This window comes from Lepidochelys kempii, chromosome 6 (genome assembly GCF_965140265.1).
Source record: "Lepidochelys kempii isolate rLepKem1 chromosome 6, rLepKem1.hap2, whole genome shotgun sequence".
Classification (NCBI taxonomy): Eukaryota; Metazoa; Chordata; order Testudines; family Cheloniidae; genus Lepidochelys; species Lepidochelys kempii.
This window is the reverse complement of record NC_133261.1, coordinates 5,930,317-6,002,159: the sequence shown is the minus strand read 5'-3', so window position 1 is coordinate 6,002,159 and position 71,843 is coordinate 5,930,317. Positions and strand designations below refer to the sequence as shown.

Sequence of the window (71,843 nt, the reverse complement as noted above, 5' to 3'; positions counted from 1 at the left end):
ACATGAAAAAGACAAGTGTTTATTTACCTGTAACTTTATTGTAAAATATTATGGTTGCTCCCAGAAAGACTGAAAGAAGGAAATGAAACAAGTTATGGAAATAAATAAATGTGTGGTGATATATACCGTTTGTGGTGGATTTGAATAAATTAATAAAGAAGGATGATAGGGAGGAAATGGTGTTCATCTGGCTTATTCAAACCTTTCACTGTATGCAGGCAACAGTCCTCTATCCTCAGAGAAACATGAACATTTGTAACTGATTACTGAGTGTATTAAGCTCAGCCTGGAGGGTTTTGTTTCATTTTGCTTTGTTCTGTCTGTTATTACTTAAAATACTTAAATCCTACTTTTTATGCTTAATAAAATCGCTTTTGTTTATTTATAAACTCAGTGTAAGTAATTGTTACCTGGGGGTGGGAGTAGGGGGGCAAGCAGCTATGCATATCTCTTTTCAAGGGATATAGAGGGCAAGCACTTATCATTTTATCCTGTATAAGCTTTATACAGAGTAAAACAGATTTATTTGGGGTTTCAACCCCATTGGGAGCTTGGTATCTGTGTACTACAGACAGGTGTCCTGTTGAGCTGGTTTCTGTCTACATCTGCAGTTTTGGGGACATGACCCAGGTACTGGGTCTGTGTTGCAGCTGGCGAGTGTGTCTGGCTCAGCAAGACAGGGTTCTGGAGGCCCAGGCTGGAAGGAACAATGGGCTCAGAGGTAATTTCATCACATGAGGTGACACTTCCAAGGAGGTCTCTGTGACATAACCCAGCACTCTATGCACTTGGGTTTCCTGCATTTCCTGTGATGCTTCCCGTGTATAGTCCACTGATCTCAGTTGGGGCCTGGAGACCTTGTTGGAATACAAACAAATTAATAATAATAACAATATAATAATGAAAAAAAAACTACCACGGGCTCTCTGAAATTATTTTGTACTGGGCTGGGAATTGAATTCACCTGTTTCCACTCCCCACCACTAAACCAGTACTGAATGAAACAGATTCAAGAATTGGTTAGTAGTTTATTCATTGCTTTCCTCAGGGCGTCCTTCACCTCCGCGTTCCTCAGGCTGTAGATGAGGGGGTTCAACAAGGGGATCAGCAGCGTGTAAAACACTGAGGCCACTTTGTCTGTATCCATGGAATACCTGGAGGTGGGACGTAAATACATGAAGAGGAGGGTGCCATAAAACAGGACCACAGCGGTCATGTGGAAAGTGCAGGTGGAGAAGGCTTTGTGTCGGCCCTCGGCAGAGCGGATCTGCAGGATGGTGGAGGTGATATAGACATAGGAGAGGAGAACAGTCACAAAGCTGGTCATTATAATGCAGCAAGTGAAAGTAAACATCACAATCTCATTGATGCGGGTGTCAGAACAGGAGAGCGCCAACAGTGGGGGGATGTCACAGAAGAAATGATTGATGATGTTGGAGCTGCAGAATGACAGCCGAAATGTACAACACGTGTGTATCATTGAATCCACCACCCCCACAGCGTACACCCCAGCCACCAGCTGTTTACAAAGCTGCCTGGACATGGTGACCGTATAGAGCAGCGGGTTACAGATGGCCACATAACGGTCATACGCCATCACAGCCAGCAAGAGGCACTCAGCATCTTCAAAAATGATGGCGAGATACATTTGCACGGCGCAGGCAGTGTAAGAAATGCTTTTCCTCTCGGCTAAAAAATTCAGCAGCATCTTAGGGGAAATTGTTGATGAAAGGCAAAGGTCACAGAAAGACAAATTCCTGAGGAAAAAGTACATGGGTGTGTGGAGTCGGAGATCAATCGTGATTAACAAGATCAACCCCCCATTCCCCAACAGGGTGATACCATAAATCAGGAGGAACACCCCAAACAGGGGAACCTGCAGCTCCGGACCATCTGTCAGTCCTGAGAGAATGAATTCGGTCACCTCCGAGTGATTTCCCTCTTCCATCTCCTCTGAACAGAGATCAGGCTGCAACAGCGATGTGGGCAGGTGGATGATGTGGAAAACCTGTCCCTTCTCTGTAATGAAGTAAGAGAAGATAAATGGAGATCAGTTTCTCAATGGACATCAGTACCCGCTCAGGGAAGGGCTTAGTCCACAGATCCAGATGTTCACAGCTGGTCATTCCAGGTGTTCGATAAAATGCACATGCTGTACAAATACAATGACAGGCAGGTTAATCATGCCCCCACACAAACACTCCTGTTCACTAATCCAAACAGAAAACAGTGTTTTGTCACTCTGCTGTGAGAGAATCAGTCTGAAGAGATGATTCCTTCTCAAAAGAAGGGGTGAGAGGAAAGGAGTGTTAATCTTTCCACCCTCTTTGGGCAAGGGGAGCTCTGTGGTTTGGCATGTCGGTTTGGCGTAAAGTTGCTCACTGTGCTCCTTAAGCTTTTGGGCGTTTACTGGACCCTGTATGAAAACCCAGAGACAGAATGGGAAGTCATGGCTTCAGTGACTAGGTAATTGCCTATTTTTTCCAACCCAGCAGGTTGCTCCTTTAGCTGAAGGTGTTTTGAGTTGGAGCTGAGGTTTTCGGTGCTGGAGGTCTGGAATTCAATATCTGCTGATCCCCAGGGTGTCTGTGTGTGTGTGTGTCTGTAAGTCAGGACAATAGCACCTACCTGCTGAGAAGAGAGAGAGAGATGTGGTGGCGTTTTCCCATCAATAGAAATTGCCAGTTGGGAGCATTTGGGAAATTTTATACTGAGATATGTGATCTATGGGACACGATTCCTGAAGCAACTGGGAATACCTGAGCTCAGAGAGGCACGACACCTAATTAATACATTCAGTGAACCAAAGCTACCCTCGGTTAATTGGTGCCCTGGTGATTAATTTGACCTACTCTTTCTATTGTGTTATTTAATGATGTAATTTCTACCAGAATTACAGAGTATGAGGTTAGGGGTAGATTTTATACTGCTGTTTTCAGTGCAACCAGGTACTGTGTACAGCTGATCCACAAAGGGTTTTTTTTTTTGTTTGTTTTTTGTGGAGACCAAAATCTTTTTGGTGAAAACTTAATATTTTGACTCTGAAATACCATGGGGGTGCCTCAGATACCACACACCTCCAATCTCTTCCATGGGCCAGGCTCCTAGTCTGGACTATGTCCCCCAGCATGCATGATCGTCTCTCCTCTTGCTGAACTGCCCTGGAACATCACCTGAGTCCCACAGCCATGGTTTATGGAGGAGGGGAGTTTGGTATGTTGATGGAAATCTTATAATTTCCAAGGAAAAGATTATTTAATGGAAAAAATAGTTGAATGGAAAATCCAATTTGCCATAAAAAACTTCTCAAGAAAAATTTTCAAACAGCCTTAGCAACAAATTTGGAATCAAAGTAACAGAAAGTCAGATACAGGTGAAACATACCAATTGTTCCCAGCTGTCGCTGATATCTTCTCAGTCATTCCTGGTTTCAGAATCACCTCATTGTCCTGGCCCCAATAGGTGGAATGTAAAACCTGCAAGACATGTAAGAGTACTCCAGATTATCTAGCTATTTATAGAGTGTGAATCATCCAAAGTATCCTATGTCCTTCCCTTGCTAGGTTACTCCCCAAAGTAGGAAAGACAGGTTCACTCCTTTCTCTTGATGGAGACCACATGATGACCAGAGGAGCTCAGGAGACCACAGCATGCTATGGACTTCTGCAGTTCACAAAATTATCCCTCTTGCATGCATATTATCTGCACACAGAGCTCAGCTGTAAGATGCTAAATAAATCTATGAGTCAACAGAAATAGTCATTCTCTCATCTTAATATTAATACAATTTTGATAATGTATGTGAAGTTATTAGATGACACTGTATCTTGTTATTAATACGTGTTCCAAACTGAGGCTGGCAAACTGGTCTGTCTCAAACAAAGAAATGTGTACTCTGCTTAATCTAAACAGTAAACAGAGTCATCCAGCAGGAAGGGAAACAAAGGAAGCCCAAAATGGTGAGGAAAAAGCAGCAGGGAACATCCTTCTACACAGAGGATTATAAAAAGAAGGGGTAGACATCCTAAGGAATCACTTGCTCTCTCTTTCTCAGCCCATTGATTCATTGCATCTGAAGGGATAAAGGAAGCAGCCATAGGGCAGGGGGTGTGTCCTGACCTAAGAAATTAGGTCAGTAAGAGTGCTGAGAGCATGTGGTGAGGAAACATTTGCTTTGAATTTCACATCATTTGTTAACTTAGGCACAAGTTCCATTCTAGCTTTATTTTTCTTGTAACCATGTCTGACTTCTATGCCTTCTCATTTGCACTCACTTAAAATCTATCTTTGTGTTCACTGAACTTTCTTTTATTGTTTTATCTAATCCAGTGTGTTTAAATACAAATGTCTGAGAGTTGTGTGCATGTTCGTGCTGATAAAGAAATAATGGACAATGTAACTTGTATTGTCCAGGAGAGGACTGGGCAGCACAGGGTGTACATTTCGGGAGGGAAATCGAAGAGTGGGGAGTGTGTTGGGGTCACCCTGCAGTATAACCAATGGTGGTGAGAGCCTGAGTGTAACCCAACTATTCCTGGCCAGGCTATAGTTACAGACACATGCTCAGAGTGTGATTTGCATGCTAGATGGTGGTTTGTGAGTGGACCAGATGGAAGCCAATTCAGCAAGTCATTGCAAGGTTGCAGGCAGGTGTGATACAGCTGCTGATTAGTCTGGGTTGGACCCTGGTATCTCAAAGCCACCATCTGGAAAATATCCTAAAAACACCAAAGGTATGGTACTGACTGACAGTCGTGTTTGATTGACAGAAAAGGGTGAGGTCACCATCGGGATGGGCCCATGCACTGATCCATGGCTGCAGATGGACAAGGAGATTGTGATCATCACCTCCCCACAAGGAGATCCATGGCAGTCTCAGAGATGACTCTTCCCTTCTTTATTAGGGTAGGAGAAATTATCCCCAACAGGTGTGGAGGCTTGGCTGGTATTATCACTGCTCTGGGGCATGTCGGTGCCCCCTTCTCCTAAGTGGTGCCAACCTGTGAGGCATTGCAGTGTTGATTGCATTAGGAGGAAAAATTGATGATCCAAGTCACCAATATTCTTTGCTATAATCTGTGGGGGAGGGGTTACAAAGAATGTACGCAAAGTCCTGCTTCCCTGAACACCAGTAGAAACAAACAGCAATCTCTGTATTCACAAACTGCCAACTCTTTCACTCCAGGTCTGTGCTCAGGAAACACTATGCCCCTACTTCCTCAAGGAGTCATGCTCATAAATCCTCCACCTGCCTTCTCTGCCTCCTGTGACCTGGAGCTGCCTGGGGAAGTCCTCACTAAAAATGCCAAGGTCAGGGCAGGCTGCAAAAAGGAGGATATTCCCCAAACTGGTGGTTAACACTCAAGATCTCTGCAGGTTTCAGAGTACCAGTCATGTTAGTCTGTATGTGCAAAAAGAAAAGGAGTACTTGTGGCACCTTAGAGACTAACAAATTTATTTGACCGTAAGCTTTCGTGAGCTACAGCATCCAATGAAGTGAGCTGTAGCTCACAAAAGCTTATCCTCAAATAAATTTGTTAGTCTCTAAGGTGCCACAAGTACTCCTTTTCTTTTTGAAGATCTCTGCAGATGCTGCAACAAAGTATCTTCAAGTAGGCCAGCTCCCTCTCAATTCTTGTGTTAATTTTATTTAGTTCCTATAATTTATAGTCTGTGAAAAAGGGTGTGATGTTGCACCCCGTCATTGTTTATGGAAATATGCTTATGGTTGTAAATATGACAAAAGTGGAATATGTTTTATGCTAGATATGCCACATAACATATCTCTGCAAAGCTTATGATCTGCAGGATATATTCATCCCATTTGGATGCATGTATCATTTTTATACTCAAAGTTATGAATATTGGCTTTATCCCCAAGTAGATGCCTGAAAGAAACTGGACTAAAGGACAGTAACTACAGGGGTTTGAGTGATTGCTGGACACAGACTAGGATGAAGTCTAGTCTGTAAAAGAGGCTTACTGGAACATATCTGAGGGTGAGCTTTACCTGCATTTGGTTTTCTCCTGTATGAGGCTTAGACTTGCGTGTTTTATTTTATTTTGTTTGGTAATTTACTTTGTTCTGTCTGTTATTACTTGGAACCACTTAAATCCTACTTTTTGTATCTAATAAAAACACTTTTTACTTATTAAATACCTCAGAGTATGTATTAATACCTGGTCGGGGGATACAACTGTGCATATCTCTCTATCCGTTTTATAGAGGGTGAACAATTTATGAGTTTACCGCGTATAAGCTTTATACGAGGTAAAATGGATTTATTTGGGGATTTTGGACCCCAATGTGAGCTGGGTATCTGACTGCTGGAGTCAGGAGCACTTTTTCAGCTGTTTCAGTTAAGCCTGCACCTTGTGGGGGACGTGGTTCAGACTTTGATCTGTGTTTGCAGCTGGCAAGCGTGTGTGGCTCATACAAGGCAAGGTACTGAAGCTTAGGCTAGCCGGGAAAACAGGCTCAGAGGCAGTGTCAGCACATCAGGTGGCAGTCCCAAAGGGGGTCTCTGGGACCCAACCTGTCACAGTGGCGTAGCTGAGCAGGGTCTGTGCACAGCTGACTGCTTTGAGACATTGGTAGTGATTTTAAGTGAGTCTTGGGTGTGGTGGCAGGAGAACAGACAAAGGGACTCCTGGTTTGTCACTGTCTGATTGCTTATTTCGGGTAAGGAAAATAGGGACAGAAAAATAAGCAAAATAAGTTAGAGTGAAGATCAAAACAAGCTAAAACTGCAGAAGTTGCAGACTGCCCAGAAAGGCTGAACACTAGGCACTGGTAAAGTCTCTGTTAACTAAGAAGCCCCTGATCTGAGTGAATTTCAGTTTCAGTAAACTGCAGAGGGGTGTGGTCCAGCAGAAAAAAGCTGGAAAATGTGACCAGTGAGGCAGCTGCTGAACTCGATCCGGCCAGTCTGGAAACAGAAGAGAAGGCAAAGGACCGGGAATTTCAATTGAAGATCAAAGAAGCTGAGGCAACTGCGCACAGAAGGACTAAGGAAGCTAAGGCAGCCACTTACAATGAGCCCTGGAGTTAAGAGACAGAGAAATACAGACAAGATTGAGGCCCAGAAGCATGAACTGGCTGTTGTGGAGCGGAAGAGACAAAACCCTCCAGGAGCTGCCCCACTTCCCCAGAAATACACAAATGGAAATGACTATGTCCATGTTATGATGAATCCAGTGACACTGCTGAATATCTCCTCACCTTTGAGAGCCTGTGCACCCTCCATACAATTCCTGACTATCAAAAATTACCACATTGGTAGCAAAATTGACTGGAAGACCTCTCAACGTATTCAATAAGATGTGTATTGATGATGCTTCAAACTATGGTAAATTTAAGGAACTGGGTTTGAAACTGTCAAGGTTCCTTCCCTACTCTGAACTCTAGGTACAGATGTGGGGACCTGCATGAAAACCTCCTAAGCTTACTTTTACCACTTTAGGTTAAAACTTCCCCAAGGTACAAACTATTTTACCCTTTGCCCCTGGACTTCCACTGCCACCACCAAACTTTATCTGGGTTCCTGAGAAAATGTAGTTTGTACACGTCTTTCCCCCCAAAATCCTCCCAACCATTGCACCACACTTCCTGGGGAAGGTTTGGTAAAATTCCTCACCAATTTGCATAGGTGACCACAGACCCAAACCCTTGGATCTTAGTACAATGAAAAAACATTCAGTTTCCTTACAAGAAGGCTTTTAATAGAAGTAAAAAAGAATCACTGCTGTAAAATCAGGATGGTAAATACCTTACAGGGTAATTAGATTAGAATAGAGGATCTGAGCTAAGCATCGCCAATGCACAGCCTCCTTTGGGTAACTTCCATACTATGGCCATACGAATCAGAGCCGGCCGACAGTGGCACTTTTATTTATTAAAGCTCTCATAAATTAGGGTTTTGGTATTTGACCAGCTTGAGGCCAGGTGTATGCTCGAAACTTTTTGTCAGTGTAGCGATGTGGATTAGGCGTGTGATTTTTTTTAACAACATTTCTATAGCAGCAAAATCCATAGAGCCTGTCTACACTTGGACTGTTATAGTGGCACCTCTGTAGCCCTTCAGTGTAGAGGCTCTCTGAAGGGTTCATGTAGAGTTCATGCACCTGGAAACATTCAGGGCACACCCTGACTGTTGTGTAGGAGCGATGCACACACTGCTCCGTCCAAGGACATGGACCATGGGAAGTCGACCAAAGGACATGAACCGTGGGAAGCTTCCTTGGCCTGGGCTCAAGGTCTGAGAGCAAGGATTGTAGTAGATAGAGGCTGGTAAATAAGAATATTAATCAAAGTCATATTATTTCCTTTGTTGATGCCTTTTGCGGTCGGAGTATGTAATGCGCAGGGGGGAAAGAAATAAAAGAGAGGTGGAAAAGCTGACAGGGGCAATCCCGTCAGCAGACCAGCCTGCTTGCTTTCTTAAAGCCGTGTCCTGTCTTGTATTGAACCGCCACAGCTCTCAATGCTGATGGGAGGTGTTCTCTTGTCGGTAGAGGTAATCCACCTCCTTGAGAGGTGCTAGCTAGTGCTGCCTACTTGGGGACTTAGGTTGGCTTAAATACATCACTTGGGATGTGATGTTTTCACACCCCTGAGTCACAAACTGGGTCGATCTAAGTTTCTAGTGTAACCCAGCCCCTAATGGAGATTCAGGTATAATGGCAAAAAAACCCAAAAAACAAACAAGTGCGTTTGCTGATTTAGTTATTTCTTTTGGGGAATGGATATAAGTTATAAAGGCAAAAATGCTCCTTTGCTCACATAAACTGAGGCTACGCTAGGCGGGTTTGCCGGTGTTGCTGTACCAGTATAGCCAAACAGGCAAACCTTTTCTACAGTAGCCTGGGCCAAAACAAATAGCTTTTTCCATGATTGGTCATTTATGCCTCATCACTCCAGCCTTTGAAACTCTCTGTGTGAAGAGGTTCTGAAAGAGAAATATGCCATTAAACCTGGAAACACCAAGATTCCAGCAAACAAAAAGTTCTCTGGGAGCGTTTTGCACAGGGAAAACTTGGAGTGAATGTAACATATGAGATAAATGCTCCCTGTCGCCGTCTAGTGGCTGGTCCATAGAGAAGATAAAAATCTATTACGGAGACCAGCAAATGGAGTTATTATGCGCTCAAGGGCCTATGCTTTGGTGCTGAAGGTCTTGGGTCCTTTAAGCAATTATGACACATAGTTTTGTTGCAGGAAAAGTTTTCTAGGCCTTGGAATTTGCGCACAGCTCAGTTTCTAGGGGAGGAGTTGCCTGCAAATGGTCACATTGTCCTTGCTTGAATGTGCAGGGTTAAGGAGACAGTGCAAGGAAAGTGTCCACCGAAGTGCCCCTGCACAGATACCATGCACGACTGCATTCTCTTTGCTTTCCTGAGTCCAAACATCGATCCCTGATCATCCCCTTTTGGCTGCGAGCTGTCCCCTAAAAGGGAGGAGGAAGCGGGGTGGGGGGGAGAGGGTCATATTCCCCTTTCCTCTCAGAAGGCAGCAGAGATGGCTGGACCTGGACGGGAGAAGGTGCTGTTCTCTATGGGCCTGCTGTAAGTCCCACTGAAGTTAATAGGTCTACTGATCTCATATCTGGGCCCCATTGATTTCAATGTGATTTAGGCACCTAAATACCTGTAAGGATCTAGCCTGGCTGTGCCTAACAGGCACAATCGGGGCCTGCAGGATGCAAGGAACAGTCCAGCTCTTCCTTTTCTGCGATCGAATCTACTGTCCCCACTGGAGGGTGTTGCTGCGAGTTGACCAGTCCCTTCTAGTGAGCTCCGTGTACCATGAGCGCAGAGGTCAGCGCGGTGGGCCGTCCAAGCACTAGGCTCTTGGGGGGGTTCTCCGTCCCTTGGTGGGTCCCCATTAAACACTTCGCCTTCTGAGAGCCTCAGGTGCTTTAATGCTCTGCTTACAACTTCCCGTCCCCAGCCTCTGGCCCTGCTCTCAGGCTGCCTGCTACTTGTCCTTCCATGGGCGCCTTCCAGTCTGCTGCCTCTCCTCCTCATTCTCAGCAGCTCCCTGGCTGACCCTCATCCTCTCCTGCCCTCTGGCTGTCACCACCTTGCCTATTCACACGGACACCTCCACTGTCAGGATGAGGAAATCGGGTAGAGACACCGCCCTCTGGTGGACATACACGAACCAGATCCCCTCCCAGGATGAGCTGTGGCCCCATCCTTTCCCTCCAGCTAATGCTGGAGTGGGGTGGGAGGTGGGACCAGACCACAATCCAGCAGGTTCATTACACTATCTCTATAGGGCCCAACGCCATAACACACACTCCCACTCCTGTCCCCGGACACGCTTTGCTCCACGTTCCCTCATCTGTGTGATGCCTCTCAAATGCACAAAGGTAGTGTGGGAGCAGAGAAATTCAGTACATGCAAAAACAATGAGGAGTCCTGTGGCACCTTAGAGACTAACATATTTATTTGGGCATACACTTTCGTGGGCTATAACCAACTTCGTCAGGTGCACGGAGTGGCAGTACACTCAGTCCACGTGGTGCTTCCTTGCTCAGCATTGGTCCACAGTGAGCTTGGAACCACTGAGCAGACTAAAGCGCTTCTGGGAAGGAAATGACCTGGGGACTTTAGACTTTCTTTAGGATGGAGATTGCAGGAAAAACCATCCCCTCTTCAGTACACAAACCTCACCGTGTATCAACAATTCTGCCCATGAGTTCCATTACATTGCACCTAAGGATTTCTCAGCTGAAACGAATTCAGTGCACTTACGCATGGAATATTTTATGGAAAAGACTTTAGCAGAGCCGTATGTGGTGTGGTGGGGGGGCAAAGACTGAAACATAGGGGTGGGGGGGCCTCTAGCACAGCAGGATTGATGGGCATCAGCAGAGCTGTGTGGACAGGCTATGACTGCAATTCCAGGGGCTCCAGGCAAAGAATTAGAGGGGTTATTACAGGTCAGGTCTCGCTAGCTAAGTTCCTTATGTGGCTCCTGTTCTCACAGTGTTGGAGCCCCTTGCAATCTGGAGTTGGCGCTGTAGGCGGAGGTAGCTCTCTGGCGCCCTCTGCTGCTGCCTGCACACGTCAGTCAACAACTTCTTCGGGTGTCACACCCTTCGAAGGTTAAGTTGCTCCAATATCATTTTCAAAAAGGTTTTGGGGCACTTAGAAATGTAAATACTATTGACTGTCAAAATCTCATTGACGGGGGGGTGGGGGGGCAGGGACATGAACCCACCTCATCTAACAGGGTCACACCCGAAATGTTGCTCTAGCCAGTTCCCAACCTCCAATTGTGTCTTTGCCCCCACTACGGCTAGCCTCCCTGCCCTGCCACAGGCCCCCTAAATGCTAGGCTATCTATCCTCTCAACTAAAGTGTGTTGGTAGAGATTGTGTGTGTGTGTGTGTGTGTGTGTGTTTGTGTGTGCACATATCCCACATATTTAATGTAATGGAAACCAAGGGGATGCAAATTAGGATTTGATGCAGAGCTGGGGGCATGTGTGGGAATCCTGCAGATTAGAGATGAGATGGACAGGACTGGAATGGCAGGGGATCCAGGAGTAGAAATAGATATGCCAGGAGGGTTGTGACAGATCTGAAATGAAGTGCACTCTCTATATGGGGAGTGGGTGGATTTTCAAAATATTCTTTTCTCTCTTTAGCAACTGGTTTTAATTTTCTTTTATTCCACTCTGCATTCACCCAAACAGTTCTGAACACAGAGGCTTCTCTTTGCATTATTTTTAAACAGGAAATTAAGTCTGTACACAGGTCCATAGATTTTAAGGCCAGAAAAGGTCATGATTATCAGATAGTCTCATGCCCTGCATGCCACAGGTCAGAATATTCCAGTCATTCCTGCAGTGCAGGGAATTATTCTATCCTATGGGAGAGCCTGTTTCGTAACCTGTAGCTGTGACAGCAGTTTCAGTTTAAAACATGTTTATTCTGTCCATATTCTTTCGCTGTTTCCCCATGGTATTTAGGTGCCTCCAATCAAGATGTGTCTGTCCTGGTCTCCAAGGTCTGGGGAGAGGGTGTGTGGGCTTGTAGGTCTGACATTAGTAGAAATTATAGTAATATTTGACTGATACTAATATTGTCACTGGAACAACAGTTCTGAATTTAAAATGTATCTTCTGTGCAGTTTTGCAGTTACAAATCAAATAATTAGTCTCTGTCTCTGTATATTCCCTCATAGGGAATTCTCTGCTGGTAATTTCTTTAATTCCCCTGTGAGGAACAAGGTAATGCACTTTGGAGATTATGCGTGCTGGTTCAAAATAATCACCCTGGCTCTGGCAACAAAACAAAAATGCAAATTCCAGGGAGGTTACACTTCCAGGACCTGAGGCGATCAATTTAGTCTCATTGACCCATCTCTCCATAAACGGTATTAGCTTCTGACCATTTTAATAAGCTCTCGGTGGACATGATGATGAAAAAGTTTGTGCCTGCCAAACTGAGATTGCGTAACTTGGCAAGCAAGTTTGGAAGTGTGGTTAAAGTGGGTCCACTGTGCATCATTAAAATCTGAATGTGTTTCAAAGACATTGCAAACATTCATTGAAATCAGCAGCTCCCAGAGATCAATGACCAACCTTGATGATTGCTGTCCTAACTTTGGGAACTCAGAGAGGCTTCTTAAACCAAAAGAGTCCTGTCGAAAGAGAAGCAGGATTTATACAAAAACAGTAAGGAGTACTTGTGGCCTTAGAGACTCACACATTTATCTGGGCATAAGCTTTCATGGGCTTAAACACACGTCATTAGATGCATGGAGTTGAAAAAAAACAGTAAGCTGGTATATAGACACAGTACATGAAAAGATGGGAGTTGCCTTACCAAGTGGAGGGTCAGTGCTAACGAGACAATTCAGTTAAAGTGGAAGTGGGCTAATCTCAACAGTAGAATACAGAGGGAGGAAAAATCACTTTTGAAGTGGTAATGGGGCCAATGTAGACAGAGTGGCCCATTTCAAAGTATTGACAAGAAGGTGTGAGCAACAGTAGGGGGATATTAGTTTTCATAGTGACCCATCCACTCCTGGTCTTTATTCAGGCCTAATTTGATGGTGTCCAGTTTGCAAATTAATTCCAGTTCTGCAGTTTCTCACTGGAGTCTGTTTTTGAAGCCAGAACAGAGGGTGGGGGGTAATAGGAGCCTATATAAGAAAAGGACCCCAAAATTGGGACTGTCCCTATAAAATCAGGACATCTGGTTACCCTACTGGTCCACCAAGGGCATCCATTCTAGGCCCCCAGCTCCTCAGCCAACACCTCTCTTGGACAGAGATCTGCATCTCTCCCCCACCTAACTGGGGGTTTTCCAGTTCCCTTCCTACACTGTGATATCCCCTGCAAATCAGACTGCCTAAACAGGCCAGCTTCTGTGCCTTGCTTTCTCATCAAAGATTATGAACAGTGTAATTGTCAGCAGTTATAAATTACTACACAGACCTTGATAAGCTGGCACATGTATTCTTAAGCTGAAATTATTACAGAAAAAATATATTAAAAGCAATAAGAGAACCTACGCACCTTCTAATAAGGTTACCCCAAATCACCTCCCAAATCCAGCAGGGGCTCTGGTAGGAGTCTGTCTTTCAAACCACACTTTGGGGTTTTCCCTGTGACTACAAGTTCATAAGAGCCTCAGCTCAGAACTCCCGCCCCTGTGCATAGGTCAGTCTATCCTTTGTACAGCTTGGGCCACTGATCTTTTGCCTTTGAGAACAGGTAGTCAGCAGACAAAGGCCCACTCTTCAGGCCACAGCTTCAATAAGCTGGGTTTTTGCATAACTGGAGGTGGGAAATTTGTCTTCACCTCTCCTTAGATATTTGCCATGAAATCCACTTCACATGTATTGTCCTAAAAGACCATTCTTGTCTGCCACCTTATTCAATATGGCACTTTGATCATCCAGGTCCACATTAATGCATGAGCTTTGTAGTTAATACAATGGACTCCAAAGAGATTTCACCTTAATTCAAAATCCTTGGAAAACATCTGTCACAACCTCACAAGGACTACTTGAAGCCTAATCATCTCTGGATGCGTAATGCCGTGCAGGCATATGGCCTAATAATACCTGAGTGAGCAACACCACACAGGTACGGCTATACAGGCTGGTGATTTGATACACTTTAGGAGAGCAATATGTCACAGGCCCTGCCTGGCAGTTATGAGGGGCCTAATCATTTGTAGGTGAGGAATGCTGTACAAGTATTGACACACAGTAATCTTGAGGTCAGTTATACCTCACAGGTGCTTCCATCTAGGCTAAAGGACTAAAAATATTTAGGAGAGCAATACCACACAGACACTCACATCTAGGCTCAAGGCCTAATAATATTTAGGGAAGAAATACCACATAGATAACACATAGGCTAGTGTCCTAAGGGGGAAACCAAAAGTCATGTTGGAACAGAAAATCAAAATGTTCCCAGTCCAATGCCACCAAAACCCTTCATTTCAATTATTTCTTTTTCTTAATGAGTTCTCCTCCCCTGCAAAAATCAACATTTTCCCATGGAAATGATTTTTTTTTGGTAAAAAAACATGCCATTGGAAAATTTCTGATCCACTCTACTAACAATCCGTAAGTAAGCCATACCTCATGGGCACTGCCCGACAGGTTTGCAGTCTAATAACGTGTAGGTAAGCAAATATATGCAAATCTGCTGTGGAGATTTAATGAGTCATGAGAGCATCTTGATTATCCACAAAGACTCACTATGAGGTCTTCCGCACAGAAAAAACAGGTCAACATAAGAATGGACAGACTGGGTCAGACCAAAGGTCCATCTAGCCCAGTCTCCTGTCTTGCAACAATGGCCAATGCCAGGTGTCCCAGAGTGAATGAACAGAACAGGTCATCTCAAGTGATCCATCTCCTGTCACCCATTCCCAGCTTCTGGCAAACAGAGGGTTAGGGACGCCATTCCTGCCCATCCTGGCATCATTCTTGCCCATCCTCAGCTCCATACTATCTGAGGTGAATGTGATTCCCTTTAACTTTAGTACATGGCTTGACTGGTACTTGACTGCTACTGCTCCCCAGGCCTGCTACTGGAAGGTCGTACATTCATACATGTGTGCGTGTGCACACACACACACACACACACACACGAAGCCAGTGTAATACAGAGGCATAAGGCCTAGTAATTGTTAAGTTACTAACAGCACATAATTACTGTGTAATAATTAATCTTATTCACTAATAGCAATTTGAGAGTTGGCACCACTGTGAGGTAAGTGCACTTAAGGTTTGTAAAGCTTCAAGCCTCTAGGGGAGTACCGGTGTGGTGTCGCTCACCTAAAAATGATTAGGCCTCAGGATACACAAAAGAAATGGCACGAGTAAAGGAACCAGCAGAGGCTGTCCAGAAGGCTTTAGACCTGATGGTCTCCAGGCTAGCAACGGTATAGATTCTCCTGTACATTTAAGACCTAGTTTTTTTGACAAGTACATGTCTCAGGCCCAAAGAACCCTGAAAGCATACTGATCTTTGGCCCAGAAGCATCACACAGGTACAGCCATGTAGGCCTCATTCCTAATATTTCTGGGGCTAGCAACCCCGCACAGAATCTGCTGGCCAGATAGACAACCTAACAATTACTGGGCTAGAGACACCACAAAAACCCTGCCCTGCAGTCATTAGCCTTCGACACCTTGGAGCCATTAATACCACAAAGACACCAATGGGCAGGTGTAATGAGGCTTTCCTGTGAAAGAAGGACTCACATGTTCAACAAAGATCAAACCGAAGGCATCCAAAGATGCTTTTAGCTAAATGAAAGAAATATGCTTTTACCGTGGTTGGGAACTGTCACTATCAGATGCACTAATTCAGTGTATTTCACAACCATCTGTTTTAATCTTCAAGCTACCAACATCACACAAAGACACTGCCTGTTAAGGAAAAGGTTTAATAATCTTTGAAATAGTGGCACAACAGAGCAAACATCAGGCTTTATCACCTTAAAGTTAGCAACGCACCACAAGATGGCCCTGTCTACAAAATTATTATGTCTTTAGGCGAGAAACACCACAAAGGCCTAGTTTCAGAGTAACAGCCATGTTAGTCTGTATCTGAAAAAAGAAAAGGAGGACTTGTGGCACCTTAGAGACTACCAAATTTATTTGAGCAGAAGCTTTTGTGAGCTACAGCTCACTTCATCGGATGCAAAGGCCTAGTAGCTGTTTGGTTAGTCTCATAACCCAACACATCTTTTCATGCATAAATTCCTGGAGAGGCTTGAGGCTAATTATGCTGCACAGCCATAAAGTCAAATAATCTTTAGGATTAAATAATAAGGATTGCCGCAAGCCATCGTCTGTCGTAATAATAATAGAGGCAAGATGGGTGAGATAATATCTTTTCTTGGACCAGCGTCTCTTGCTGAAAGAGACAAAGCTCCCAGAGAGCTCTGCTTCAGGTCTGGGAAAGGTACGCAGAGTGTCCCAGCTAAATGCAAGGTGGAACAGATTGTTAAACATAAAGAATGAACACTTGTTGCAAGAAACCGTTCAGAATGAAGTGGGCGTATCCTGGGACCAACAAGGGCACAACAACACTGTAGATAATACTAATAGTTATTAATAATTGAAAGGCCTGATGCTCTTTGGGTCAGCAATGCCACACTGGTTCTGTCCTGCAGGCATCTGGGCGTCATAATCTTTGGGAAAGCAAGAGAACAGATTTAATCCTTCAGATATGAATTCAACACCACATCATCACTGTATCATACACATATAAAAATGACACGACTTAAGCTTGCATCACCCCACACAGAAATGGCATTGGAGTCCTTATATCTGATCGTCTTTGCGTTAACAACATCACTTTTAAAAAAAAAAATAATAATTTAACCAGGGGAGGGATAGCTCAGTGGTTTGAGTATTGGCCTGCTAAACCCAGGGTTGTGAGCTCATTCCTTGAGGGGGCCATTTAGGGATCTGGGGGAAAAATTGAGGATTGGTCCTGCTTTGAGAGCGAGTTGGACTAGATGACCTCCTGAGGTCCCTTTCAACCTGATATTCTATGATTGATTCTATGATTTTTCTCCAGGTCTTTCTAACGGCTGGTAATTCATGGGTTGGCAATGCAACTGCTCTGTAGATATAAATCTCAATATTCTTTGGAGTATCAACACCTCACAGAACCTGCTGTGCAGATGTAAGGCCTAATATAATTTTGGGGCTAACCACCTCAAACAGGGAATATCCTACAGGCATAAATCCTATGTCTTGGGACTAGCAACAGCACATTAACCTTGTATGATTGGCAGGGGACCTGATATATCATGTTCACTGCAGCTCTACCCCTTCCATTTCACCCCAGTTACAGATGGTTTGAGGCCCGCCCTGAACTTGGGGCCTTGGTACAATTGTTCTTCCTCCCTGCCCACCTACATCAGCCTTGATCATATGTCATGTATTTTCCTGCATTCTGTCATGTATTAAGCTTTGCTTGGAGTACTGCCTCCTAGTGGCTGCTCACAGACTGACATTAATTGTGTCAGTCAGCATCACAGGGATTGTCTGCACTAAGAGGGGCGCCACTTTTCGCTAATAACATAGGCACTGCCTAGGAAATTTCCTACCTTATCATCTGTGGCCAAATTTCAGTGCACCAAAAGGGCCAGAGAATGGAGCTACACTGATTGACAACAGCTGAGGATCTGGCCCAGGCCGTGCAGCGTAAGCCCATGCCTGACAGTCCTGGTCTAGCCGTGACATGGAGGAACGTTATTGCCTGCAAAAAGATTCTTAAGTTTGGGGAGAGTCGTGACATTCAAACAGTGACAACAGGCTCAAGGCATAGTACAATCTGTGTGCTGGCACCAGAAATGGATTAAGATCTCCCAGGGCCCGAGGCCAGAGCAAGTTGGGGAGCCCCCAGCACCGGAAACAATGTCTCTGCCCCACCCCGTCCTCCTAAAGTCCCACCCATGGTCCCACCCCATTCTGCTCCTTCTGCCTGAGGCCCTTCCCATGTCCCCGCCCTATTCTGCCCCTTCCTCCATGGCTCTGCCCCCTGCTGGTTCCTTTCTGCCCCAGCCCCGCTTCAGCCTGGAGACCTGAGAAGCTCTCTGCCCCAACCACAGCCACAGGGCCAGCACAGGAAGTGAGAGCTCCTCCAGCCCTGGGGCAGTGGTAGGGGGAGACTTTTCCAGGAGCCTCAAATTGTCTGGGGCCCCTAGGCATGAGCCGTGCAGTAATCGGACACTGCTGGCAACAGCAAAGTCACTGCATTGCAGTGTTATTTCTCAGTAGTATAGGACTTGCAACACTGAAGACATTCCATGCTGTGTAGTTCAAAGATGTAATCCTTGGGCTCACAAGACCATAAAGCCTGGATCAAACAATTCATATTGATAGGCAATTAAAAACTAAATATACCATCATCATTATTCATAGTTACTAGAGAAATAACTCATGGATTAATTCACCCCTTTGGACTCATTTCTTCTCTCCTTTTTATCTTGTTATCGAGTGAACACTTATATTAGCATTTCTGATGGTGCCTAATAATATTTTGTGTTGCAAATAAATCTACAAATAATGATATTTATTTAACATATTGATTTAGTTTGTCAAATACGTATACAAAATTAGAGGTCACATCCAATTTCTTATGCATGTGGAGAATGAAAAAAATGACACCAACAAAATGTCTAAAGAAATTCTTACAATTGTTGTGGCAATTGGATGCCTATCTTGGATGGTGCTAAACTTTTTGTAATGTCCTATTATCTGGTTTATGTTTGATTCTTATATAATGAAATATAATATGGTGTTTAAACTGTCTTGTCCTAAAAATAACAATTTGTGATATTAAAATGGTAACAACTAAATGTCCCCCTCTCTGGTTTCTCTGTATGATCACAATAATGAATAGCTGTCAAATGAATAATTAATCACTTCACTCTTTGCACCCAAATCTGCTCTCTACTCTTAATTCCCTTTCACGTAAGTGTGATCATTTCCAGAATCAGATACAGTGGTTGCACTTGAAATGTTCCTTTTGGCTGTATCAGTATTACCAGGTTCCGCAGTGATATCCCAATTAAATTATAAGGACTATCTCCCAAACCATTACTCTCTCTGTAAATGGAAGGAACTTTTCCAGTGCTCCTACTGTGCTAGTTCATGTGAGATTCAGGTCTGATATATTTCCCTGTGGAATTTACTATCATAAGATATCGTTGAGGCAGGATAAGAAAAGGAAGGGACATTTTATGGGTAAAACAATATCCAGATTTATAAAAAAGGTTAAAAGATTTGAAAATCTTTTTGGGGACAGATATAAACCAAATTCATTCGAGCAGAAACCAACCTCTAACCAGTGGGTGTTAGGAAGAAACTTTCCACAAACAAGTTATCACATTGTGAGAGGGATGTGCGACAAGAAGAAAGTATCCTGACCTGATGGAATTTTTGTGGACGTTCTAGCCAGAATATAGGTAATGGCCCCTGCTGTGAGTCATTGAACCATGCAAGGGCATGTGACCAGCTCATATGATACTGGTCTCCATCTTGTGCCTGTACTTTTCCACTAACTGTGCTGGGGTCTTTGTTTGAGACAATGAAGTTCCCTCCACACGGCAAAGGGGGAAGTGACATCATCACTTGACTTCACTCCCCCCATAACTGAACACCTGGAAAGATGGGTAGAGGACAAAGATTTTGACTGGGGAACTGGCCCAAGATGGGAAAGGATGAATTCCAGCCTGTTCGACATTGGTGAGGCCTCATCTGGAGTACTGTGTCCAGTTTTGGGCCCCACACTACAAGAAGGATGTGGATAAATTGGAGAGAGTCCAGCGAGGGGCAACAAAAATGATTAGGGGACTGGAACACATGAGTTATGAGGAGAGGCTGAGGGAGCTGGGATTGTTTAGCCTGCAGAAGAGAAGAATGAGGGGGGATTTGATAGCTGCTTTCAACTACCTGAAAGGGGGTTCCAAAGAGGATGGCTCTAGACTGTTCTCAATGGTAGCAGATGACAGAACGAGGAGTAATGGTCTCAAGTTGCAGTGGGGAAGGTTTAGATTGGATATTAGGAAAAACTTTTTCACTAAGAGGGTGGTGAAACACTGGAATGCGTTACCTAGGGAGGTGGTAGAATCTCCTTCCTTAGAGGTTTTTAAGGTCAGGCTTGACAAAGCCCTGGCTGGGATGATTTTACTGGGAATTGGTCCTGCTTTGAGCAGGGGTTTGGACTAGATGACCTTCTGGGGTCCCTTCCAACCCTGATATTCTATGATTCTATGATTCTATGACACATCCACTCCCAGTCTTTATTCAAGCCTAAGTTAATTGTATCCAGTTTGAAAATTAATTCCAATTCAGCAGTCTGTTGTTGGAGTCTGTTTTTGAAGTCTTTTTGTTGAAGAATTGCCACTTTTAGGTCTGTAGTGACGAAAGTGATTGAAGTGTTCTCCAACCAGTTTTTGAATGTTATAACTCTTGACATCTGATTTGTGTCCATTTATTCTTTTACGTAGAGACTGTCCAGTTTGGCCAATGTACATGGCAGAGGGGCATTGCTGGTACATGATGGCATATATCACATGGGTAGATTCACAGGTGAATGAGCCTCTGATATTGTGGCTGATGTGATTAGGCCCTATGATGATGTCCCCTGAATAGATATGGGACACAGTTGGCAATGGGCTTTGTTGCACGGATAGGTTCCTGGGTTAGTGTTTTTGGTGTGTGGTTGCTGGTGAGTATTTGCTTCAGGTTGGGGGGCTGTCTGTAAACAAGGACTGGCCTGTCTGCCAAGATCTGTGAGAGTGATGGGTCGTCCTTCAGGATAGGTTGTAGATCATTGATGATGCGTTGGAGAGGTTTTAGTTGGGGGCTGAAGGTGATGGCTAGAAAACCAGTCGGAGAACACTTCAGTCTCTTTGGTCATACCGTTTGTGGTGGATTTGAATAAATTAAAGAAGAATGATGGTGTTCATCTGGCTTATGCAAAACTTTCACTGTATGTAGGCAACAGTCCTCTGTCCTGAGAAAAATATTGGATCATAGAAATTACAGAGATAAATTCTTTCTGAGTATTGATCCTGCAAAGGGAAAGTTTTGCAGAAGTGTGTATTTCTGTGCCCTAATGAAGAAGTTGGCTGAAAATCTGGATGCAACTGTGGTCAGTAGAAATGACTGCTCTTATGTGGGATAGGGTGACGAGATAGCAAGTATAAAAAATCAGGATTGGGGTGGGGAGTAATAGGTGCCTATATAAGAAAAAGCCCCACAATTCGGGACTGTCCCTGTAAAATCAGGACATCTGGTCACCCTAATGTAGGATAAAATGTTGACTAGTATTGTTGCCCTGGTATTTGACATTTCTGTATGTACCCCAGAACCTGACGTTACTGCAGTCCACCATTTTGTATGTTCAGCTGCTGCCGGCTGAAAACCAAGCATCACATCACTAGGAATAATAGGCCTTTGTGAGACAAGGTCGGACAGCTGCATATTTTCCGTTTGTTATTTAGAATTGGAGGATGGGACACAAAGTTATGGAGGAGAGTGGATAGCGACCTTGGTTTTAGGGGACCCTGACATATTGTTGTTATGGCTAGAAACAGTAGAAACGTTTTGAGATAATGAGTAGTTTGTTGAAATTAGGAGAATTGGTGACTCAGTAGAGGTTATTATGCTGCCCTCCTAGGAGTCACTATAGATTATGCTCTTTGTTAGAGTTAGCTATAAAAGATTAGATAAAAGTAAATATCTTGGAGCAATCTGAGGGAGCTTTTCTTTGGGAAGGTGATGACATCTAAACTCCCCACCAGCAGGATGGAAAGTGGGCCCCTGGAAGTCCAGCTGGTGATTATTTGAAACCATCTTAGACTGTCGGTAACTATATCTGGGATGTTCTAAACTTATTTCTTCTGCCTGTGTGTGCTTAATATATAATCAATTGTCATTTTAGATAAGACCACATTTGCTTGTCTTAATTTTTCATCAGCCAGAACGCTGTGTTCCCATGGATTTATTCCTGACACCATCTGGAGTGAAACAGTTCAATTACCGATGCTGTGGGATCTGACAAGCCTGGGTAACAGTATTTTTGAGTTTACCCATCCTTCAAAGAGGGGTAGGTCTATGGCCAGCCTTACAGGCAGTGGCGGTTTGGCGCTGAGTTGCTTAGCCATCTGGGGACTGAGGAAGCTGAGCACATGCCTAGTGGCAGAATTTTAGGCACCCAGATGATTTTGCTAGTGGAAACTTAGGTCTTGTCTACATTTGAAACACTACACTGGTACTGCTGCTGCACTTCAGTGTAGATGCTACGTACACCAATGGGAGGGACTCTCCCATCAGTATAGTTAATCCACCTCCCTGAGAGATGGTAGCTAGGTCGAAGGAAGAAGTCTTCCATTGTTCTAATGTTATCTGCATGAGGACTTAGGTCAGCTTAACTACCCCACCTGATCCTCCTGCCCCCTCCCCTCCTGTGAGCAACAGGGTCGGGACCATTCCTCTGCTCCTATCCCTCTCCTCCTTTGAGTAATGGGAACAAGATGGCTCCTCTGCACCTTCCCCTCTTCTCCTGTCAGCAAGGGGGGAGGTACAGCACCGCAGCGCCTCTCCCCTCCCTCTCTGAAATGAATAGACAGCAGGTTGAAAGCAAACAAAAGGAAAGACTTCTTCACACAGTGCAGAGTCAGCCTTTGGAACTTGTTGCCAGGGGATGTTGTGAAGACCAAAACTGTAACTAGGTTGAAAAAAAAGAAAAAAAAAAGAATGAGCTAAGTTGATGGAGGATAGGTCCTTCAATGGCGTTTACCCCCTGCTCTGGGTATCCTAAGCCTCTAACTGCCAAAAGCTGGGATTGGGTGACAGGGAACTAATCACTCCATAATTGCTTTGTTCTGTTCATTCCCTCTGAAGCACCTGGTACTGGCCATTGTCGGAAGACAGGATACCCAGTGTGGCTCTTCTTATGTACTTAACTAAGGAAGGGATAAGCTAATGGGGGAAGAATGATGGGGTGGGGGATGGAGGGGCTGAAATAAGGGGGTCAACACACCAAAACCCCAGATGTGTAGCACTGTCCTACCTTCCACGAACAACAGACTGGCATCTCACCTGGTGTTATTTTGTCCCACAGAGACCAAGTATGCTCTGCAGCTTCCCACCCCTAGAGTCTTTGGAGGACACAGGCAGTGGGCAGCAAAGGAGGGGGACACATAATAGCTCAAGGGGCAGAGTAGGTGGACAAAGTGCCAGAGGCAGAGGAACCAAAAGATCGGGGGTCAGATGAAACAATCAGACCTTTTGGGAAATATTTAACATCTTCTTCCTTCAGCAAATTTCAAAACCATGTTTAGAAAAAAAGAACTGTTTGTAAAAAAGACCCTGAAAGCTAGAGTGTGCAGAGGGAACAAAACCGTGAAGGTCAAAATAAAATAAAAGGGGGCGGGTGGGTGTTGTAAATAACATGTCAGTTGAAGATTGGCAGCGTGAACAACGTGTTTTATGTGGTCCGCTCTGTCAGGGGGCCTGTGTCACACAATCAGATCAACACACAGATATTCTGCTCATTGTGCAAAGCCTATCAGAGCACAGCCTGTCAGAGCTATAGCACCATGGTTCTCAACCAGGGGTCCCTGAGGGGTGTGCCGCAAGCAGGTTTCAGGGGGTCCGCCAAGAAGGGTGGACATTAGACTTGCTGGGGCACAGGGCAGAAAGCTGAAAAACCACCACATGGAGCTGAAGCTCAGAACCCCAAAGCCCCCCACCCAGGGCTGAAGCTGAAGCCTGAACAACTTAGGTTCACAGGGCCCCCCGTGGTGTGGAGCCTCAGGCAATTGCCCTGCTTGCTACCCCCCGAACGTCAGCCATGTCTTTTACATGCAGAAAAACAGTTGTTGTGACACAGGTGGGCCAGGGATCATGCGTGGGATGCGGTGTGTGTGTGGGGGGGGGGGGGGCGCTCAGAAAGAAGAAGCTTGAGAACCCTTGACTGACAACATCCAAGGCACCAGATTGCCCCTAGCCACACACCCTTTAAAGAAGCAATGGGCACCAGGTTGTCTTCTCATGTATCAAAAGCCTTATGTTTAAGGGGTCTGGTTCCTCTGTCTCAAACACCAGTTGTGTCAATGGTACGTTTGTTTCTTCAGTCCCCACAACTTGGCCCATATAACCTCCCTTCATTAGCTGCTTGATTTGCGGTGTTGGCAAAGCCTGTTTCAAGGGACTTTTATGGGTTTCAGTCTTTAACCAACTGGCCTTCTCGAGCTGCCCATCCTCTTTGATACAAAAATTGGGCAACCACTGTCTTAGTCAACAGTTTAGGGAGAAATGAACACTTCAGCAGTCCATTGGGCTGTCTTCTGAGCTAAGGAGGAACTTTTGTTTGAGTTGTAGTAGGACGGGGTGGGGTGGGGGGGATTGTGAAAGGAAAGGAGGTAGGATGAAAACCTTCTCCCCCTTAGTTGTGTATTTCAGGTTTCATACTTGTTGAAAGGTTAAGTATCAAAAACAAAAGACATATGTTCTTCTGACAATAGGCCCATGTACTTGTGTTGGGGTGGGGTAGTTGTATGGGCAATGAAAAATCTGGCCCAACACAAAGTATCCCTGAACCACTCAGTTCTCCCCTTTTCGTCAAGTCTCCTCTTAAATCAGACCTTTTCCCACTCTAATTATACCTTTTCACTTTCCCTCAGTCGCTCTGCATTGGGACTTCAGTCTCACCAATGTTGCTTTCAGTCATTTCTCATGTCTCTCTTTTATGGGCTTGTATTATTTAATGATGTAAAGTATCTAGAGTTACAGCACGTGGAAGATCAAAACATAAAGTGTTAAATAAGACCAGACAATTGATAACTGAGGGGCCTTTTGGTGTGATGCTGAAGTGAAAAACGTCATTCTTTTCTGCAGATGCTGCGACAAAATATCCCCAAGCGTGCCAGCCCTCTCCTGATTCTTTTGCTATTTTTTATTTATTTCCTACATCTTATCATCTGTGAAACAGAGTTTAGGAATAGGAGAAGCAGCAATGGACTTCAATTGCAGCAAGGGAGGTTTAGGTTGGACATTAGGAAAAGCTTCCTAACTGTCAGGGTGGTTAAGCAGTGGAATAAATTGCCTAGGGAGGTTGTGGAATCTCCATCATTGGAGACTTTTAAGAGCAGGTTAGACAAACACCTGTCAGGGATGGTCTAGATCAGAGGTGGGCACACTATGGCCCGCGGGCCACATCCAGCCCGCAGGACCCTCCTGCTAGGCCCCTGAACTCCTGGCCCTGGAGGCTAGTTCCTGGCCCCTCCCGTGCCGTTCCCACTCAACCACAGCCTCAGCGCGCTGCCAGCACAATGCTCTGGGCAGTGGGCAGCACAGTTGAAGAGCCGCGGCCTGACCCGGTGTTCTGAGCGGTGCTCCAGGCAGTGCGGTAAGAGAGCAGGGGGTGTTGGATAGAGGGTCGGGGATTTCGTGGGTGTGGCCAGGGTTCAGGGTGTAGATAGGGGCTGGCGCGGTCAGAGGGTGAGGAACAGAGGGGTTGGATGGGGCAGGGGTCCCGGGTGGTGCAGTCAGGAATGAGGGGGGGCGTTGGATGGGGTGGCAGGGGGCAGGCAGCAGTGGAGGGTCCGGGGGTGGTCAGGGGACAGGGAGCAGGGGGTGGTGGATGGGGCAGGAGTCCCAGGGGAGCTGTAAGGTGGTGAGAAGCGGGCGGGGGGGTCTGATAGGAGGTGGGGGCCAGGACATACCTGGCTGTTAGGAGAGACACAGCCTCCCCTAACTGGCCCTCCATACAATTTTGGAAATCCGAAGTGGCCCTCAGGCCAAAAAGTTTGACTGGCCTTGGTCTAGAAAATACTTAGTCTTGCCATGAGTGCAGGGGACTGGACTAGTTGATCCCTCAAACTCCCCTCCAGTCCTACGATTCTATGATCGCACAAAAGGGCTCTGCACCAGGGGGATGCCAGCCTGAGCACTGGGCAGGGCAAGGGACACACACACCTGCCTACCCTTGACTTTCAGCTCCACTATAGCCCCCATCTCACACACACACACACATAGTGCCCGCTGTATGCCAAACACACACATAGACAGAGTAACCATTCTACACACATAGCCTGACACTGAGCTTGATCAGAATGGAGAATAATCTCTACTGGGAAACTGGGACAGCTGGAATATTTCCAACTAACCTGAACAAAAAGAACCGAAGGGGATTCTGCTGCCCTGGCAGGGAAATAGGACTAGATTTCCCAACTGGTCTCTTCCATCGGCAGCTTCCTTGAGGCCTGGTTTATCCTTAAAAATGAGATCAACCGAGCTCTGTCGCACAGGACTGAGAAACTTTTCATATCATGTTTGAGGCAGTTAGCTTGTACTGACCCTCAGTGCAATTCTTCCATTGACCTAGACATTGCCTCCTGGGGACGTGGATTAACTACATTGATGGAAAAAACCTTCCAACAATGTGGAAAGCATCTACACTACGGCACTGCTGCACACCATAGCTGAGTCAATGTAATGGCCTTAGTATATACATTCCCTGAATCGATGGGGGGAGTTTCCCCCTTCCTATTAAAATTATTTTTCTCTCTTTTTCTAGTCACTTTTCTCCATCCCTTGGTAAAGCTCTTTCCTTCTTTTAAATATGTTCTAGGTAAATATGTTCACAAAAGTTGAAATTTCTCCTCTCAAGATAATTCCTTCCTTCCCCTCCCATGAATGGCTCACTGTCATTTCAATTAAAGGCTAAAGTGCTCTGAAACTGATTTGTTTGCCCATGACTTGGTGGAACCACTTTATTTTTCCTCCCTTCACTTACAATGAGTTGAGGATGAAAGCAGTACCTGCTCAGAACCCTAAAATAAGACATAGAGTCAAATCTTTCCCTGAATACGTCTGGAGCTGCTTCCTTTGGCGGCAGAGATTTAATTTGGCTTTGAGATTTGCTCCCTGGAGCATCTTTGCTCCCAGGACAACAGGTGTGCACAGAACATACAATTAATGTTGTTGCTGTGTCTTTCCTTGTGGAAATGGAACATAGAAGGCCAGAGCATCAGCTGATCTGGATCGCTGTCTCTCCCATGAGGTCATTTTAACATGATACAAAACTGAGGTGACTGTATTCCACTTTATTTGTTGGTCATCTCTCCAAATGTCTCTTTAAGTAATTTCCCAGCGTTGGGACACAAAGGTGTCTAGAAATGAGTGAATTTCTTCTGGAATAATCATTTATTGTCACAAACAATATCATTTGGATTCACCTGAAACTATTTACAAATGTGATACAAATACGCCTAATAGCTTTGTCCCAAAACAAGGTGCTGCGCGGGGGGAGGATTTAGGTGCTGGTGGCAACAAAGCCACTGTAGGAGGTGGTGGTGGTCCTTCTCTTTGTAATTTTTAGCCCAATAGTTGGGGTGTTCACCTGTGAGATCGGAGATCTGGGTTCAATTCCCCCTTCTGTCCAGGGCCGGGCAAAGCTCTGTGTGACATTGCACTCCATATGCTTTATGAAAATATGCATATTAATATGACATAACTGGAATATGCTTTATGCTAAGTGCCCCATGTAACATATCATTATAAAGATTATAATCTACTAAGTGTGTTCATCCTATTTGTTTACATGGATTATTTCTATCTCTGCAGTTAGGAAAATAAGATACAAACTTGTATTACTGATGCAGACAATTAAGTGGAGGCTATTAAAGGTGGTTCAGAATTAATGAACTGTGAATGGCTCTGTTTTCCTGTAAGTCTTCCTGTGTATGTGTGGGACAAACCAGGAAGAATGGATACTGGTGTCTTAGAGTGACATGTGACCATGTTACCTGATACCGAAATCCATCTTGAAGCTGGTACTTTTCCTGAGGGGGGTGGAATTCCAAACAAAGGTTTTCCACCTTAGGGATGTTCTATATAAAGTGGGGAATCAAACAATGAGTGTCTTCACCTGGCTTAAAAGACGGCCTCCCCACCCCACAGAGATACCTGCAGGCACCTGGAAACAAAAGGACTGTAACCACAGTGGTGGGTGAGGCCAGTCTGGACCCAGGTCAGAAAAGGCATCTGACATGAGAAGGATTTTATCTGAAGTAACAACTGGGGTGAGAAGTTAACATTTGTAACTGATTTCTGAGTGAATTAAGTTTAGCCTTGTGTGGTTTGTTTTTTGTTTTTTTTTGTTTTTGTTTTTATTTTGCTTTGTGATTTACATTGTTCTGTCTGTTACCACTTAAAACCACTTAAATCCTACTTTTTATACTTAATAAAATCACTGTTGATTATTTATAAACTCAGTGTAAGTAATTGTTCGCTGGGGGGAAACAGCTGTGCATATCACTCTATGGGTGAATATTTGTCTTTTTACCCTGTTTAAGCTTTGGACAGAGTAAAATGGATTTATTTGGGGTTTAGATTCCATTGGGAGCTGGTTTCAGTCTAGATCTGCAGTTTTGGGGGTGTGACCGAGACCCTGGGTCTGTGTTGCAGCAGTCTAGTGTGTCTGGCTCAAGAAGGCAGGGTTCTGGAGGCCCAGGCTGACAGGGAAAATGGGCTCAGAGGATATTTCAGCACATCAGGTGACAGTCCCAATGAGGGTCTCGGTGACTGAACCCAGCATACTATGCACTTGGGTTTCATGCTTTTCCAAAAAACATAACAGACCTTGAGCAATGAGCTGTTCCAGTCTGGGTTGCTCTCAATCTCTCCTTTCAAATTTGTTCTACTGTAGATAACTAATTAAATAACCATTGGAAGAGAGATGTGAAGTTGAGAATCTCACCCACTAAGTAGTCCCCTTAGCCACCAGCTAATAGAATCATTCTCTATCTATGGCCCTCTGATGCTTCCCATGTTTTGTCCACTGATCTCAGTTGGGGCCTGGAGACCTTGTTGGAATAAAAACAAATTAATAATAATAACAATATAATAAAGAACAATACTCCCACGGGCTCTGCGAAATTACTTTGTAATGGGATGGGAATTGAATTTCCACTCTCCACAACTCAACCAATACAGAGTTAAACAGATTCAAGAATTGGTTATGAGTTTATTCATTGCTTTCCTCAGGGCATCCTTCACCTCCGTGTTCATCAGGCTGTAGATGAGGGGGTTCAACATAGGGATCACCAGTGTGTAAAACACTGAGGTCACTTTGTCTCTGTCCATGGAATAGCTGGAGGTGGGAGGTAAATACATGAAGAAGAGGGTGCCAAAAAAGAAGACCACAGAGGTCAAGTGGAAAGAGCAGGTGGAGAAAGCTTTTTGCCGGCCCTCGGCAGAGCGGATCTGCAGGATGGTGGAGATGATATAGACATAGGAGAGGAGGACAGTCACAAAGCTGCTCCCTGTAATGCAGCTCCTCAAAGCAAACATCACAATCTCATTGATGTGGGTGTCAGAACAGGAGAGCGCAAACAGTGGGAGGATGTCACAGAAGAAATGATTGATGATGTTGGAGCTGCAGAATGACAGCCGAAATGTAAAACATGTGTATATTATTGAATCCACCAACCCCACAGCGTACGCTCCAGCCACCAGCTGTTTACAAAGCTGCCTGGATATGGTGATCATATAGAGCAGCGGGTTACAGATGGCCACATAACGGTCAAACGCAATCACAGCTAGCAAGAGGCACTCAACATCTGCAAAAACGATAGAGAGATACATTTGCACAGCGCAGGCAGTGTAAGAAATGCTTTTCCTCTCAGCAAAGAAATTCAGCAGCATCTTTGGGGAAATTATCAAAGAAACGCAGAGGTCACAGAAAGACAAATTACTGAGGAAAAAGTACAGGGGGTAGGGGAGTCGGGGATCAATTGTAATTAACAAGATCATCCCCCCATTCCTCACCAGGGTAATACCACAAATCAGTAGGAACACCCCAAACAGGGGGACCTACAGCTCCGGACGATCTGTCCGTCCTGAGAGAATGAACTCAGTCACCTCTGAATGATTTCCCTCTTCCATCTCCTCCAAACAGAGATCAGGCAGCTACAGAGATGTGGGCAGGTGGATGGTGAGGAAAACCTGTCCCTTTTCTGTAATGAAGTAAGTGAAGATAAATGAAGATCAATTTCTCTATGGACATCAGTAGCTGCTCAGGGAAGGGCTTAGTTTACAGAGCCAGATGTTGACAGCTGGTCATTCCAGGTTTTCGATAAAATGCAGACACTGTGCAAATACAACCACACCCAGCTTAATCATGCCCCCCACATAAACACTCCTGTTCAATAATCCCAATAAAAACACCAATGGCTTGTGACTCTGCTGTGAGAGAATCAGTCTGAAGGGATTATTCCTTAGCTAAAGAAGGGGTGAGAGTAAAGGAGTGTCAATCTTTCCACCCTCTTTGGGCAAGGGGAGCTCTGTTGCTTGGCATGTCGGTTTGGGGTAAAGTTGCTTACCGTATTAATTCAGCTTTTTGGCATTTACTTTAGCCTGTACGAAAACCCCGCCACATAAAGGGAAACCCTGGCTTCAGTGACTATGTAATTGCCTATTTTTTCCAACCAAAGAGGTCAATTCTTTAGCTGAAGGGGTCGGAGTTGGGACTAAGGCTTTTAGTGCTGGAGGTCTGGACTTTAATACTTGCCGACCACCAAGGTGTGTGCGTGTAATACAGGATAATAGCACGTACCTGCTGAGAAGAGAGAGAGAGATGTGGTGCTTTTTCCCCATTAACAGAAACTGCACATTTGTAGCACTAGGGAAGTTTTATAGTGAGATTTGTGATCTATGGGACATGATTCCTGAAGCAACTGGGAATAACTGAGTTCAAATAGCTATAAAATCTAATTAATGCATTCAGTGAACCAAAGCCACCCTTGGTGTAATTCATACCCTGCGGATTAATTTGTCCCACTCTTTCCTCCTGTGTTATTATATGATGCAATTTCTACCAGAGTTACAGAGTATGAAGTTAGGGGTATATTTCATCCTGATGTTTTCAGTGCAAGCTGGGTACTGCGTAGAGCTGATCCACAAAGGGTTGTTGTTGTTTTTTGTGGAGACCAATTTTTTTTTTTTTGCAAAAAACTTAATATTTCGGCTCGGAAATACCAAGGGGGTTCCTCAGATACTGCACACCACCAATCTCTTCCATGGGCCAGGTTCCTAGGCTGGATTACATTTCCCATGATGGATGATGGTCTCTACTCCTGCTGGACATCCCTGGAACAATACCAGAGCTACGGTTTAGGGAGGAGGGGAGTTTGGTATTGTCATAAATATAAAGGGAAGGCTAACCACCTTTAAATCCCTCCTGGCCAGAGGAAAAACCCTTCCACCTGTACAGAGTTAAGAATAAAAAAGGTAACCTCGCTGACACGTGACCAAAATGACCAATGAGGAGACAAGATACTTTCAAATCTGGAGTGTGTGTGTGGGGGGGGAAACAAAGGGCTCTCTCTGTCTGTGTGTTGCCTTTGCCGGGACCAGAGCAGGAATGCAGGTCAGAACTCCTGTAAAGGGTTAATAAGCAATCTAGTTAGATATGTGTTAGATTCTGTTTTGTTTAAATGGTTGATAAAATAAGTTGTGCTGAATGGAATGTATATTCCTGTTTTTGTGTCTTTTTGTAACTTAAGGTTTTGCCTCGAGGGATTCTCTATGTTTTTGAATCTGATTACCCTGTAAGGTATTTACCATCCTGATTTCACAGAGGTGATTCTTTTACTTTTTCTTCAATTAAAATTCTTCTTGAAAGAACCTGATTGCTTTTTTCTTGTTCTTAAGATCCAAAGGTTTGGGTCTGTGTACACCTATGCAAATTAGTGAGGATTTTTATCAAGCTGTCATAAATATAAAGGGAAGGGTAAACCCCTTTAAAATCCCTCCTGGCCAGAGGAAAAATCCTCTCACCTGTAAAGGGTTAAGAAACCAAAGGTAACCTCACTGGCACCTGACCAAAATGACCAAGGAGGAGACAAGATACTTTCAAAAGCTGGGAGGAGGGGGAAAAAACAAAGGGTCTGTGGCTGTCTGTATGCTGCTTTTGCCGGGGACAGAACAGGAATGGAGTCTTAGAACTTTTAGTAAGTAATCTAGCTAGGGATGTGTTAGATTATGATTTCTTGAAATGGCTGAGAAAAGAACTGTGCCAAAGAGAATGACTACTCCTGTCTGTGTGTCATTTTTGTAACTTAAGGTTTTGCCTAGAGGGATTCTCTATGTTTTGAATCTAATTACCCTGTAAGGTATCTACCATCTTTATTTTACAGAGCTGATTCCTTTACATCTATTAAAAGTCTTCTTGTAAGAAAACTGAATGCTTTTTTCATTGTTCTAAGATCCAAGGGGTTGGGTCTGTGGTCATCTATGCAAATTGGTGAGGATTTTTACCAAACCTTCCCCAGGAAGTGGGGTGCAAAGGTTGGGAGGATTTTGGGGTGAAAGACGTGTCCAAACTACGTTTCTCAATAAACCCAGTTAAAGTTTGGTGGTGGCCTTGGAAATTCCAAGGGCAAAAGGTAAAATAGTTTGTACCTTGGGGAAGTTTTAACCTAAGCTGGTAAAAATAAGCTTAGGGTTTTTTTCATGCAGGTCCCCACATCTGTACCCTAGAGTTCAGAGTGGGGAAGGAACCTTGACATATTTTGATGGAAAGCTTATAGTTTCCAGGGAAAAGATAATTTCATGGAAAAAAGAGTTGAATGGAAAATCCAATTTCCCATCAAAAACACTTGTGAAGAAAAATTTTCAACCAGCCTCAGCAACAAATTTGGAATCAAAGGAACAGAATGTTAGATACAGGTGAAACATACTTATTTTTTGCAGCTGTAGCTGATATCTTCTCATTCATTCATGGTTTCAGAATCACCTCATTCTCCTGGCCCCAATAGGTGGAATGTAAAACCTGTAAGAGATGTAAGAGTACTCCAGATATCTAGCTATTTATAGCATGAAAATCATAGAATATCAGGGTTGGAAGGGACCCCTGAAGGTCATCTAGTCCAACCCCCTGCTCGAAGCAGGACCAATTCCCAGTAAAATCATCCCAGCCAGGGCTTTGTCAAGCCTGACCTTAAAAACCTCTAAGGAAGGAGATTCTACCACCTCCCTAGGTAACGCATTCCAGTGTTTCACCACCCTCTTAGTGAAAAAGTTTTTCCTAATATCCAATCTAAACCTCCCCCACTGCAACTTGAGACCATTACTCCTCGTTCTGTCATCTGCTACCATTGAGAACAGTCTAGAGCCATCCTCTTTGGAACCCCCTTTCAGGTAGTTGAAAGCAGCTATCAAATCCCCCCTCATTCTTCTCTTCTACTGGCTAAACAATCCCAGCTCCCTCAGCCTCTCCTCATAAGTCATGTGTTCTAGACCTCTAATCATTTTTTGTTGCCCTTCGCTGGACTCTCTCCAATTTATCCACATCCTTCTTGTAGTGTGGGGCCCAAAATTGGACACAGTACTCCAGATAAGGCCTCACCAATGTCGAATAGAGGGGAACGATCATGTCCCTCGATCTGCTCGCTATGCCCCTACTTATACATCCCAAAATGCCATCGGCCTTCTTGGCAACAAGGGCACACTGCTGACTCATATCCAGCTTCTCGTCCACTGTCACCTCTAGGTCCTTTTCCGCAGAACTGCTGCCTAGCCATTCGGTCCCTAGTCTGTAGCGGTGCATTGGATTCTTCCATCCTAAGTGCAGGACCCTGCACTTATCCTTATTGAACCTCATCAGATTTCTTTTGGCCCAATCCTCCAATTTGTCTAGGTCCTTCTGTATCCTATCCCTCCCCTCCAGCGTATCTACCACTCCTCCCAGTTTAGTATCATCCGCAAATTTGCTGAGAGTGCAATCCACACCATCCTCCAGATCATTTATGAAGATATTGAACAAAACCGGCCCCAGGACTGACCCTTGGGGCACTCCACTTGATACCGGCTGCCAACTAGACATGGAGCCATTGATCACTACCCGTTGAGCCCGACAATCTAGCCAGCTTTCTACCCACCTTATAGTGCATTCATCCAGCCCATACTTCCTTAACTTGCTGACAAGAATACTGTGGGAGACCGTGTCAAAAGCTTTGCTAAAGTCTAGAAACAATACATCCACTGCTTTCCCTTCATCCACAGAACCAGTAATCTCATCATAAAAGGCGATTAGATTAGTCAGGCATGACCTTCCCTTGGTGAATCCATGCTGGCTGTTCCTGATCACTTTCCTCTCATGCAAGTGCTTCAGGATTGATTCTTTGAGGACCTGCTCCATGATTTTTCCAGGGACTGAGGTGAGGCTGACTGGCCTGTAGTTCCCAGGATCCTCCTTCTTCCCTTTTTTTAAAGATTGGCACTACATTAGCCATATTCAGAAGCATATTTTCATAAAGCACAAGGATTTCAATGTCACACATAGCTTTCCCCAGCACTGAACAGAAGGGGAATTGAACCCGGATTTCCCACCTCACAGGTGAACATCCCAACTATTTGGCTAAAAATTACAAAGGCAAGGACCACCACCGCCTCCTACTGTGGCTATGTTGCTACCAGTATCAAAATCCTCCCCCCCCCCTCCCCACACACACATTATTTTGGGACAAAACTTTTAGGAGTATTTGAAACACACTTGTTAATAGTTTCAGGTCAATTAAAAAAGTATTTGTTTTTGACAATAAATGACTAGTCCAGAAGAAATTCATTCATTTTGAGACACCTTTGCATCCCAATGGTGGCAAATTACTTAAAGAGACATTTGGAGAGATGACCAACAAATTAAGTGGATTACAGTCACCTCCATTTTGTATTGTGTTAAAATGACCTCACAGGAGAAAGAGCGATCCAGGTCAGCTTATTTTCTGGCCGTGTTCCATTTAAAAAAGGAAAGACATGGCAACCACATTAATTGCATGCACTGTGGACACCCGTTTTTTGTAGGAGAAAAGATGCTCCAGGGAGCAAATCTCAAATCATCAAAGCCATTTTTAACCTCTGCCGCCCAAGGAAGCAGCTGCAGAGGTATTAAGGGTAACGTTGGTGTGGTTAGCAAACAGGGAAAGATTTGACTCGATGTCTGATTTTAGGGATCTGAGCTGGTACTGCTTCCGTCCTCAACAGCTTTACAAGGGAGGGAGAAGACTAATGGAAAAGGAGAGAAAAAAAGCTTGAAGAGGAAGGGGGAAAACTCCCCATCAATTCTGGGAATGTCTATACTAAAGCCATTACATTGACTCAGCTATGGTGTGCAGCAATGCCGTAGTGTAGATGCTTTTCACATTGACAGAAGGGTTTTTCCTTCAATGTAGTTAATCCACGTCTCTGAGAGGCAGTAGCAAGGTCAATGGAAAAGTTAAACTGAGGGTCAGTACAAGCTAACTGCCTCGCACAGGGTGTGAAAAGTTTCCCCACACTGTGTGATGGAGCTGTGTTGATCTATTTTTTAAGCCTAAACCAGGCCTCAAAAAAGCTGTCCATGGAAAAAACCAGTTGGGAAATCTAGTCCTATCTCCCTGCCAGGGCAGCAGAATCCCCTTCGGTTCTTTTTGTTCAGGTGAGTTGGAAATATTGCAGCTGTCCCAGCTTCCCCGTAGAGATTCTTCTGCATTCTGACTGAGCTCAGTGTCAGGCTGTGTGTGGGTGTGTGTGTTTGGTGTGCAGTGGGCACTGTGTGTGTGCATGTGGTGGGGGGTACAGCGGAGCTGAATATGAAGTGCAGGCAGGTTTGAGTCCTTTGCCCTGCCCAGTGCTCAGGCTGGCGTCCCCCCTCCTCCCAGTGCAGGGCTCCTTGTGAGATCATAGAATAATTGGACTTGAAGGGCCCTCAAGAGGTCATCTATTCCCCTCCCCTGCACTCACAGCACAATTGAGTATTATCCAGACCATCCCTGACAAGTGTTTCTCAAACCTGCTCTTAAAAATCTCCAGTGGTGGAGATTCCATAACCTTACTGGGAACGTTATACCAGTGCTTAGCAACCCTCACTGTTGAGATGTTTTTCCTAATGCCGAACCTAAACCGCCCTTGGTGCAATTAAAGTCCATCAGTTCTTGTGCTGTCCTCCTGCCCCGCCCTCCCCCTGGCCCTCGCCCACACACACACACATTGTTTTGCAATGTTATTCCTAAACTCTGTGTGACGGGTTGGGTCACAGAAACCCCAACCTGATGTCCTGAGATGTGAAGTTGAACATCTCACCCTCTAGGTGGATGCCCCTAGCCATCAGCTTATAAAATCATTCTCTCTTTCTGGACCTGTGAGTCTTCCTCGAGTTTTGTCCACTGATCTCAGCTGGGGCCTGCAGAACTTGTTGGAATATCAACAAATAAGTAATGATAATAATATAATAATGAGCAATACTACCATGAGCTCTCCGAATTACATTCCAATGGGCTGGGAATGGAATTCACCTGTTTCCACTCCCCATCACTAAACCAATACACAGTTAAACAGAATTAAGAATTGGTTAGGAGTTTATTCATTGCTTTCCTCAGGGCATCCTTCACCTCCTTGTTCCTCAGACTGTAGATGAGGGGGTTCAACATAGGGATCACCACCGTGTAAAACACGGAGGTCACTTTGTCTCTGTCCATGGAATAGCTGGAGGTGGGACGTAAATACATGAAGAGGAGGGTGCCAAAAAGCAGAACCACAGCGGTCAAGTGGAAACTGCAGGTGGAGAAGACTTTGCGCCGGCCCTCGGCTGAGCGGATCTGCAGGATGGTGGAGATGATATAGACATAGGAGAGGAGGACAGTCACAAAGCTGCTCACTGTAATGCAGCTCATGAAAGCAAACGTCACAATCTCATTGATGTGGGTGTCAGAACAGGAGAGCACCAACAGTGGGAGGATGTCACAGAAGAAATGATTGATGATGTTGGAGCTGCAGAATGACAGCCAAAATGTACAACACGTGTAAATCATTGAATCCACCACCCCCACAGCGTACACCCCAGCCACCAGCCGTTTACAAAGCTGCCGGGACATGGTGACCGTATAGAGCAGCGGGTTACAGATGGCCACATAACGGTCATACGCCATCACAGCTAGCAAGAGGCACTCAACATCTGCAAAAATGATAGAGAGATGCATTTGCACAGTACAGGCAGTGTAAGAAATGCTTTTCCTCTCAGCTAAGAAATTCAGCAGCATCTTAGGGGAAATTATCAAGGAAATGCAGAGATCACAGAAAGACAAATTACTGAGGAAAAAGTACATGGGGGTGTGGAGTCGGGGATCAATTGTGATTAACAAGATCATCCCCCCATTCCCCACCAGGGTGATACCATAAATCAGTAGGAACACCCAAAACAGGGGGACCTGCAGCTCCGGACGATCTGTCAGTCCTGAGAGAATGAACTCATTCACCTCCGAGTGATTTCCCTCTTCCATCTCCTTCAAACAGAGATCAGGCAGCTACAAAGATTTGGGCAGGTGAATGGTGCGAAAACCTGTCCCTTCACTATAATGAAGTAAGTGAAGCTAAATGGAGATCAGTTTCTTAATGGGCATCAGTATCCACTCCGGGAAGGGCTAAGACCACAGAGCCAGATGTTCACAGCTGGTCATTCCAGGTGTTCGATGAAATGCACACGCTGTGCAAACACAATGATACGCAGGTTAATCATGCCCCCCCACACAAACACTGCTGTTCACTAATCCTCAACAGAAAACAGTGACTTGTGACTCTGCTGTGAGAAAATCAATCTGAAGGGATTATTCCTTATCTAAAGAAGGGGTGAGAGTAAAAGAGTGTCAATCTTTCCACCCTCTTTGGGCAAGGGGAGCTCTGTGCCTTGGCATGTCCATTTGGGGTAAAGTTGCTCACTGTGCTTATTAAGCTTTTTGGCATTTACTTGAGCCTGTACGAAAACCCAGAGACATCATGGGAAGCCCTGGCTTCAGTGACTAGGTAATTGCCTATTTTTTTCAACCCAGGAGGTCTCTCCTTTAGCTGAAGGGGTCGGAGTTGGGCCTGAGGCTTTTAGAGCTGGAGGTCTGGAATTCAATACCTGCTGATCCCCATGGTGTCTGCGTGTGTGTGTGACTGTAATACAGGACAATAGCACATACCTGCTGAGATGAGAGAGAGAGAGATGTGCTGGTGTTTCCCCATTGAAAGAAACTGCCAATTTGGAGAATTCGGGAAGGTTTATACCGAGATGTGTGATCTATGGCAGATGATTCCTGAAGCAACTGGGAATACCTGAGCTCAGAGAGCCATAACACCTAATTACCTAATACACCTAAAACACCTAATAACACATTCAGTGAACCAAAGCCACATTCAGTGTAATTCGTGCCCTGGGGATTAATTTGGCCCACTCCTTCCTCCTGTGTTATTAAATGATGCAATTTCTACCAGAATCACACAGTATGCGGTTAGGGGTATATTTCATCCTGCTGCTTTCAGTGCAAGCCGGTTACTGCATAGAGCTGATACACAAAGGTTGTTTGTGGAGACCGAAATCTTTTTGCTAAAAACTGAATATTTCGTCTCAGAAATACCATGGGGGTGCATCCGATACCACACACCACCAATATCTTCCTTGGCTAGGCTCCCAGGCTGGGCTACATCCCCCATGATGCATGATAGTCTCTCCTCTTGTTGAACTGCCCTGGAGCATCACAAGAGACCCATAGCCATGGTTTAGGGAGCAGGGGAGTTTGGTATTTTGATGGAATGCTTATAATTTCTGGGAAAAAGATAATTTCTTTGAAAAAAATAGTTAAATGGAAAATTCAATTTCCCATCAAAAAAATGTCTCAAGAAAAATTTTCAACCAGTCTTAGCAAAAAGTTTGGTGTCAAAGGAACAGTAAGTTAGATACAGGTGAAATGTACTAATTGTTTGCAGGTGTAGCTGATATCTTCTCAGTTATTCCTGGTTTCAGAATAACCTCATTGTCCTGGCCCCAACAAGTGGAAAGTAAAACCTGTAAGACACGTAAGAGTACTCCAGATTATTGAGCTAGTTATGGCATGCCAATCACCATGGTATCCTATGTCCTTCCCTTGCTAGGTTACTTCCCAAAATAGGAAAGATAGATTCACTCTTTTTTGCCTGACGAAGACCACACGGTGACCAGAGGAGCTCAGGACGAGACCACAGTGTGCTCCAGATTTCTGTAGTTCACAAAACTATCCCTCTTGCTTGCGCATTATCTGCACATGGAGTGCAGCTTTAAGATGTTAAAAAATCTATGAGTCAGCTAGAAATAGTCATCCTCTCATCGCAAACATTAATACAATATTTTTGATAATGTATGTGGTGTTATAAGATAGCACTGCATCATGTTATTAATACATGTTCCAAAGTGCTTCCTTTATCCCTTCCAATGCATTGAATCAATGGGGAGGCAGAGTGAGAGAGAGGTGTCTTGGGTTGTCTTGCAAACTGGTCTGTCTTGAACAAATAAATGTGTTCTCTGCTTAACTTTGTATCTAAACAGTAACCAGAGTATTCAAACAGGAAGGGAAACAAAGGATGCCCAAAAAGGTGAGGAAAAAGAAGTAGGGAACATCCTTCTACATAGACAATTTTTCTTCCAGTAACTAGGTGGAAATGTTTCTCAAAGGGGGAAAGGACTATAAAAAGAAGTGGCAGACATCCCAAGGCACTGCTCTCTCTCTGTTTCTATGCCTTCCCATTTATTCACTACATCTGAAGGGATAAAGGAAGCAGCCATTGGACTGGGGGAGGGTTCCTGACTGAAGAAATTTGGTCAGTAAGACTGCTGAATGCATGTGGTGAGGAAAATTTCACTTTGAATTTCACATAATTTGTTAACTTGGGCACAAGTTGCATTCTAGTTTTATGTTTCTTGTAACCATGTCTGACTTCTATGCCTCCCTATTTGTAGTCACTTAAAATCTATCTTTGTGGTCAATAAACTTTCTTTTATTGTTTTATCTAGTCCAGTGTGTTTAAATAGAAGTGTCTGAGAAACTAAGTTGCATGTATCTTAGTGTTGCGAAAGAAATACTGTATACTATAACTTGTGTCGTCCAGGAGAGTACTGGGAAGCACGGGTCATACATTTCTGGAGGAATATCTAAGACTGGGGAGTGTGTTGGGGTCCCTCTGCAGTATAATCAAGGGTGGTGAGAGCCTGAGTGTAACCCAACAATTCCTGGCCAGGCTGCAGTTAAACTCACACATGCTCAGGGTGTGATTAGCATGCTAGACAGTTGTTTGTGAGTGGCCCAAGTGGAAACCACTTTATCAAGGTTTTGCAAGGTTGTAGGCAGGTGTGACACAGCTGCTGATTAGTCTGGGTTGGACCCTGGTATGTCACCAACCTAGAAAATATCCCAGTAACACCAAGGATGTGGTGCTGACTGACAGTAGTGTTCGATTGACAAGAAAGGGTGAGATCACCACAGGGATGGGCCCATGCACTGATCCATGGCTGCAGATGCACAAGGAAATTGTGGTCATCACCTACCCGGAAGGAGATCCCTGGCAGGCCCAGTGATGACTCTTCCCTTCTTCACTGTGGTAGCAGAAATTATCCTGAATGGGTGTGCAGGCTTGGCTGGTATTATCAGTGCTTCATGGCATGTTGGTACACCCTTCTCCTAAGTGCTACCCCCTTCTCTGTATTCCAGGTCTCTGCCCAGGAAACTCTATGCCCCGACTTCCTCTAGGAGTCAAGTTCATAACGCATCCTCCTGGATTCTCTGCCTCCTGTCACCCCAAGGTGCTTGGGGCAGTCATCAGTGAAAATGCCAAGGTCAGGGCAGGCTTCAAAATGGAGGATATTCCCCAGACTGTTTTTTAACACTCAAGATGTCTGCAGCATCTCTGCAGATGCTGCTACAAAAAATCTCCGAGCAGGCCAGTTCCATCCCAATTCTTTTGTTAATTTTATTTATTTTCTCTCATGTATAGTCTGTGCAACAGAGTGTGACATTACACCCCATCTCAGCTTGCTTTTGGATTCAATGTTATCAGCTGCTTAGAGACTTTGTCTCAAAAGGACACAATTAACTTCTAATGTTTAACTTTTGCTTTTAAACACACATTGATTTGAAAAGGAAAACACAACCCATTTTGGCTTCCCTTTGGCAAAGTGACCGTTGATTACACAGAGCCACCTTAAGACTTAGTGTGGGACACTGACAACAGCTTTTATCTGCTATTTGTTACCAAAACAGATTGAAAATCTTTTTCCATTTTTCTGGCTTTGACTGTCCTGCTGCAGCCACAACTTTGGTCTTTATTTAAAAACATTTTAAATCTTGTAAAGCATTAAGTCACCTTCAGGATTAAATGCTAAATACCAAAATTAAACAACCCTAGTTTCTTTTGTCTGGCAAAAGTATTTTTTGGTTTTACAATTTTAAAACAACACCAATTTATCTTAAACTTATAAAACAAAGACTGCACACACCGGGAGTGTTTTTTTCCCTAATTTGCCTAACTTGTTCATAGTTTGACTGGATTATTCACAGAAATTCTTCCCGAGAAATGTGCCCTTTCTTCAAAGGAATGGCTGCAAAGAAACCAAGGATTTTTTTTATAACACCTTCTTTTAACATTTGTACAAAGTTTCACTGCTTAATTTCCTCCAGTAACTACAGAGTTAACCTCTCACTTTCTTTCTTTTAACTTCCCCTACTGTGGTTGCCTGTTTGTCTGGGCCCAATCCTTTTTTTTCTTTCTTGTTGCATTATTTCTTTCCATGGGCACAAGCATTGTTTCACTACCAATTTAGGAAGGAAGGTGGGCTTTTTGACTAACGCCCCTTTTATTTATTTATACACACATTTATTTCTCATATCTAGATGCATCTTATTGAACAATAACCTTAATTCTTTATGGCCGGACTTAAGACAACTTTCCCTTATTTGAGGCAGTAAAAACCTCTCACCACCGGTACTTTGTAGGAAAGGACAATAGCAGAGCTACGGACAACAGGAAAGGTAGGGAGTTGTCAAGGTTCCTTCCCCACTCTGAACTCTAGGGTACAGATGTGGGGACCTGCATGAAAACCTCCTAAGCTTACTTTTACCAGCGTAGGTTAAAACTTCCCCAAGGTACAAATTATTTTACCCTTTGCCCTTGGATTTCCACTGCCACCACCAAACTTTATCTGGGTTCCTGAAAAAACAGAGTTGGACCCATCTTTCCCCCCAAAATCCTCCCAATTTGCATAGGTGACCACAGACCCAAACCCTTGGATCTTAGAAAAATGAAAAAGCATTCAGTTTCCTTATAAGAAGACTTTTAATAGAAGTAAAAAGAAAAGAATCACCTCTGTAAAATCAGGATGGTGAATACCTTACAGGGTAATCAGATTCAAAACATAGAGAATCCCTCTAGGCAAAACCTTAAGTTACAAAAAAGACACACAGACAGGAATACTCATTCTATTCAGCACAGCTCTTTTCTCAGCCATTTAAAGAAATCATAATCTAACACATATCTAGCTAGATTACTTACTAAAAGTTCTAAGACTCCATTCCTATTCTGTCCTTTTCCAATCACTCTTCTCCCTCCCTTGTAAAGCTCTTTCCTTCTTTTGATAGGTAAATATGTTCACAAAAGTTGAAATTTCTCCTCTCAGAATAATTCCTTCCTTTCCCTCCCATGAACAGCTCACTGTCATTTCAATTAAAGGCTGAAATACTCTAAAACTGACTTGCTTCCCCATGACTTGGTGGTACCTCTTTGCATTCCCTCCCTTCACTTACAATGGGTTGAGGATGGAAGCAGTACCTGCTCAGAACCCTAAAATCAGAACCCTAAAATCAGAGCTGAATCTTTCCCTGTTTGCTAACCACACCAATGTTACCCTTATTACCTCTGGAGCTGCTTCCTGGGGTCACTTTGAGATTTGCTTCCTGGAGCAGCTTTGCTCCCAGGACAAAAAGTGTGCACAGCACATGCAATTAATGTTGTTGCCACGTTTTTCCTTCTGGAAATGGAACACAGGGGGCAAGAGAATCACCTGGTCTCGATCGCTGTCTCTACCGTGAGGGCTTTTGAATATAAAACAAAACTGAGGTGATGGTATTCCACTTCATGTGTTGATCATGGTGGTTAACACTGAACCTCTCTGAAGCATCTCTGCAGCTGCAACAAAGTATCTCCAAGCATGCCACCCCCCTCCCTCCCTCCTCTCATCTGGTTTGCTGATTTCCCTGCCAGCCTGGGCCTTCAGAACCCTGCCTTGTTGAGCCAGACACGCTAGCCTGCTGCAACACAGACGAAGGGTCTGGGCCACACATCCAAAACTGCAGATCTAGACTGAAACCAGTTCAGCAGGATACCTGTCTCCAGCACACAGACACCCAGCTCCCAAAGGGATCTAAACCCCAAATAAATACATTTTACTCTGTATAAAGCTGTATCATGGTTATTTAATTAGTTATCCACAGTAGGAAAACTTTGAAAGGAGAGATTGAGAGAAACCCAGATTGGAATAGCACATCACCCCCGAGGCTGGGATGTTTTTTGGAAATGCAGGAAACCCAAGTGCATAGTGTGTAGGGTTCAATCACAGAGACCCCCTTTGGGACTGTCAGCTGATGTGCTGAAATTACCTGTGATCCCGTTTTCCCTGCCATCCTTGGCCTCCAGAACCCTGCCTTGTTGAGCCAGATACGCTAGCCTGCTGCAACACAGTCCCAGGGTCTAAACCCCAAATAAATCCAATTTACTCTATATAAAGCTTACACAGGGTAAAATGATACATGTTTGCCCCCTATATCACTTCAAGAAAGATATGCACAGCTGTTTGCCCCCCAAGGTAACAATTACTCACACTGAGTTTATAAATAATCAAAAGTGATTTTATTAAGTATAAAAAGTAGGATTTAAGTGGTTTTAAGTCATAACAGATGGAACAAAGTAAATCACAAAGTAAAACGCGCAAGGTGAAGCTTAATACACTCAGAAATCAGTTACAAATGGTAACTTCTCACCACAGTTGTTATTTCAGGTAAAATCCTTTTCAGGTCAGATGCCTTTTCTGACCTGGGTCCGGTCTGTTCTCACCCACTGTGGTTACATTCCTAATGTTTCTAGGTTCCTGCAGGTATCTCTGTGGGGTGGTGAGGCCATCTCTTAAACTAGCTGAAGACACTCACTGTTTGCTTCCCCGCTTTCTAGAACTTCCCCAAGGCGGGAAAACTTTGCTTCGAATGCCACCCCCCTCAGGAAAAGTACCAGCTTCAAGATGGAGCTCAGTATCTGGTGACATGGTCACATGTCACTGTAAGACCCAAATTTAATTCTTCCTGGTTTCTCCCACAGGTACACAGGAAGGCTTGCAGCTAAACAGAGCCATTCACAGTTCATTGATTCTGAAGCACCTTTAATGGCCTCCACTTAATATGTCTAAATCAGTAGCACAAGTTAATATCCTATTCTTCTAATTCCAGACATGTAAATCATCCATGTAAACAAACAGCATGAACACACTTAGTAGATTATAACGATATGATACAAGGGGCACTTATCATAAAGCATATTCCAGTTATGTCGTATTCAGAAGCATATTTTCAGAAAGCATATGGAGTCCAATGTCACACATAGCTTTCTCAAGCACTGGGTAGAAGGGGGAATTGAACCTGTATCTCCCACCTCACAGGTGAAAACCCCAACTATTGGGCTAAAAATTCCAAATGAAATACCACCACCACCTCCTACAGTGGCTGCTTTGTGACCGGCATCTAAATCCTCCCGCCGCACACACATTGTTTTGGGACAAAGCTATTCAGAGTATTTGTAACACATTTGTGAATAGTTTCAGGTCAATCCAAACCATATTGTTTTTGACAATAGATTATTAGACCAGAAGAAATTCACTCATTTCTAGACACCTTTGTGTCCCAATGCTGGGAAATTACTTAAAGAGAGATTTGGAGAGGTGACCAACAAATAAACTGGAATACAGTCACCTCAGTTTTGTATCATGTTAAATGACCTCACGGGAGAGAAAGCAATCCAGGCCAGCTGATTCTCTGTCCATCTGTATTCCATTTCCACAAGAAAAGACATGGCAACAACATTAATTGCATGTGCTGTGCACACCTGTTGTCCTGGGAGCAAAGATGCTCCAGGGAGCAAATCCCAAAGTCATAAAAATCAAGTTTAACCTCTTCTGACCAAGGAAACAGCTCCAGATGTATTAAGGGTAACGTCGGTGTGGTTAGCAAACAGGGAAAGATTCGATTCTGTGTCTGATTTTAGGGGTCTGAGCAGGTACTGCTTCTGTCCCTTTTAACTCATTGTAAGTGAAGGGAGGAAAAACAAAGAGGTACCACCAAGTCATAGGCAGACAAGTCAGTTTCAGAGCATTTCAGCCTTTAATTGAAATGACATTCATGGGAGGGGAAGGAAGGAATTATTCTGAGAGGAGAAATTTCAACTTTTCTGAACATATTTACCTATCAAAAAAAGAAAGAGCTTTACAAGGGAGGGAGAAGAATGATGGAAAAGGAGAGAAAAATAGCTTTAATGGGAAGGGGGAAACCCCCCATTGAGTCAGGGAATGTCTATAATAAGGCCGTAACATTGACTCAGCTATGGTGTGCAGCAGCTCCATAGTATAGCTGTTTTCCACATCGATGGAAGGGTTTTTCCTTCCATGTAGTTCATCCACGTCCCCTAGAGGCAATAGCTAGGTCAATGGAATAATTATACTGAACATCAGCACAAGCTAACTGCCTTGCACAGGGTGTGAAAAATTTCCCCGCCCTGTGCGACAGACCTCCATTGATCTATTTTTTAAACCTAAACCAGGCCTCAGAAATGCTGTCGATGGAAAAGACCAGTTGGGAAATCTAGTCCTCTCTCCCTGCCAGGGCAGCAGAATCATAGAATCATAGAATATCAGGGTTGGAAGGGAACTCAGGAGGTCATCTAGTCCAACCCCCTGCTCAAAAGCAGGACCCATCCCCAATTAAATCATCCCAGCCAAGGCTTTGTCAAGCCTGACCTTAAAAACTTCTAAGGAAGGAGATTCCACCACCTCCAGCTAGGCAACGCATTCCAGTGTTTCACCACCCTCTTAGTGAAAAAGTTTTTCCTAATATCCAACCTAAACCTCCCCCACTGCAACTTGAGACCATTACTCCTTGTCCTGTCCTCTTCCACCACTGAGAATAGTCTAGAACCATCCTCTCTGGAACCACCTCTCAGGTAGTTGAAAGCAGTTATCAAATCCCCCCTCATTCTTCTCTTCTGCAGACTAATCCCCTTCGCTTCTTTTTGTTCTGGCTAGTTGGAAATATTCCAGCTGTCCCAGCTTCCCAGTAGAGATTATTCTGCATTCTGATTGAGCTCAGTGTCAGGCTGTGTGTGTGTGTGTGTTTGCTGTGCAGTTGGCATTGTGTGTGTTGTGTGTAGTGGGCATTGTGTGAGTGTGTACTGCGCCTTCTCTGTGTGTGTGCATTTGGTGTGCATTAGGCACTCTGTGTGTGCATGTGTTGCGGGGTACAGTGGAGCTGAATATCAAGTGTTGGTGGGTGTGTGTCCCTTGCCCTGCCCAGTGCTCAGGCTGGCGTCCCCCCTCCTCCCAGTGCAGGGCTTCCTGTTGCAATGACAGAATCATTGGACTCGAAGGGACCTCGAGAGGTCATCTATTCCACTCCCCTGCACTCACAGCAAAACTGAGTATTATCTAGACCATCCCTGACAGGTGTTTTTCTAAAAATCTCTAATGGTGGAGATTCCACAAACTTCCTAGGAAAATTATTCCAGTGCACAGCCACCCTCACTGTTGGGATATTTTTCTTAATGTCCAACCTAAACCACCCTTGATGAAATTGAAGTGCATGGGTGTTTGTGCTATCCTCCCCCGCCCTCCACCCACACCCACACCCACACCCACACCCACACCCACACATATTCTTTTGCAATTTTATTCCTAATTGTATTCCTAAAACTCTGTGTAACGGGTTGGGTCACAGAAACCCCTTTGGAACTGCCACCCCAAGTCCTGAGATGTGAAGTTGAACATTTCACCCCCTGGGTGGATGCCCCTTAGCCACCAGCTTATAAAATCATTCTCTCTCTCTCTCTGCCCCTGTGATGCTTCCCATGTTTTGTCCACTGATCTCTGCTGGGGCCTGCAGACCTTGTTGGAATACAAAAAAATTAATAATAATAACAATACAATAAAGAACAATGCTCCCAGGGGCTCTGCAAAATTACTTTGTAATGGGCTGGGAATTGAATTCACCTGTTTTCACTCCCCACCACTAAACCAATACAGAGTTAAACAGATTCAAAAAATGGTTAGGAGTTTATTCATTGCTTTCCTCAGGGCGTCCTTCACCTCTGTGTTCCTCAGGCTGTAGATGAGGGGGTTCAACATAGGGATCACCAGCGTGTAAAACACTGAGGTCACTTTGTCTCTGTCCATGGAATAGCTGGAGGTGGGATGTAAGTACATGAAGAAGAGGGTGCCAAAAGACAGGAGCACAGCCGTTAAGTGGAAAGTGCAAGTGGAGAAGGCTTTGCGCCGACCCTCAGCAGAGCGCATCTGCAGGATGGTGGAGATGATATAGACATAGGAGAGGAGGACAGTCAGAAAGCTGCTCACTGTAATGCAGCTCATGAAAGCAAACATCACAATCTCATTGATGCGGTTTTGAGAACAGGAGAGCGCCAACAGTGGGAGGACGTTACAGAAGAAATGATTGATGATGTTGGAGCTGCAAAATGACACCTGAAATGTAAAACACATGTATATCATTGAATCCACCACCCCCACAGCGTACACCCCAGCCACCAGATGTTTACAAAGCTGCCTGGACATGGTGACCGTATAGAGCAGCGGGTTACAGATGGCCACATAACGGTCATACGCCATCACAGCCAGCAAGAGGCACTCAACATCTCCAAAAATGATAGAGAGATGCATTTGCACAGTACAGGCAGTATAAGAAATGCTTCTCCACTCAGCAAAGAAATTCCGCAGCATCTTAGGGGAAATTATTGAGGAAAGGCAGAGGTCACAGAAAGACAAATTACTGAGGAAAAAGTACATGGGGGTGTGGAATCGGGGATCAATTGTGATTAACAAGATCATCCCCCCATTCCCCACCAGGGTGATACCATAAATCAGTTGGAACACCACAAACACCGGGACCTGCAGCTCCGGACGATCTGTCAGTCCTGAGAGAATGAACTCAGTCACCTCCGAGAGATTTCCCTTTTCCATCTCCTCTGAACAGAGATCAGGCAGCTACAGAAATGGAGATCAGTTTCCTCATGGACATCAGTACCCGTTCCAGGACGGGCTTAATCCACAGAGCCACATGTTCGCAGAGGGTCATTCCAGGTGTTCGATAAAAAGCACATGCTGTGCAAATACAATGACATGCAGGTTAATCATGCCCCCCCCCCACACAAACACTCCTGTTCACTAATCTGAACAGAAAACAGTGACTTGTGACTCTGCTGTGAGAGAATCAGTCTGAAGATATTATTCCTCAGCTAAAGAAGGGGTGAGAGTAAAGGAATGTCAATCTTTCCACACTCTGTGGTAAAGTTCCTCACTGTGCTAATTAAGCTTTTTGGCATATACTTGAGCCTGTATGAAAACCCAGAGATATAATGGGAAGCCCTGGCTTCAGTTACTAGGTAAATTGCCTATTTTTTCCAACCCAGCAGGTCGCTCCTTTTTCTGAAGGGGTCGGAGATGGGGCTGAGGCTTTTAGTGCTGGAGGTCTGGAATTCAATACCTGCTGATCCCCATGGTGTCTCTCTGTGTGTGTGAGAGACTCTACTTCCAGACAATAGCACGTACCTGCTGAGAAGAGAGAGAGAGATGCATGGGTGTTTTCTCATCAAAAGAAACTGCCAATTAGGAGCATTTGGGAAATTTTATACTGAGATGTGTGATTGATGGGACATGATTCCTGAAGCAACTGGGAATACCTGAGCTCAGAGAGGCACAACACTTAATCAATGCATTCAGTGAACCAAAGCTACCCTCGGTTAATTGGTGCTCTGGGGATTAATTTGTCCCACTCTTTCCTACTGTATTATTAAATGGTGCAATTTCTACCAGAGTTACAGAGTATGACGTTATTGGTATATTTCATCCAGCTGCTTTCAGTGAAAACGAAGTACTGTGTAGAGCTGATCCACAATGGGGATTTCTTTGTGGAGACCAAAATCTTTTAGCTAAAAACTTAATAGTTTGACTCAAAAGTACCATGGGGGTTCCTCAGATACCACACACCACCAATCTCTTCCATGGACCAGATTCGCAGGCTAGACTATATCCCCCATGATGCATGATGGTTTCTCCTCTTGCTGAACTGCCCTGGAACATCATCAGAGTCTCACAGCCATGGTTTTGGGAGGAGGGATTTTTGGTATTTTGATGGAAAGCTTATAATTTCCAGGGAAAAGATAATTTCTTGGAAAAAAATAGTTAAATGGAAAATCCAATTTCCTATAAAAAAAACTTCTCAAGAAAAATGATCAACCAGCCTTAGCAACAAATTGGGAATAAAAGAACCAGAAGTTAGGTACAGGTTGTCATAAATATAAAGGGAAGGGTAAACTCCTTTAAAATCCCTCCTGGCCGGAGGAAAAATCCTCTCACCTGTAAAGGGTTAAGAAGCTAAAGGTAACCTCACTGGCACCTGACCAAAGGGACCAATGAGGAGACAAGATACTTTCAAAAGCTGGGAGGAGGGAGAAGGGTCTGGGGCTGTCTGTATGATGCTTTTGCTGGTGACAGAACAGGAATGGAGTCTTAGAATTTAGTAAGTAATCTAGCTCGGTATGTGTTAGATTATGATTCCTTTAAATGGCTGAGAAAATAGCTGTGCTGAATAGAATGAATATTCCTGTCTGTGTGTCTTTTTTGTAACTTAAGGTTTTGCCTAGAGGGATTCTCTATGTTTTGAATCTAATTACCCTATAAGGTATTCACCATCCTGATTTTACAGAGGTGATTCTTTTTTACTTCTATTAAAAGTCTTCTTGTAAGGAAACTGAATGCTTTTTCATTGTTCAAAGATCCAAGGGTTTGGGTCTGTGGTCACCTATGCAAATTGGTGAGGATTTTTACCAAACCTTCCCCAGGAAGTGGGGTGCAAGGTTTGGGAGGATTTTGGGGTGAAAGATGTGTCCAAACTACGTTTTCTCAGGAACCCAGATAAAGTTTGGTGGTGGCAGTGGAAGTCCAAGGGTAAAATAGTTTGTACCTTGGGGAAGCTTTAACCTAAGCTTGTAAATGTAAGCTGAGAAGGTTTTCATGCAGGTCCCCACATCTGTACCCTAGAGTTCAGAGTGAGGAAGGAAACTTGACACAGGTGAAACATACTAATTGTTTCCGGGTGTAGCTGATATCATCTCAGTTATTCCTGGTTCCAGAATCACCTTATTTTCCTGGCCTCAGTAGGTGGAATGTAAAACCTATAAGACATGTAACAGTACTCCAGATTATCTAGCTATTGATACCATGGTGATTGGCATGCTGTACTATGTCCTTCCCTTGCTCGGTTACTCCCCAAAGTAGGAAACATAGGTTCACTCATTTTGCTTGATGGAGACCATATGATGACCAGAGGAGTTCAGGGGGAGGCCACAGCATGCTATGGACTTGTGCAGTTCATAAAAATGTCACAAAACTATCTCACTTGTATGCATATTATTTGAACACAGAGCTCAGCTCTAAGATGCTAAATAATTCTGCAAGTCAACTAGAAATAGCCATATGCTCATCGCAAATATTAATAATACTTTTTATAATGTATGTGAAGTTATAAGATGACACTGTATGATGTTATTCATACATGTTCCAAACTGAGGCTGGCAAACTGGTCCCTCTTGAACAAAGAAATGTGTGCTCTGATTAATTTTGTATCTAAACAGAAATCAGAGTAATCAAGGAGGAAGGGAGACAAAGGAAGCCCAAGAAAGGTAAGGAAAAAGTAGCAGGGAACATCCTTCTACAAAGACATTTTGTCTTGTCTTAACCATGTGGAAATATTTCTCAAAGTGAGGATAGGACTATAAAAAGAGGGGGCAGACATCGCAAGGCACCAATCTCTCTCTCTCTCTCTCTCTCTCTCTCTCTCTCTCTGCCCATTGATTCATTGGATCTGATGGGATAAAGGAAGCAGCCATTGGACTGGGGGAAGGGTCCTGACCTCAGATGTTTGCTCAGTAAGACTGCTGAAAGCATGTGGTGAGGAAAGTTTTGCTTTGAATTTCACATCATTTGTTAATTTAGGCACAAGTTGCATTCTAGCTTTATTTTTCTTGAAACTATGTCTGATTTCTATGCCTCCTTATTTGCAATCACTTAAAATCTATCTTTGTCATCAATATTTTTTTTTATTTTATCTAATCCAGTGTTTTTAAATAGAAGTGTCTGAGAAACTAAGTTCCACATAAGTTAGTGTTATTAAAGAAATAATGGACAATGTAGCTTGTATTGTCCAGGAGAGGACTGGGCAGCACAGGACATACATTTCGGGAGGGAAATCGAAGACTGGGGAGTGTGTTGGGGTCACCCTGCAGTATAACCCAGGGTGGTGAGAGCCTGAGTGTCACCCAACTATTCCTGTGCAGGCTGCAGTTACACACACATGCTCAGGGTGTGATTTGCATGCGAGACAGTTTTTTGTGAGTGGCCAGGTGGAAACCACTTTATGAAAGGTTTGCAAGGTTGTAGGAGGGTGTGACACAGCTGCGAATTAGTCTGAGTTGGACCCGGGTATGTCACAGCCACCAACCTAGAAAATATCCCAGTAACACCAAAGGTGTGGTGCTGACTGACACGAGTGTTTGACTGACATGAAAGGGTGAAGTCACCACAGGGATGGGCCCATGCACTGATCCATGGCTGCAGATGCACAAAGCCATTGTGGTCATGACCTACCCCCAAGGAGATCCCTGGCAGGCCCAGTGATGACTCTTCCCTTCTTCAATATGGGAGCAGAAATTATCCCCCACGGTTCTCAAGGCTTGGCTGGTATTATCAGGGTTCCAGGGCATGTTGGTGCCCCCTTCTCCTAAGTGGTGCCAACCTGTGAGACATTACAGGGTTGATTGTATTTGGAGGAAAGATTGATGATACAAGTCAACTATATTCTTTGGTATAATCCGTGGGCGATGGGTTAAAAAGAATGTACACAACGTCCTGCTTCCCTGAACACCACTAGAAACAACCAACAGCCAATAATCTCTGTATTTAGAAACTCCCAAGTCTGTCACTCCAGGTCTGTGCCCAGGAAACACTATGCCCCTACTTCCTCTAGGAACTCATAACTCCTCCTCCTGGCTTCTCTGCCTCCTGTGACCCGGAGGTGCCTGGGACAGTCCTCATTGAAAATGCCAACATCAGGGCAGGCTACAAAAAGGAGGATATTCCCCAAACTGGTGGTTAACACTCAAGCTCTCTGCAGCATCTCTGCAGATGCTGCTACAAAATATCTCCGAACAGGCCAGCACCCTCCCAATTCTTTTGTTAGTTTTCTTTATTTCCCATACGTTATAGTCCGTGAAACAGAGTGTGACATTGCACCCCATAATCCTTTACAGAAATATGCTTATGAGTTTAAATATGACATAACTGGACTGTGGTTTCTGCTAGATAGGCCATGTAACATAGCTCTGCAAAGGCTATCATCTATTGGATATCTTCATCCTATTTCCTTGCATGTATCAATTTTGTATTAGAAGTTATGAATATTGGCTATGTACTTATTTGATTTTAAGTAGCCTCAGTGAAGCAGTTGGTCAGCTTCTTGAGAAAAGTCTATTCTCTGTAAGTGCCCATTCAAGAAACACTTAAGCTAACAATGAACTTTGAAAGACGCCAATCCGCAACTGAGCTTTCCTGGGAATGTGGCATGGGAGCTGGGCATCTCAGTGTTAGAGACAGGAACACTTCTTAAGTTGTTTTCAGTGAAGCCTGCGGCTAGTGGGGGACGTGGTTCAGACTTGGCTCTGTGTTTGCAGCAGGAAAGTGTGTGTGTCTCAAACAAGATAAGGTACTTAAGTCCCAAGCTGGCAGGGAAAACAGGCTCACGGGTAGTCTAGGCACACCCAGAGGCAGTCACAAAGGGTTTTCTGTGACCCAGCCCATCACACAGAGTTTAGGAATTAAATTGCAAAACAATGGGGGAGGATGGGAAGGATAGGAAAAGAACCGATGGACTTCAATTGCAGAAAGTGCGGTTTAGGGTGGACAGTAGGAAAGGAAACCCAGCAGTGAGGGTGGCTAAGTACTGGAATAACTTTCCCAGGAAGGTTGTGGAATCTCCACCACTGGAGACTTTTAAGAGCATTTTAGACAAACAGCTGTCAGGGATTGTCTAGATAATACTTAGAACTGCCATGAGTGCAGGGGACTGGAATAGATGACCTCTCAAGGTCCCTTCCAGGCCTATTATTCTATGATCTCACAAAGAGCCCTGCACTGGGAGGAGGGCAGACATTAGCCTGAGCACTGGCAGGCCAAGGGACACACACCTGCCTCCACTTGATATTCAGCCCCACTGTGCCCCCCACCACATGCACACACATTGTGCCCAATGCACACCAAACACACACACAAACACATAGTGTCCACTGCTCACCAAACATAAATACACAAAATGCCCACTTCATGCACACACACACAGTGCCCACTACACAAACACAGCCCTACACTGAGCTCTGTCAGAATGCAGAATAATCTCTACTGGTAAACTGGGACAGCTCGAATATTTCCAAATAGCTTGAACAAAAAGAACCAAAGGGGATTCTGCTGCCCTGGCAGGGAGATAGGACTAGATTTCCCAACTGGTCTTTTCCATCGGCAGCTTTTCTGAGGCCTGGTTTATGCTTAAAAATTAGATCAACAGAGCTCCATCCACAGGGCGGGGAAATTTTTCACACCCTGTGAGAGGCAGTTAGCTTGCACAGACCCTCAGTGTAATTCTTTCATTGACCAAGCTACTTCCTCTCGGAGACATAGATTAACTACATTGAAGGAAAACCCTTCCATCAATGTGGAAAGCATCTACACTATGGCGCTGCTGCATATCATAGCTGAGTCAATGTAATGGCTTTAGTATGGACATTCCCTGAATCAATGGGTGATTTTACTCCCTCCCTATTAAAGCGATTTTTCTCTCCTTTTCCATTATTCTTCTCCCTCCTTTGATAAAGTTCTTTCCTTCTTTTGATAGGTAAATATGTTCAGAAAAGTTGAAATTTCTCCTCTCAGGATAATTCCTTCCTTCCCCTCCCAAGAATATCATTTCAATTAAAGACCAAAATGCCTTAAAACTGACTTATTTGCCCATGTCTCGGTGGTATCTCTTAGGTTTTCCTCCTTTCACTTACGATGAGTTTGGGGCGAAGCTATACCTTCTCAGATCCGTAAAAATCAGTTGAAGAGTTGAACTTTTCCCTGTTTGCTATCCATACAAACATTACCATTAATACCTCTGCAGCTGCTTTCTGGGATGACATTGACATTTGTTCCCTGGAGCATCTTTGCTCCCAGGACGACAGGTGTGCACAGCACATGCAATTAATGGTGTTGCCTTCCTTGTGAAATGGAACACAGAGGGCCAGAGCGTCAGCTGGTCTGGATCACTCTCTCTCCCGTGAGGGCTTTTGAACATGACACGAAACTGAGGTAACTGTATTCCACGTAATGTGTTGGTCACCTCTCCAAAAGTCTCTTTAAGTAATTTTACAGCGTTGGGACATGGAAGTGTCTAGAAATGAGTGAATTTCTTCCAGACTGATCATAGAATCACAGACTTTAAGGTCAGAAAGGGTCATTATGATCGTCTCGTCTTACATCCTGCACAACGCAGGTCACAGAATCTCACCCACCCACTCCTGTAACAAACCTCTAACCTATGTTTGAGCTATTGAAGTCCTCAAATCATGGTTGAAAGACTTCGAGGTGAAGAGAATCCTCCAGCAAGTGCTTCCTGCATGCTGCAGAGGAAAGTGAAAAACCCTCAGGGCCTTTGTCAATCTGCCCTGGAGGAAAATTCCTTCCTGACCCCAAATATGGTAATCAGCTGAACTCTGAGCATGTGGGCAAGACTCACCAGAGGGGCACCCTGGAAAGAATTCTCTGTAGTAATTCAGATCCCACCCCATCTAACATCCCAACACAGCCATTGAGCATTTCTACCGCTAATAGTTGAAGATCAATTAATTGACAAAATTAGGCTATCCCATCATATCATCCCTTGCATAAACTTTAGCAAGTTTAGTCTTGAAGCCAGATATGTCTTTTGCTCCCACTGCTTCCCTTAGAAGGCTATTCCAGAACTTCACTCCTTTGATGGTTAGAAACCTTTGTCTAATTTCAAGTCTAAACTTCCTGCTGGCCAGTTTTTATCTATTTGTTCTTGTGTCCACATTGGTAGTGAGCTTAAATAATTCTTCTCCCTCCGCGGTATATATCCCTCTGATATATTTATAGAAAGCAATCATATCTCCCCTCAGCCTTCTTTTGTTTAGGCTAAACAAGCCAAGCTCCCTGAGTCTCCTTTAATAAGACTGGTTTTCCATTCCTTGGATCATCCTAGTAGCCCTTCTCTGTTCCTGTTCCAGTTTGAATTAATCTTTCTTAAACATAGGAGACCAGAACTGCACATAGTATTGCAGGTGAGGTCTCACCAGTATCTTCTATAACGGTACTAACACCTCCTTACCTTTACTGGAAATACCTCACCTGTTGCATCCCAAGACCCCATTAGCTTTTTTTTCATGGCCATATCACATTGGTGGCTCATAGTCATCCTGTGATCAACCAATACTATGAGATCCTTGTCCTCCTCTGTTACTTCCTAATGATGCATACCCAGTTTATAACAAAAATTCTTGTTATTAGTCCCTGCACTTTTCACTATTAAATTTATGAATAATTTATTGTAAAAAACAATGCCATTGGGGTTAACCTGAAACTATTCACAAATGTGTTACAAAGTCTCTAAATAACCTTGTCCCCAAAAAAGAGTGAGTGGGGGAGGAGGATTTAGGTGCTGGTCGCAGAGTGGCCACCGGTAGGAGGTGGTGATGCTCTCTCTCTTTGTAATTTTTAGCTCAAAAGGTAGGGTGTTCACATGTGAGGTGGGAGATCCAGGTTCAATTCCCCCTTCTGTCCAGTGCTGGGCAAAGATGTGCACTTGAGTTTCTTGTATTTCCAGAAGGCATCCCAGCCCTTACGTGATGTGCTATTCCAGTATGGGTTGCTCTCAATCTCTCCTTTCTAAGTTGTTCTATGATGGAAAACTAATTTAAAAACCTTTGGAACAGAGACATGAAGTTGAGCATGTCAGTGCCCCGAACCACTTGTCTATAGAGTTATTCTCTCTTTCTGGCCCTGTGATTCTTCCCGTGTTTTATCCACAATGCAACAGCTTCAACAGAAGAGACTGAGTCCATATCTACACAACTGGCTCAATCAGTATTACTGCGATAGATGAATAGTGTTGATTGAGCAGGTCTGGGGAAGACATGCTAAGTCAGTGGGAGGGCTGATCTACACTACCCTGTTGGATGATCTGTGTTCCACTACTTCAGTTACGTAACTCTCCAGTTGACATAGCATGGTGTGGACACCACTTTAAGTCAGACTAACTTAGTCAACTTGAAGTAGCGTAACTTAGATCAATTTACACCAGTAGTGTAGACCAGTCCTGAGAATGATGCAGGACAGAACATAGCCCAGTCACCAGGATACTGTCCGGCAATTTGGGAGACCCACTTTCAAATTGCTTCTCCCCATCAGACAAATGGGGGATTGACCGGGATCTCCCACTTCCCACAGGAGTGATCTAATCACTCATTTAAAGTCTACAAGGGAAGCAGCACCATTACCGTCTCTTCCATTCCCATCCCTTTTGTCAGTGTGGCCCTACAATGTCTTTGCATTTACATCAAAAAGTATCCAGGAAGGAAAGGAAATGTTCCATTTCTGGTCATATAAATAGTTCCTTCGACCCCCACAGGACATTTCTGTCAATGTTTTCAATTTGCCAAATATTTAAGGAATTTTTAGATTTGGTTCAGGTTGAAATGAATTTGTTTTTCCATTTTTTGTAACACCCCATGAACTAAAAAATCTGCTATTGGCCCAGCTCTTTCCATTTCTCACTCTCTGTAACCTGAGCTGTACAATTCCCAGAATCCCTATTCTTCAGAGTCCATAGGATTTACCCGCAGAACTAAGAGTAAGACCTCATAGCTAACCAGCTGATGTGGTATAAACATTTAGTGTCTGATATGACTTTTTCTTTCTGTTTAATTTATGTGCTCGAGAAAACTCACCCTTTCCATATTATTTTGTATGCAGTTCAGTGCAGATTCTCACAGTGGACGTACACACACCATGTTCTCTTTCAGATATGTTTCAAAGTAGCAGCCGTGTTAGTCTGTATTCGCAAAAAGAAAAGGAGTCCTTCTGGCACCTTAGAGACTAAGGTGCCACAAGTACTCAAATAAATTGGTTAGTCTCTAAGGTGCCACAAGGACTCCTTTTCTTCTTTCGGATATGTTACCCTTGTACTTATTTGTTTGCTCCCTTAACTTAAAATAAAGACCATTTTGATGGAAATCACCTTTCTCCTCCACATGCATGGATACAAACCAGGCGACAATCTCTACAACAACCCCACAGAGGAAATAAAGGGCTGCAGAATATCAGGAGGGGGTGCAAAACTCCCTTTCGTTCAGCCATGGAAACCATACACTTCATACTTGCAACTGCAAAACAAAACCAAAGCCACTACAAAGCAGAAGGAGATAGATTAGACGCCTCCCTCTTCTTCCCCAATACAAATACCTCGATGCTTTTGAAGCACAATGCAAATATTCACACATCTGAAACAGGTGCCTCCTGGAATTTTGATGGAGTAATAGGCAAATAAAGTCCTGTTTTTAGTTGGGGCCTGCAGGCCCCGTTGGAATACAAACCAATTAATAATAATAACAATATGGCTCTGCAAAATTACATTACAATTGTAAATTGAATTCACTTGTTTCCACTCCCCATCTCTAAAGCAGTACAGAGTTAAACAGATTCAATAATTGGTTAGGAATTTATTCATTGCTTTCCTCAGGGCGTCCTTCACCTCCGTGTTCCTCAGGCTGTAGATGAGGGGGTTCAACATGGGGACCACCAGCATGTAAAACACTGAGGCCACTTTCTGTGTCCATGGAATAGCTGGAGGTGGGACATAAATACTTAAAGAAGACAGTGCCAAAATACAGGACCACCGCAGTCAAGTGAAAGAGGAGGTGGAGAAGAGTTTGCACCGGCCCTCGGCAGAGAGGATCTTAAAGATGGTGGAGATGATATAGACATAGGAGAGGAGGATGGTCACAAAGATGCTCACTGCAATGCACAATGTGAAAGCAAATATAATCTCATTGATGCGGGTGTCAGAACAGGAGAGCACCAGCAGCGGGGGGATCTCACAGAAGAAATGATTGATGATGTTGGAGCTGCAGAATGACAGCCAAAATGTACAACACGTGTATACCACTGAATCCAAAACCCCCACAGTGTACCACCACAGCTGTTTACAAAGTTGCCCGGACATGGTGACCGTATAGAGCAGTGGATTTCAGATGGCCACATAACGGTCATACGCCATCACAGTCAGCAATAAGCCCTCAGAATGTGCAAAAGCGATAGAGAGAGACATTTGCACAGTGCAGGCAGTGTAAGAAATGCTTTTCCTCTCGGCTAAGAAATTCAGCAGCATCTTAGGGGAAATTGTCGAGGAAAGGCAGAGGTCACAGACAGACAAATTCCTGAGGAAAAAGTACATGGGGGTGTGGAGTCAGGGGTCAATCATGATTAACATGATCATCCCCACATTGCCTAGAAGGGTAATACCATAAATCAGTAGGAACACCCCAAACAGGGGAACCTGCATCACCGGATGATCTGTCAGTCCTGAGAGAATGAACTCAGTCACCTCCGAGTGATTTCCCTTTTCCATCTCCTCTTAACAGAGTTCAGGCTGCTACAGAGATGTGGGCAGGCGAATGGTGTGGAAAACCTGCTTCTTCTCTGTAATGAAGTAAGTGAAGGTAAACGGAGATCAGTTTCTCAATGGACATCAGTACGTGCTCCGGAAAGGGCTTAGTCCACCGAGCCAGATGTTCACAGCTGGTCATTCCAGGTGTTCGATAAAATGCAGATACTGTGCAAATACAATGACATGCAGGTTATGCCCCTCATGCAAACACTTCTGTTCACTAATGCGAACAGAAAACAGTGACTTGTGACTCTGTTGTGAGAGAATCAGGGTGAAAATCGTCTCAGTCTGAAGAGATTATTTGTTAGTGGAAGAAGGGATGAGAGTCAAGGAGTCTCAATCTTTCTACCCTCTTTGGGCTAGCGGAGCGCTATGGCTTGGCATGTTAGCTTGGGATAAAGTTTACTTACTGTGCTCATTAAGATTTTTGGCATTTACTTGAGCCTGTATGAAAACCCAGAGACATAATGGAAAGCCCTGGCTTCAGTGACTATGTAATTGCTTACTTTTTTCCAACAGAGAATGTCGCTCCTTTAGCTGAAGGGGTAGGAGTTGGGACTGAGGCTCTTAGTGCTGGAGGTCTTGAATTTAATACCTGCTGATCACCATGCTGTCTGCATGTGTGCATGTTTGACTGTAATTCAGGACAATAGCAAGTACCTGCTGAGAAGAGAAAGAGAGATGTTTTGGTGTTTCCCCATCGACAGAAACTGCCAGTTTGGAGCATTCGGGAAGATTTATACTCTCATTTGTGATCTGTGGGACATGATTCCTGAAGCAACTGGGAATAACTGAGCTCAGAAAGCCATAAGAGCTAATTAATGCATTCAATGAACCAAAGCCACCCTCAGTGTAATTTGTGCCCTGGGGATTAATTCGACCTCCTCTTTCTTACTGTGTTCTTAAATGATGCAATTTCTACCAGAGTTACAGAGTATGAGGTTAGGTTTATATTTCATCCTGCTGTTTTCAGTGCAAGCCGAGTACTCTGTAGAGCTGATCCACAAAGTTTTTTTTTTTTTCTGGAGACCAAAATCTTTCTGCTAAAATTTAACATTTCAGCTCGGAAATACCATGGGGTGCCTTAGATACCACACACCACCAATCTCTTCCATGGGCCAGGCTCCCAGGCTGGACTACATTCCCCATGATGCATGATGGTCTCTCCTCTTGCTGAACTGCCCTGGAACATCGTCAGAGTCCCACAGCCATGGTTTAGGGAGGACGGGAGTTTGGTAGTTTGAGGGAAAGCTGATAATTTCCAGGGAAAAGATAATTTCTTGGAAAAAATAGTTAAATTGAAAATCCAATTTGCCACCAAAAAAACTTTTCAAGAAAAATTTTCAAACAGACTTACCAACAAATTTGGAATCAAAGGAACAGAAGGTTAGATACAGGTGAAATGTACTAAATGTTTGCAGGTGTAGGTGATATCTTCTCAGTTATTCCTGGTTCCAGAGTAACTTCCTTGTCCTGGCCCCAGTAGCTGGAATGCAAAACATGTAAGATGTGTAAGAGTACTCCAGATTATCAAGCTATTTGTAGGATGCTAATCACCACGGTATCCTATGTCCTTCCCTTGCTAGGTTACTCCCCAAAGTAGGAAAGGTGGGTTCATTCATTTTGCTTGATGGAGACCACATGATGACCAGAGGAGCTCAGGGGGAGGCCACAGCATGCTCCAGACTTCTGCAGTTCTCAAAACTATCCCACTTGTAAGCATATTATCTGCACACAGAGCTCAGCTTTAAGATGTTAAATAAATCTATGAGTCAACGAAGAATAGTAATGCTGTCATTGTAAATATTAATACATTTTTGACAATATATGTGAAGTTATAACATTACACAGTATCATGTTATTAATACATGTTCCAAACGGAGGCTGGCAAACTGCTCTGTCTTAAACAAAGAAACTTGTGTTCTACTTAAATTTGTATACGAACAGCTGAGGAAAAAGCAGCAAGGAACATCCGTCTACATAGACATTTTGTCTTCTGGTGACCAGGTAGAAATGTTTCTCAAAGGTGGAATATGACTCTAAAAAGAAGGGGCAGACATCCCAAGCCACTGTACTCTCTCTCTCTCTCTCTCTCTGCCCATTGATTCACTGGATCTGATGGGAGAAATGAACCAGCCATTGGACTTGGGGGAAGGCTCCTGACCTCAGATGTTTGGTCAGTAAGAGTGCTGAAAACTTGTTGTGAGGAAAGTTTTGCTTTGAATTTCACATAATTTGTTAATTTAGGCACAAGTTGCATTCTAGTTTTATTTTTCTTGAAACCATGTCTGACTTCTATGCCTCCTTATTTGCACTCACTTAAAATCTACATTTGTAGTCAATAAAGTTTGGGTTTTTTTATTTTATCTAATCCAGTGTGTTTAAATAGAAGTGTCTGAGAAATTAAGTTGCACGCATGTTAGTGTTATTAAAGAAATAGTGGACAATCTATGTGAAGATATAAGATTGCACTGCATCATGTTATTCATACATGTTCCAAACTGAGGCTGGCAAACTGGTCTCTCTTAAACAAAGAAATGTGTGCTCTGCTTAATATTGTATCTAAACTGTAACCAGAGTCATTAAGCAGCAAGGGAAACAAAGGTAGCCCAAAAAGGTGAGGAAAAAGCAGAAGGGAACATACTTCTACATAGACTTTTTCTCTTCCAGGAAACAGGTGGAAATGTTTCTCAAAGGGGGGTAAAACTATAAAAAGAAGGAGCAGATATCACAAGGGCACCGCTTTCGCTCTCTCGCTCTCTCGGACTCTCTCTCTCCTCCTCCCACCCTCCCCCCGCCCCCTCTCTCTCTGCCCATTTATTCACTGCATCTGAAGGGAGAAAGGAAGCAGCCATTGGACTGAGGGAGGGGTCCTAACCTAAGACTTTTGGTAAGTAAGACTGCTGAGAGCATGTGGTGAGGAAACTTTCATTTTGAATTTCACATCATTTATTAACTTAGGCAGAAGTTGCATTCTAGCTTTATTTTTCTTGTAACCATCTCTGACTTCTATGCCTTCTCATTTGCACTCACTGAAAAACTTTTTATTCAATAAACTTTGTTTTAATTTTTTTATCTAATCCAGTGTGTTTAAATAGAAATGTCTGAGAGTTCCATGCATATTAGTGCTGATAAAGAAATAATGGACAATGTAACTTGTATTCTTCAGGAGAGATTTAAACAGCACATGACATCCATTTCGGGAGGGAAATCAAAGACTGGGGAGTGTGTTGGGGTCACCCTGCAGTATTATCAAGGGTGGTGACAGCCTGAGTGTAACCCAACTATTCCTCTCCAGGCTGCAGTTACACACCCACGCTCAGGGTGTGATTTGCCTGCTAGATGGTTGTTTGTGAGTGGCCCAGGTGGAAGCCACTTCAGGAAGGCATTGCAAGGCTGCAGGCAGCTGTGACACAGCTGCTGATTAGTCTGGGTTGGACCCTGGTATGTCACAGCCACCAACCTAGAAAATATCCCAGTAACACCAAAGGTGTAGTGATGACTGACAGTAGTATTCGATTGACATGAAAGGGTGAGGTTACCACAGGGATGGGACCATGCACTGATCCATGGCTGCAGATTCACAAGGAAATTGTGGTCATCCCCTACCTCCAAGGAGATCCCTGGCAGGCCCAGTGATGACTCTTCCCTTCTTCACTATGGGAGCAGAAATTATCCCCCATCGGTGTCAAGGCTTGGCTGGTATTATCAGTGCTCTAGGGCATGTTGGTGCCCCCTTCTCCTAAGTGGTGCCCACCTGTGAGGCGTTGCAGGGTTGATTGTTTTAGGAGCAAAATTGATGATCCAAGTTAGCTATATTCTTTTGTATAATCCTTGGGGAAGGGGTTACAAAGAATGGACACAAAGTCCTCCTTCTGTGAACACCAGTAGAAACAACCAACAGCCAGCAATCTCTTTATTCAGAAACTCCCAAGTCTGTCACTCCAGGTTTGTACCCAGGAAACACAATGCCCCTACTTCCTCTAAGAACTTACAACTCTTCCTCCTGGCTTCTGTGCCTCCTGTGATGTCAAGGTGCATGGGGCAGTCCTCACTGAAATGCCAAGGTCAGGGCAGGCTCCAAGAAGGAGGATATTCCCGAAACTGGTGGTTAACTCTCAAGATCTCTGCAGTATCTCTGCAGATGCTTCCACAAAATATCTCCGAGCAGGCCAGCTCCCTCACAATCCTTTTTTTTTAGTTTTATATACTTCCTGTAAGTTATAATCCATGAAACAGAGTGTGACGTTGCGTAATATAACACTCCATAACACTTTAGAAATATGCTTATGAGTGTAAATATGACGTAACTGGAATATGTTTTATGCCAGATGTGCCATGTTACATATCTCTTCAAAGGCTATGCTCTACTGGATATATATATCCTCTCTGCATTCATGTATCATGTTTGTATTCAAAGTTATGAATATTGGCTACGTACTTCCTTGATTTTAAGTAGCCTCAGTGAAGCAGTTGGTCAGCTACTTGAGAAAAGACTATTCTCTGTAAGTGCACATTCAAGAAACACTTAAGCTAACAATGATCTTTGAGAGATGCCAATCCACATGTGAGCTTTCCTGGGAATGTGGTTGTCCTCTTCTAAGGAACTGAGTCATGCATGGACATGTGACTTGCCCATGTGACTCCAAAACTCCATCTTGGAGCTGGATTCTGCATCCGAGAGGAGAAGGAGTTTCCAAACACAAAACATAAAATATATAAGCCCATGGGGAAAACCCTCTATTTTGTCTTCAGTTTGCACAAAATATAGCCCGTCCACCCCACAGAGATGCCTGAAAGAAACTGGAACAAAGGAGAATAACTACAGGGGTGTGAGTGATTGCAGGACCCAGACTAGGAGGAAGTCTAATCAGTAAAAGAGGCTTAATGGAACATCTCTGAGGGTGAGATTTACCTCCATTTAGTTTTTACTGTATTGGGCTTAGACTTACATGTTTTATTTTATTTTGTTTGGTAATTCACTTTGTTCTGTCTGTTATTATGTGGAACTACTTAAATCCTACTTTTGTATTTAATAAAATCACTTTTTACTAATTAAGTAACCCAGAGTATGTATTAATAATGGGGGTCAAACAGCTGTGCATATCTCTCTATCAGTTTTACAGAGGGCGATCAATTTATGAGTATACCTTGTATAAATGTAATAGAGGTTTAAACCAATTTATTGGGGTTTGGACCCCATTCGGAGCTGGTCATCTGAGTCCTGGAGACAGGAGCACTTCTTAAGCTGTTTTCACTTAAGCCTGCAGCTTGTGCGGGATGTGGTTCAGACTTGGATCTTTATTTGCAGCAGGCAATCGTGCCTGGCTCATACAAGGTAAGGTACTGAAGTCCTAAGTTGGAAGGGAAAACAGGCTCAGAGGTAGTCTAGGCACATCAGGTGGCAGTCCCAAAGAGGTTTGTGAGACACAGCCCGCCATACAGTGTTTAAGAATAAAATTGCAAAACAATGTGGGAGTAGGGGAAGAATAGGACAAGAACCAATGGACTTCAATTGCAACAAGGGTGGTTTAGGTTGGATATTGGGAAAAACATCCCAACATTGAGGGTGGCTAAGCAGTGGAATAACTTGCTCAGGTAGGTTGTAGCTAGATTTCCCAACTGTTCTTTTTGATTGGCAGCTTCTCTGAGGCCTGGTTTATGCTTAAAAATTAGATCAACAGAGCTCCATCACACAGGGCAGGGAAACGTTTCACCTCCCGTGTGAGGCAGTTAGCTTGTATGGCCCTCAGTGTAATTCTTCCATTGACCAAGCTACTGCCTCTCAGAGAAGTGGATTAATCACATTGAAGGAAAAACCCTTCCATCAACATGGAAAGCATCTACACTGTGGTGCTGTTGCAAATCACAGCTGAGTCAATGTAATGGCTTTAGTACAGACATTCCCTGAATTGACTGGGGGTTTTTCCCCCTTCCTATTAAAGCTATTTTTCTCTACTTTTCTGTCATTCTTCTCCCTCCCTTGTAAAGCTCTTTCCTTCTTTTGATAGGTAAATATGTCCTGAAATTTTTACTCTCAGCTTAATTGCTTCCTTCCCCTCCCATGAATGTTATTTCAATTAGAGGCTGAAATGCTCTGAAACTGACTTGCTTGCCTATCACTTCATTGTACCCCTTAGTTTTTCCTCCCTTCACTTACAGTGAGTTGAGGTCGGAAGCAGTACCTGCTCAGAACCCTAAAATCAGAAATATCAAATCAAGAGTTGAATCTTTCCCTGTTTGCGAGCCACACGAAAGTTACCCTTAATACCCCTGGATCTGCTTCCTGGGATGACTTTGAGATTTTCTCGCTGGAGCATCTTAGCTCCCAGGACAGCAGGTGTGCACAGCATATGCTATTCATATTGTTACTGTGTCTTTCCTTGTGGAAATGGAACACAGAGGGCCAGAGTCTCAGCTTTGAGAGGCCTCTGAATATAATGCAAATCTGAGGTGTCTGTTTTCCCCTTCATTTGATGGTCACTGGTGGTTAAGACTGAAGATCTCTACGGCATATCTGCAGATTCTGCAACAAAGTATCTCCAAGCATGCCACGCCCACAAAGCTGTAGATATATACCAATCTAGACTGAAAGCAATTCAACAGGATACCTATCTAAAGCACGCAGACACCCAGCTCCCAAAGGGATCTAAACCACAAATAAATCCATTTTACTCTGCGTAAAGCTTATACAGGGAAAAATGATACATGTTTGCCCCCTATATCACTTCAAGAAAGATATGCACAGCTGTTTGCCCCCCAAGGCAACAGTTACTCACACTGTGTTTATAAATAAACAAAAGTGATTTTATTAAGTATAAAAAGTAGGATTTAAGTGATTTTAAGTCATAACAGATAGAACAAAGTAAATCACAAAGGAAAATGTGCAAGGCTAAGCTTAATACACTCAGAAATCAGTTACAAATTTTAACTTCTCACCCCAGTTATTACTTGATGTAAAATCCTTCTCAGGTCAGAGGCCTTTTCTGACCTAGGTCCAGCTGGTTCTCACCCACCCCTGTGGTTACAGTATTTATGTTTCCAGGTGCTTGTGTGTATCTCTGTGGGGTGGGGAGGCTGTCTCTTAAGCCAGATGAAGACACTCATTTGCTTCCCCACTTTATATAGCACTTCCACAAGGTGGGAAACCTTTGTTTGGAATTCCACCACCCTCAGGAAAAGTACCAGCTTCAAGATGGAGCTCAGTATCTGGTGACATGGTCACATGTCACTGTAAGACCCCAATCTCCATTCTTCCTGGTTTTTCCCACACGTACACAGGAAGGCTTGCGGGTAAACAGACCCATTTAAAGTTAATTGATTCTGAAGGACCTTTAAAGGCTTCCACTTAATATGTCTAAATCAGTAATACAAATTTATATCTTATTCTCCTAACTCCAGACATAAAAATAATCCATATAAACAAATAAGATGAACACACTTAGTAGATTATAAGATTTATAATGATATGTTACAGGGGCACTTAGCATAAAGTATATTTGTTATGTCTTATTCAGAAGCATATTTTCATAAAGCATATGCAGTTCGATGTCACACAGAGCTTTGCCCAGCCATGAACAGAAGGGGGAATTGAACCCGGATCTCCCACCTCACATGTGTACACCCCAACTATTGGGCTAAAAATTACAAAGAGAAGGACCACCACCACTTCCTATAGTGGCTGGGTTGTGACCAGCATCAAAACCCTCCCCTGTACACAAACATTGTTTTGGTACAAAGTTATTTGGTGTATTTGTAACACATTTGTGAATAGTTTCAGTTCTATCCAAACAGTATTGTTTTTGTCAATAAATTATTAATCCAGAAGAAATTCACTCATTTCTAGACACCTTTATATCCCAACCCTGAGAAATTACTTAAAGAGACATTTGAAGAGGTGACCAACAAATAAAATGGAATACAATCACCTCAGTTTTGTATCAAGTTAAAATGACCTTGTGGGAGAGACAGCGATCCAGGCCAGCTGATGCTCTGACTGTCTGTGTTCCATTTCCACAAGGAAGGATATGGCAACAACATTAATTGCATGTGCTGTGCACACCTGTTGTCCTGGGAGCAAAGATGCTCCAGGGAGCAAATCTCAAAGTCATCAAAGCCAAATTTAACCTCTGTCACCCAAGAAAGCAGCTCCATATGTATTAAGGGCAACATTGGTGCGGTGAGCAAAAAGGGAAATATTCGACTCTGATTTTACGGTTCTGATTTTCGGGATCTGAGCAGGTACTGCTTTCATCCTCAACTCATTGTAAGTGAAGGGAGGAAAAACTAAGAGGTACAAGGAAGTGATAGGCAAGCAAGTCAGTTTCAGAGCATTTCAGCCTCTAATTGAAATAACAGTCATGGGAGGGGAAGGAAGGAATTAAGCTGAGAGTAAAAATTTCTGAACATATTTACCTATTGAAAGAAGGAAATAGCTTTACAAGGGAGGGAGAAGAATGACGGAAAAGTAGAGAAAAATCTCTTTAATAGGAAGGGGGAAAACTGCCCCATCGATTCAGGGAATGTCTATACTAAAGCCATTACATTGACTCAGCTGTGATTTGCAACAGCACCACAGTGTAAATGCTTTCCACGTTGATGGAAGGGTTTTTCCTTCGATATAGTTAATCCACTTCTCCAAGAGGCAGTAGCTCGGTCAATGGAAGAATTACACTGAGGGTCAGTACAAGCTCACTGCCTTGCACAGGGTGTGAAAAGTTTCCCCACCCTGTGTGATGGAATCTGTTGATCTTATTTTTCAGCATAAACCAGGCCTCAAAAAAGCTGTCCATGGAAAGGACCAGTTGGGAAATCTAGTCCTATCTCCCTGCCAGGGCACCAGGACCCCCTTCGGTTCTTTTCATTCAGGCAAGTTGGAAATATTGCAGCTGTCCCAAATTCCCAGTAGAGATTCTTCTGCATTCTGATCGAGCTCAGTGTCAGGCTGTGTGCGTAGTGGACACTTTGTCCCTGTGTGTGTATGTCTGGTGTGCAGTGGGCCGTGTGTGTGTGTGTGTGTAGTGTGCCTTCTGTGTGTGTGTGTAGTGCGCCTTCTGTGTGCTTGTGTGCATTTTGTGTGCATTGGGGACTCTGTGTGTTGTGTGTACTGGGTACTTTGTGGGTCTGTGTTTGGAGTGCAGTGGGCACTATGTGTGTGCATGTGGTGAACGGTACATTGGAGCTGAATGTCAAGTGGAGGCAGGTGCATGTTTTTTGCCCTGCTCAGTGCTCAGGCTGGAGTCCCTGCTCCCTCCAGTGCAGGGCTCCTTGTGAGATCATAAAATCATAGGACTAGAAGGGACTTTGAGAAGTCATCTAGTACAGTCCCCTGAACTCATAGCACAACTGAATATTAACTAGACAGTCCCTGAGAGGTGCTTGTCTAACCTGCTCTTAAAAATCTCCATTGGTGGAGATTACATAACCTTACTGGGTAAGTTATCCCAGTGCTTAGCCAACCTCACGGTAGGGGTGTTTTTCCTAATGTCCAACCTAAACCAACCTTTGTGCAATTGAACTCCCTTTGTCCTTGTGCTGTCGTCCTCCTGCCCCCTCAACCCCCCCCTCCCCCCCCCACACACACATTGTTTTGCAATTTTATTTCTATACACTGTGTGATGGTTTGGGTCACAGAAACCCCTTTACAACTGGTACCCAATGTCCTGAGATGTGAAGTTGAACGTCTCCCTCTCGGTGGATGCTCCTAGCCACAAGCTTATAAAATCATTCTCTCTTTCTAGACCTGTGAGTCTTCCTGAGGTTTCTCAACTGATCTCAGTTGGGGCCTGCAGACCTTGTTGGAATACAAACAAATTAATTTTAATAATGAAATAATAATGAAAAAATACTCCCACGGACTCTACAAAATTACTTTGTAATTGGCTGTGAATTGAATTTACCTGTTTCCACTCTCCACCATTAAACCAATACAGAGTTAAACAGATTCAGGAATTGGTTAGGAGTTTATTCATTGCTTTCCTCAGGGCATCCTTCACCTCTGTGTTCCTCAGGCTGTAGATAAGAGGGTTCAACATAGGGATCACCAGTCTGTAAAACACTGAGGTCACTTTGTCTCTGTCCGTGGAATAGCTGGAGGTGGGATGTAAATACATGAAGAGGAAGGTGCCAAAAAACAGGACCACAGCAGTTAAGTGGAAAGAGCAGGTGGAGAAGGCTTTGCGCCTGTCCTCGGCAGAGCAGATTTGAAAGATGGTGGAGAGGATATAGACATAGGAGAGGAGGACAGTCACAAAGCTGCTCACTGTAATGCAGCTCATGAAAGCAAACACCACAATCTCATTGATGCGGGTGTCAGAACAGGAGAGTGCCAACAGTGGGAGGACGTCACAGAAGAAATGATTGATGATGTTGGAATTGCAGAATGACAGCCAAAATGTACAACACATATATATCATTGAATCCACCACCCCCACAGCGTACACCCCAGCCACCAGCTGTTTACAAAGCTGCCGGGACATGGTGACTGTATAGAGCAGCGGGTTACAGATGGCCACATAACGGTCATACGCCATCACAGCCAGCAAGAGGCAACCAACATCTGCAAAAATGATAGAGAGATGCATTTCCACAGTGCAGGCAGTGTAAGAAATGCTTTTTGTCTCAGCTAAGAAATTCCGCAGCATCTTAGGGGAAATTATTGAGGAAATGCAGAGGTCACAGACAGACAAATTACTGAGGAAAAAGTACATGGGGGTGTGGAGTCGGGGATCAATTGTGATTAACAAGATCATCCCCCCATTCCCCACCAGGGTGATACCATAAATCAGTAGGAACACTGTAAACAGGGGAACCTGCAGCTCCGGACGATCTGTCAGTCCTGAGAGAATGAACTCAGTCACCTCCGAGTGATTTCCCTCTTCCATCACCTCTGAACAGAGATTAGGCTGCTACAGAGATGTGGGCATATGGATGGTGTGGAAAACCTGTCCCTTCTCTGTAATGAAGTAAGTGAAGATAAATGGAGATTAGTTTCTCAATGGACATCAGTACCTGCTCAAGGAAGGGCTTAGTCCACAGAGCCAGATGTTGACAGCTGGTCATTCCAGGTGTCTGATAAAATGCAGATGCTGTGCAAATACAATGAGACACACGTTAATTATGCCCCCCCACACACACAAACACTCCTGTTCACTAATCCGAACAGAAAACTGTGACTTGTGACTCTGCTGTGAGAGAATCATTCTGGAGAGATTATTCCTTAGCTAAAGAAGGGGTGAGAGTAAAGGAGTGTCAATCTTTCCACCCTCTTTGGGCAAGGGGAGCTCTGTGACTTGGCATGTCTGTTTGGGGTAAAGTTGCTCACTGTGCTAATTAAGGTTTTTGGCATTTACTGGAGCCTGTTTGAAACCCAGAGACATCATGGGAAGCCCTGGCTTCAGTGACTAGGTAATTGCCTATTTTTTTCCAACCCAGGAGGTTACTCCTTTAGCTGAAGGGGTCGGAGTTGGGACTGAGGCTTTTGGTGCTGGAGAGCTGGAGTTCAATACCTGAAGATCCCCATGGTGTCTCTGTGTGCCAGTAATTCTGGACAATAGCACGTACTTGCTGAGAAGAGAGAGAGAGAGATGTGTTGGTGTTTCCTCATCCACAGAAACTGCCAATTTGGAGCAATCGGGAAGTTTTATACTGAGATGTGTGATGATGGGACATGATTCCTGAAGCCACTGGGAATACCTGAGCTCAGAGAGACACAACACCTAATTCATGCTTTCAGTGAACCAAAGCCACCCTCAGTGTAATTGGTGCCCTGGGGATTAATTTGACCTACTCTTTCTTACAGTGCTATTAAATGATGCAATTTCTACCAGTGTTACAGAGTATGAGGTTAGGGGCATATTTCATCCTGCTGCTTTCAGAGCAAGCTAGGTACTCTGAAGACCTAATTCATAAATGTTTTTTTTTTGGAGACCAAAATCTTTTACCTTACTACAGAACCTACTACTCTTCAACGGGTAAGGCTCCCAGGTTGGACTACATTCCCCATGATGCTAGATGGTCTCTCCTCTTGCTGAACTGCCCTGGAACATCCCACAGCTATGGCTTAGGGAGGAGGGATATTTGGTATTTTGATGGAAAGCTTCTATTTCCAGGGGAAAGATAATTTCTTGGAAAAAAATAGTTAAATGTAAAATCCAATTTCCCATAAAAAAAAAATTCTCAAGAAAAATTTTCAATCAGCCTTAGCAACAAATTTGGAATAAAAAGGACCAGAAAGTTAGATACATTGTTTTATAATGTGTGTGAAGTTATAAGATTACACTGTATCAAGTTATTAATACATATTCCAAACGGAGGCTGGCAAACTGTTCTGTCTTAAACAAAGAAATGTGTGTGCTGGTTAATTTTGTATCTTACCAGTAATAAGAGTCATCAAGCAGGAAGGGAAACAAAGAAAGCCCAAAAAGATTAGGAAAAAGCAGCAGGAAACATCCTTCTGCAAAGACATTTTGTCTTCTAGTAACCAGGTGGAAATGTTTCTCAAAGGAGGGATAGGACTATAAAAAGAAGGGGTAGACATCCAAAGGCACCAATCTCTCTCTCTCTCTCTCTCTCTCTCTCTCTCCATTGATTCACTGCTTCTGAAGGGGAAAAGGAAGCAGTGACTGGACTGGGGGAAGGGTCCTGAGATACAAGGTTTGCTCAGTAAGACTGCTGAAAGCATGTGGTGAGGAAACTTTTGCTTTGAATTTTACATCATAGAATCATAGAATATCAGGGTTGGAAGGGACCTCAGGAGGTCATCTAGTCCAACCCCCTGCTCAAAGCAAGATGAATCCCCAATTTTTACCCCAGATCCCTAAATGGCCCCCTCAAGGATTGAACTCACAACCCTGGGTTTAGCAGGCCAATGCTCAAACCACTGAGCTATCCCTCCCCCGATCGTTTGTTAACTTA

The 71,843-nt window shown here is 43.9% G+C and overlaps 4 protein-coding genes and 2 pseudogenes across 4 annotated transcripts; all 6 read right to left on the bottom strand.

Annotated features, from left to right (window-relative positions):
• Positions 1-1,009: 1,009 nt before the first annotated feature.
• On the bottom strand, positions 1,010-1,948 carry LOC140913768 (olfactory receptor 5W2-like). Its single transcript, XM_073350566.1, has one exon. It carries the CDS (start codon positions 1,946-1,948, stop codon positions 1,010-1,012), a length of 939 nt encoding a protein of 312 aa, XP_073206667.1.
• Positions 1,949-29,022: 27,074 nt separating this feature from the next.
• Positions 29,023-29,961, bottom strand: LOC140912767 (olfactory receptor 8U9-like; annotated as a pseudogene).
• A 6,431-nt stretch (positions 29,962-36,392) lies between these two features.
• LOC140913766 (olfactory receptor 8U3-like) lies at positions 36,393-37,349 on the bottom strand. Its single transcript, XM_073350565.1, has one exon. It carries the CDS (start codon positions 37,329-37,331, stop codon positions 36,393-36,395), a length of 939 nt encoding a protein of 312 aa, XP_073206666.1. The 5' UTR covers positions 37,332-37,349.
• A 9,830-nt stretch (positions 37,350-47,179) lies between these two features.
• On the bottom strand, positions 47,180-48,118 carry LOC140913765 (olfactory receptor 8U9-like). The gene has a single exon (XM_073350564.1). It carries the CDS (start codon positions 48,116-48,118, stop codon positions 47,180-47,182), a length of 939 nt encoding a protein of 312 aa, XP_073206665.1.
• A 9,844-nt stretch (positions 48,119-57,962) lies between these two features.
• Positions 57,963-58,889, bottom strand: LOC140912762 (olfactory receptor 5AR1-like; annotated as a pseudogene).
• A 9,983-nt stretch (positions 58,890-68,872) lies between these two features.
• LOC140913764 (olfactory receptor 5W2-like) lies at positions 68,873-69,811 on the bottom strand. The gene has a single exon (XM_073350563.1). It carries the CDS (start codon positions 69,809-69,811, stop codon positions 68,873-68,875), a length of 939 nt encoding a protein of 312 aa, XP_073206664.1.
• Positions 69,812-71,843: the final 2,032 nt, after the last annotated feature.

Excerpts from the sequence above, each read along its gene's own strand:
- LOC140913768 (XM_073350566.1), bottom strand. The coding sequence starts at position 1,948 with ATGGAAGAGGGAAATCACTCGGAGGTGACCGAATTCATTCTCTCAGGA.
- LOC140913765 (XM_073350564.1), bottom strand. The coding sequence starts at position 48,118 with ATGGAAAAGGGAAATCTCTCGGAGGTGACTGAGTTCATTCTCTCAGGA.
- LOC140913766 (XM_073350565.1), bottom strand. The coding sequence starts at position 37,331 with ATGGAAGAGGGAAATCACTCGGAGGTGAATGAGTTCATTCTCTCAGGA.
- LOC140913764 (XM_073350563.1), bottom strand. The coding sequence starts at position 69,811 with ATGGAAGAGGGAAATCACTCGGAGGTGACTGAGTTCATTCTCTCAGGA.